Source organism: Takifugu flavidus, chromosome 6, assembly GCF_003711565.1.
Source record: "Takifugu flavidus isolate HTHZ2018 chromosome 6, ASM371156v2, whole genome shotgun sequence".
NCBI classification, from domain to species: domain Eukaryota; kingdom Metazoa; phylum Chordata; class Actinopteri; order Tetraodontiformes; family Tetraodontidae; genus Takifugu; species Takifugu flavidus.
In genome coordinates, this window is record NC_079525.1 from 15,093,403 (window position 1) to 15,158,669 (window position 65,267).

The following is a 65,267-nucleotide window of genomic DNA, read 5'->3' on the forward strand; positions in this document are numbered from 1 at the left end:
TGGACCAGGAGGAGCCCATTGACCTGAGGGTCCTGAAGCCCCGGCCTGCAGAACCAGCGGCTGGGAATGCTGCTGAAGCCCCCCCCGCTCCTCAGAGCCCAACAGACCGGCTGGAATCGCAGCTCCAGACGGAGGCGCCGGCGGCTGCTGAGGGAAGGAGCCACGAACAGAGGGAAGAGGAAGAGTTCCCCTCTTTTCAGCCGCTGCTGGGAAACATAGTGATCACGGACATCACCACGAACTGTCTCACGGTCACGTTCAAGGAATACGTGGCAGCGTAGCGGCCAGATGTTTGGAACATCTTTGAATGTACAGACGGACCAAGCGCGACTCTTTCTTCCTTTCTGGGGGGGCTATATTGCATCATATGCAGATCCTTTCTGGGGATTTTGTCACACGCAGTGTCTTTTCTTGACCTTGAAGCTGCACCGTTGAAGGAACCTCTGTTCATGGAAAATGCCCTTAAACCTTCTTAATGTCTCCATTTTTATGGATGTTTTCTTTATGCGCCCGACGATGTTTAGATATCGTGGGTTCATGGAGAGGAAGAATAAACTGAAACATGTGTGTGTGTGTGTGTGTGTGTGTGTGTGCGCGTGTGTGTGTGTGTGTGCGTGCGTGTGTGATGACTGTTCAGGAGGAAATGACACGTTTTTCCTAATGAAATGATGAAATGTTATTATTGGAGATCAATATCACTTTGGTTTTGCATCTTTTATCTCATTTAAAATTGTGAAGATTTTTGTCTCATCCATCACCTGATGCTCAGCACAAGTCACCTCTGTTAAGGTTTAATAAATTATGTCCATAAATGGTTTATTTCTGTTCTGGTATCGTTATGTTGGAGCACTGTTTGTGACCCCCCCCAGTTGCTCTGTGACCAGCGTGACCAGAGTCACTTTGCATAAGTGGCTGCAGCTCAGTGGGGGGGGGGGGGGGGGGGGGGGGGGGGGGGGGAGAGAGTTCTGGGGAAGCTTTTGCAATAATATAATTGTTTTCAGGCTGTAATAACTGTGGGTTATTACAGGCCTCAACACCACCAACACAATCCAGCAGTTTAGCTCAAGTCTCATAAATAGCGCATCTTTCCTCATGAGAAGCTCATGTGGAGGTTTTATATCGCACCTGCGGGTTGGATGAGGTTAAACTGTTGGATCCCACATTCGTGCTAGAAAGAAACATTGGCGTTTGTTTCCGCCCTTTATTCCCATTTTAGGATGCTTCCAAGTGGACCTGCCGCTGAATGACGCTGCAGTTTCCGCGTCATTAAGTCCGATCTGACGCGTGTGCGCGGCGCCGTGACCGTGCGACGCAGCGGAGGCAGAACCAGGCGCCTCGCGACCATTTGCGGGGCTGCAGCCCATCAGAGGAGCTGCCTCGCGCGGGCGGAGACGGGAGAAAATGGCTGTCCTCGTGCTCCTCGCGCCTTCTCCTCCTGGCGGAGGCGGGAATCCCCGGTGGGGCTCCACGTGTCACATGTCTCTTTCCATCCCATTTACTGTCGCCACACATAAATGCGGAGAACGAAATGATGACTCTGCGTTTCCTGCCGTCGTCTGTGACCAGGTGGGACCAAAACGGTCCAGGAAATCCGCCAGGATCCCTCAGGCCTCCGGGCTGGACCCGGATTAGGTTCATGGGGACCGGTTCATGGGGCCAGGTTCATGGTTCATGGGGACAGGTTCATGGGGACAGGTTCATGGTTCATGGGGACAGGTTCATGGGGACAGGTCTGCTCGTCACGCGACAGCATTTGGAGGACGCTGATATTTGATTTGATTCGCATTTAGTCGGTAAGAAACTCGAAAAACTGCTTAATGACCGGAACCTAAACGCACGAGGCAGCAGAGGCCGTCATCTTTAACGAGTTGGTAGAGAGAAAACGGGGGAAAACCCAAATGTCTCTCAGGAAACGGAGTCTTTGGACTTCACGCTGACGCTTAAAGTAAAGTGGTTTCTGATCGATGTTGGTCAGTTCCGAAGGCACGAGCCGCCTCGTTCATCGTTTATTCGATGCTCAGAGAATCTTCGGGCTTGAGAAAAGTCCCACTGATTCTCAAGAAAGTGCAGAATTCGCCTGATTTGTGGCGTGGCGGGGTTTTTCCTCGCTTCTTGCCCGGATACAAGCCAGCCAATGGTGTTCGGCGCATCAGCGCGCGGCTGCAGGCGCGTCGGCACCAGTCACGCGCGCCGTGCGCGTCTGTCTGCGGTGGGAAACACCGATATGCGTCTAATTACAGGCAGCAGCAGTCCGATAATTGGAATAAGTATTTTCAGCGTCTGATTAAAGCGCTGTCAAAGATTCGGCTCTTCCATCTCGGAGGGACAAATTAATCAGGAAATATTCCCAATTTCTCTGAATCTATTTGGGAAAAGTTCCTGCTTTCAAATGGAAAAAGTTTAAATCCCTCCAGATTTCATTTTATTGGTTCGTTATTGGTCCGTTTTCCTGCTCGTCCGTCAGGTTTTACACTTAAAAATGATCATTTTTGTTCAAAGAATAAATAGAAAATATTTCTGGGCTATTTTTTGTGTAATTTTATAATTCGGTTATTGGGCTTCGCGTATTTTCTTTCATTTGGAATTAATAACAAGATTGAAACACAGTTGAATATGAGTGAAAATGAAGGTTCGATCCCCAGTTTTGAATCGTTTCCACAACGAATCAAAACGTGTCGCGTTTGCACTCATCGAACCTTCATTTTGGGTTCTTTTTTTAATTAGTAAAGAAATATTCGCAATCATTTATCAGCACTAATAGTCTGTTCATTAGACAGTGATCAAAACAATTTCGCACCCGTTTTATAATAATTAAAAATAATAACAAAATAATTCTGGTTTTAATATGACGACTAATAAAGCAGCACGAGCTCTCCCTCGCTCTTTATATATATGTGCGTGTGCGTGTGCGTGTGCCATGCACCGAGAGGCAGCTGGGCCTGCAGGCCTGCAGCAGCCACATTACTGCTTTTATTGCTTCTATTCGCCTGTAATTGTTTACTGAAAATATTTCCATTAAATTGCCACTTTATTAGAACATTTTTATTTTAAAAGTCTCTTCATCTGATTAGTCTCGTGCTTTTGTTGTTGCGGATTTGGATTTTTTTTTTCAACCTTGAAAATGGATTTTTTTTTTTGTCTTAATTTGTCGGCAACCGGTGGATTAATACCAATATGAAGACGGAAAGCTGCAGGCGTTGGTTTTAATGTGAATCTGAAGGCTTTGAGCGGTTAAACCGGTGTTAAACCGGTGTTAACCCGGTGTTAACCCGGTGTTAAACCGGTGTTAAACCGGTGTTCCCAGAGCTGGTCACTGGTCACCACAGCCATCAAACCCGCTGCCCAGTCAAGCGGAAACAGTCAGCGAGCCCATCAAAACGCTGTTTGGTTTATCTGTTGGTTCGAGTCCCATCCTGCAGCCTGAACTCAGAATTCCCTGTTAACGTCTTTTATTCTGGCGAATGTTGAGCATTAACTCGCGAACTTGGTGAAAATCGTGGACAGTAAACACAGATTGTGCGTTGATTCTTTCCATATTCGCGCGTTTCGGGGGGTTTTAATATTTTTTTCTGATGTTTGTGACTTCAGAGCCCAAAAACGTGTCATTCATTATTATTCTCGGAACGTCGCGCGCTGCGCAGCCCGAACACGCGGAGAGAGCGACGCTTTCCCGCGGCTCGCGCGCGCTCATTTCCTGCTTCGCCTCTTCTGTTCGTCTCGCTCTCGAATTTTTGAATATCTCACATTAGCGCGCACGAACTGATTCACGCGCCGCCGCGCCGCGCGGGGTGAAGGCACGATTGAAAGAATTTACACGGACCCGGGCTCAAGCTCCGCCCCTCGCCTAGCAACCACGGCACGTAGCAACGGCTGCACCAATGGGCGCCATCCTACAGGTTCCACCGACCGAGGTCTCCTAGCAACGCCGTAAAAAATTGCTCTGACGTCCATTCTGTTCGGGAGTATTATGGTCTGTCGGGAATTCAGAGTGGCTGGGACTGGAGAAAATATCTTCTCCGCTAACGTTAGCATCCAGCAGGCTAACGGTAGGTAGCACTGGAGTAAACATGGAGCTGTCCGCAGTCGGGGAGAGGGTGTTCGCCGCCGAGTCTATCATCAAACGGAGGATTAGGAAGGTACGACCACATCACACCCGTTTCCTCCGCCACAATAGCGCTGTTGTCCGCGAGGCAATAAAGTAATCCCTCTGCTTGTGATGGCACGCAGGGTCGCATCGAGTACCTTGTGAAATGGAAGGGCTGGTCTCCCAAGTAAGTCCCGCGCCTGTCAGCGTGTCTGTGGCTGTCTGTGCGCCCTGTCTGTGGCTGTCTGTGCGCCCTGTCTGTGGCTGTCTGTGCACCCTGTCTGTGGCTGTCTGTGCACCCGCGGCACGATGGGGACTTTAGCTACGGGGCTAACCCGCACAGTGCGCGTCCGCGTCCGCCTCCTCGGTCTCACCTCACGCTTCCCTTCACAGATACAGCACTTGGGAACCGGAGGAGAATATTCTGGACTCGCGCCTGTTCGTCGCCTTCGAGCAGAGGTGAGATCAGATGTGTGAACGGGCCCGGGTGGAGGTGGAGGCGGAGGTGGAGCCGCAAATGTGTCCTGACTCTCTGCGCTTGGTATCTGTCACTGCAGGGAGCGAGAAAGGGAGCTGTACGGGCCCAAAAAGAGAGGCCCCAAGCCCAAGACTTTCCTGCTCAAGGTGAGTTTAGCTGCGGCTCGTTAATGTGCAGAGGTTAGTAGCCGGTAAAACCACGGTTGTATTTACATTTAGAGTCTAATCATCTTTATTTGAAAACCTCCTGTCTGGTCCGCTTAGTTGCTCTTAATGATGCAACCTGGAACAAACAGTTCTGGCTGTAGCTGTTATAACATTTAGCTTAAAAATGAATGATGAGCGCATCGTTGCACGCTTGCATGTTTTACACTGTAAAAAGTGGCGGCGATGCTTTAGTACAGAGCTGAAATACACACGTGAACATTCACCCTTTTTTACTGTACATCGATAGGCTCAAGCTAAGGAAAAGGTGAAGTCTTACGACTTTAGGAGCGACTCTGTTCGAGGGATGCACATTTCCTACCCCAGCCCAGAGCCCGTGGCCGCCCCCCGAGCCAGAGAGGGTCTCAGAGCTGTCGTCCCCACCATTTTCCCCCCCAGCACCGTAAACCGTGGCGAAAGCGTGCGCGTCCATCCGTCTGACGCGTGCACCCGGGATCTCCGTTTGTCCTCGCTCCAACCCGGAGCGGATGGACTCCACTTCCCCAAAAAAAGGGGCCCCAAGCCCAAGCTGCGCTTCAAGGACGGCGGCTGCGGCCCGACGGCGTCGGAGAGGGGGCGAGCGGAGGCGCCGGTGAGCCAACACGCTCATCAACACGCTCATCAACACGCTCATCAACACGCTCATCAACACGCTCATCAACAGCTCATCAACACGCTCAGCTCCAGGAGGGCGGGAAGCTGAGGTTGCTCAGAGTGTCCCACGGTCACCACGGTCACCACGGTCACCACCACCACCGCTACCACTCGGCCAACTACCCCGCCCCCAGCCAACGTCCCTACAGGCGCTTCTACTCGGACCGGGGCCTGCTCGCCCACAGACGCGACACAGACGCTCGCAGGACGCAGGACGGCGGCAGCTACACGGCGACGCCGCCGCCCAGGCAGCATCTCGCCACGAAGCCGAGCCGGCCCGCCCACCTGCCGCTGCTGGACAAGCCCTACGTGCTGGACAAGCCGTCCCCCAGCACGCTGGACACGGACTGGGACCAGGTGACCTGGAGGCCTTGTCTCAGCAGCGTGGAGAAAGTCCTGGTGACGGACGTGACCAGCAACTTCCTGACCGTCACCATTAAGGAGAGCAGCACCTGTCAGGGCTTCTTCAAAGCCAAGAGATGATCACATGACCGGTTTCACCTGTCCCCCCCCCCCGTCTGACGATTGCAGGGCAGTTTTTTGTATGTAATGTACAAAGTCCGTCATGTGCGTGTGTATTATACAGCTGTTCTAATGTATTGAACAAATCAAATGAAGTGAATCTCGGCCTTTTTCGTTCGCTGTGTCGCAACAGGAAATGGTTGTTGTGCTAATCCTCCAGCCTGAGCTCATTTAATGAATTAGGACTGAATGAGATGGTTTTGACTTTCAGTTTAGGCTCGATTTAAATCCATTCAAATTGTTAATTTAAAAAAGAAATGACTGAAGCACTTTGAAGGTGAAGTATTGAGAGGGTTTGTGTTGATCCGTGAACATTTCTAATCCCAGTTTGAGTAACGCCATTCAACACTGTGCGTGTAACTACTTTTTCATTAACATAGTATATTTTACATTTTTCATAGAGAATTTTAAAAGCTTTAATATAATACAACGGATGGTTAAATAAGGTGTTCATTTGGTTTGTTTTTTTTAAGCTTTTCAATAAACATTCAATTTTCACATTTACTGATGTTGCACGTTTCATCATCTTTTAATCCGATTTTAAAGTACGAAATAAGGACATTTGACAGGTTTTAATTCCAGGAGTGTGTCAGTGCCGTGAGGCCCCGGAACAAACCACTGTCGGGGCGGCTGACGTCATCAAGGCCTCTAATCCGGCCTTAATTTAGTTCATTAGTGGCCTCCGGATGCTCAGTGTCCACTCTTACCGCCACGTTTAAATATCGGCTTCGAATTCGGTTCTAACTGAAATTTTAGTTTTATTATTTCGTCACAATTAAAACAAGCAATTTATTTGGGGCACTTCTGCGGCTTTAGGTCGACATCAAAGCGGATCAGCACTAATTATGGTTTTAGAAGCTGCAGCTGTTTAAACGCTCATTAACCGTCACAGCAAAATTCAGCTGCGTGTAATTGATTTTAAAGGAGCGTTTGGACCCCGAGGTTCGGTCCAGGCCGACGGCGCAGCGGCGTTTCCGGTACCACCGGCATCCTTCCCTCCATCCTGGACAAATTCTTGGTCATCTAAAAGCTCTGTAGTCAAAAACCTGATTTATTCAGTCATATTTGAACAACGTGTGCGACAGTGACGCTGGAATAAAACGGAAGAAAATGAGATCGGAGAGGAAAAGAGCAGCCAGACAGGCGCGATCACACGCACGCACGCACGCACGCCGCCTGAAAAAGGAGCCAAACTTAAAAATTCACACAAAGTCGCCTTTGTTTTATTTAGTCATTCATTTACTTATTTTCTATAAACTATAAAATAGTTCATGTGTCCGGATAAAACCCTGAAAGACAGTGAAAATATTGTTTTTCGTCCTGATGCAAACCGGTGCTTTTTTTAACATTATATTTACATTTTTAATATTGTTGATGACAGTTTTAGTTGAGGTTTTATCTCATAATAATCTCACGTCGAAAGTTTCTGAGGTTTCCTCTGTTTTCATCTAGAAAACGGAAATAAATGCTGACAAACCAAAAAGCCGATTGGTATTTTTGGAGGGCAAATTAAATAATGTCGTTTAATATTTGCTTTCTATAGAAACACAGCAATGCTGTATTGACTGTTCAAATGTCCTGATGTGGAATTAACAAGAAAAATGAGTTCTCATAATCGTTTGACTTCTTTTTTTCTCTTATTTTAAATAAGTGCGCCATTGGTGACGAACTAACAAACACATGGTTTAAATCAGGGTGGTTATCCAATAAAAATGGAACAGAAATCACACTTTATTGCTTTATTCCGTGCTGAGAACATTCCCTGAACAAGATGGCGGCATCAATTCCGCTTTTCTCCTCCGGAGGGCGCTAAAATTCTGTTAAGGTTTCACCGAGAATTAAACTCGGTAATAACGTTCAACAAAAGGAAGCCTGGTACAAATGTTAAGCTTTGTTTACTCTTGTCAATCTCCATGTCCATAACTGCAGCTCTGGTGGCCGTCCTGGGTGTTGGGCTCGGTCCTGGGTGTTGGGCTCGGTCCTGGGTGTTGGACTCGGTCCTGGGTTTTGGGCTCAGTCCTGGGTGTTGGGCTCGGTCCTGGGTGTTGGGCTCGGTCCTGGGTGTTGGGCTCGGTCCTGGTGTTGGGCTCGGTCCTGGTGTTGGGCTCGGTCCTGGGTGTTGGGCTCGGTCCTGGGTGTTGGGCTCGGTCCTGCTGTTTGTCAGAGTGCTGTATAGCACAGTGCTGTGGAACAGTTGTCTGGGACCAGCCAGGGTCATGCCGGTGGAAACGGAGCCACGCTTCCTAACCCGACCCTGCAGGGCTCTTGTGACAGGAAAAGAACCGTTGTTGAGCCGCAGCAGACGTGTTTCTGCTCCGGATCTTTGGCAACGCAACAATCCTGTAAAGACACGTGAACAAAACCAGATTCTTTATTATACATCCAAAAGAGTAATGCAAATTGTTATCCACAGTGGTCCTCCATATATGTATATACACACCTAAAAATGATCTTTATTCAGTTAAAAACAAACCAACAAACTTTGTATCGTATCGTTAATTTTTTTATATATATATTTCTATTTCTGCATTTTTATCCTTATTGCTTTCACCAATAAGGATGCCTGATAAAAATTGTTTTTCACGCTAACAAAACCCTTTAAATTGAACTGAGACAGATTTATTCTGTAAACAATAATCGATATTTAGTAATAATAATTGCGTGCGTGTGCGTCACAACGGTGGTCAGCGCTGTCTCCTACTGCGCATGCGTGCGCCGAGCCGGATGAGGCCCAACTTCCGTTTCCTCTTGCGCACTTCTCCAACCCCAGATTTTCCTAAATAAAGCGGTACAGACGTTGTATTGTGAACATTTATGAGCTTTATAACGTTACGGTCGTGCTGACGGCGTTTCCGTTGGCAGAGACGTAGACGCGCGACTTCCGCCTTCATGCTCGTTGGCTGACGCATGCGCACTGCCCCCTCCCGAGGAACGGCGCCTCTCTGGTGTCGGAGCTCGCTGTGCGAACGTCACATCCATGTTCCTGTGTTTCTCCAGACATCCGGAGTCTGAATGCGTCCGTCCTCCTTGTAGTTAGCGGCGCGTTGGGTCCGGGACGATGGCTGTCGGGCCGAAGCCCTCTGCCCCCCTCTTCTAGCTCTCTTTGTGGATGCGTGTCGCTCCGTGACGTCAGACATCAGTGACAGCCGTCGGTGATGGACGCAGAGGAGGGCGATGTGCGGAGTGAGTGGCCCCTGCTGCTCTGGACCTCCGTGGCCGTCATGGTCCCGGTGCTGCTCACGCTGTGGTGCAGCGCGCAGCGATCCAAGTGGAAGAGCCACAGGAAGGAGTTCTTCCGCCAGAGCAAACACGGGTGGCACTACACGGACCTGTTCAGCAAGCCCACCTACTGCTGCGTGTGCTCGCAGCACATCCTCCACGGGGCTTTCTGCGACTGCTGCGGCGTGTGCGCGGACGAGCAGTGCCTGCGCCGGGCCGACCACAGCCTGGCCTGCAAGGAGATCATGGCCCCCTGCAGTCCGGATGGGTCCATGGAGCACCGCTGGGTCCGCGGAAACGTGCCGCTCGCCAGCTACTGCGCGGTCTGCAAACAGCAGTGCGGGACCCAGCCGAAGCTGTGCGACCTCAGGTGAGTCCAGGAGGTCACCTGACGCACCGAGCTGCTCCTCCGGACCGGAAGACTGAGCGTCAGGAGCTGCTCTTCCGGCCCAAATCTCAGAGTTTAGTTTAATGTGTGCATCAACTGTCACTCCTGATGCTTTTTGGTGCGTATTAGCAGCATGCTGCTGTGTGCTGCTGCACACGGCCGTGGCGGGGCTCCACCGTGCGTGTGCGTGTGCGTGTGTGGGACCCTGAGCTGGTTCTTCAGTTTGCTGGATAAATGTCACCGTGCAGAAAGCGTGCAGCCTCTCACGTAAACCTTCGGTGAGAGCTGTAATCCCCCCTCACCAGGCTGTGATGGCCGCCTGCCGCCCTAATGGGGCAGTTCGGCTGGTCTGGGGGCAGCTTGGCTGGTCTGGGGGCAGCTTGGCTGGTCTGATGGGGCAGCTGGGCTGGTCTGGGGGCAGCTTGGCTGGTCTGATGGGGCAGCTGGGCTGGTCTGGGGGCAGCTTGGCTGGTCTGATGGGGCAGCTGGGCTGGTCTGGGGGCAGCTGGCTGGTCTGATGGGTCAGCTGGGCTGGGCTGGTCTGGGGGCAGCTCGGCTGGTCTGATGGGGCAGCTGGGCTGGTCTGGGGGCAGCTTGGCTGGTCTGATGGGGCAGCTGGGCTGGTCTGGGGGCAGCTGGGCTGGTCTGATGGGGCAGCTGGGCTGGTCTGGGGGCAGCTGGGCTGGTCTGGGGGCAGCTGGGCTGGTCTGGGGGCAGCTTGGCTGGTCTGATGGGGCAGCTGGGCTGGTCTGGGGGCAGCTGGGCTGGTCTGGGGGCAGCTTGGCTGGTCTGATGGGTCAGCTGGGCTGGTCTGATGGGGCAGCTGGGCTGGTCTGGGGGCAGCTTGGCTGGTCTGATGGGGCAGCTGGCTGGTCTGGGGGCAGCTGGGCTGGTCTGGGGGCAGCTGGGCTGGTCTGGGGGCAGTGTCGGACCAGAGCTCCTCACAGCAGCATGAACAGCACGGTGTGTGTTCTTTAATGCCGGGACAATACTGTCATTTCTAATGACCCCTCCCCCCCCCCCCCCCCCCCCCCAGGTGTGTGTGGTGCCAGACCACAGTGCATGATGACTGCATGGACGACCTGGCCGATCACCTGTGTAACCTGGGCGAGTTTCACCACCTCATCATCCCGCCTCACTACCTCTACCACGTGAACAAGCTGCGGCGCAGACACCCTGAGGAGTACGCCAAGGTACCCCGGAGCCTCCGATGGCGCCCGTCTGAGCGGCGCCCGTCTGAGCGGCGCCCTTTAAAGCAGCGTTGCTGTGTCTGTGCAGTTGGCGCCGTCCCGCGGCAGCGGCTGGACGCCGGTTCTGGTCCTGGCCAACACTCGTAGTGGCAACAACATGGGGGAGGGGCTTCTGGGAGAGTTCCGCACCCTCCTGAATCCTGTTCAGGTCAGTCCAGAACTTTGTTCCTCTGATTGTTTGAGCGTCACCACAGAGGTCCGGGATGAGGACGAGGAGGCGACCCCTCCCCCCTCACCCATTACTCTCCCGCAGGTGTTTGACCTGTCTCGGTTGACCCCGTCCAAAGCGCTGCAGCTGTGCACCCTGCTGCCCCCCGGCAGCGTGCGGGTGTTGGTGTGCGGGGGCGACGGCACGGTGGGCTGGGTGCTGGACGCCATCGACTCCATGAAGCTGAAGGTTAATTAATTAATCAACTCGGCTTTTGCTCCTCAACGATCTTCGTGCAGTTTGTTTTACCTGGATCATCCTTCGGGTCTCTCCTCTCAGGGTCAGGACCCGTTTATTCCCCGGGTCACCATCCTGCCCCTGGGGACAGGAAACGACCTGTCCAACACTCTAGGCTGGGGGGCAGGGTATGCAGGAGAGATCCCAGTGGAGCAGGTTCTCCGTAACGTCCTTGAAGCGGAGGTGGTCAGAATGGACAGGTGAGGCGTTTGTTAATGGGTCACTCTTCTGGTTCTGGTTCTTCCGTCTAAATCGTTGAAGTAACGGAACCTCGTTTGCATTCTTTGTCCGCTCACGTGCAGGTGGAAAGTGCAAGTGGCCTCCAAAGGAGCCTACTTTCGTAAACCCAAGGTGAACAGGTGTTTTGTTGTTCCGCCTGTGTCTCGGGGCGCTCCGGCTGTTCACCTGAACACACCTGCTGCCTGTGCTCCTCAGGTTCTGTCCATGAACAACTACTTCTCTGTGGGCCCCGACGCTCTCATGGCGCTCAGCTTCCACACGCACCGCGAGAAAACGCCATCTTTCTTCTCCAGCCGCATCATCAACAAGGTGCGGCTCTCAGAACCTGCCTGGATATGAATGCAGGTTCTTCCGTGTCCTGGCGCCATGAAACGGGCAGAAATCCATCATTATTGCTAATAATCGCTCTATTTTCCAGGCTGTGTATTTCCTCTATGGCACCAAGGACTGCTTGGTACAGGAATGTAAGGATCTGGATAAGAGGATAGAGGTAAGGGACTTGGGTCCATGTGGGTCGAAGGTTATTCCAAACTACGTTTTTATGGTCTATTATTTTAAATATATTGAGTTTTGGTCAGACGGTCACTCGTTACTGGTCATAACAGGTGAGACACCTCAGACGTCCTCCAGGAGACGTATCAGAGCATCTTGGGTAATAAATGAAATAACAGTTTTATTTTGTTCCTTTGCGTAACAGCTGGAGCTGGATGGAGAGAGGGTGGACCTGCCCAGTTTGGAGGGCATCATCGTTTGTAACATCAGCTACTGGGGTGGGGGCTGCAGACTCTGGGAGGGCATGGGGGATGAACCGTGCCCACCCACCAGGTAAGAGCCCCTCAACACGTCGGGGCTGTGAGCAGGTCTGAGACACACTGGTCTCTGCAGGTTGGACGATGGCCTGCTGGAGGTGATGGGGGTCTTCGGGTCCTTCCACTGTGCCCAGATACAGGTGAAACTGGCCAATCCTGTACGACTGGGACAAGCTCACACCGTCAGGGTGAGACCGCCGGACCATCAACACGCCTCCCTCCGTTTGTGGCCGTCGATGGCATGAACATGTGGTGTGGTCACTGATCTCGTTGCAGCTGCTGCTCAAGAGCTCCAAGATGCCCATGCAGGTGGACGGGGAGCCGTGGGCCCAGGGTCCCTGCACCATCACCATCACCCATAAGACCCAGGCCCTCATGCTGTATCACAGCGCAGAGCAGACAGACGACGACGACGATGGATCCAGCGCCTCTGAGACGGAGAGCGCCACGCCCCAGGACTCTCCCAGGCCCCCGGCCTCCAGAACCACCCACATCTGAAGTGAATCTAAAGTTCTTCGTCTTGTTAATACTGAGCTGCAGAGCTGTCCGGGGCCGATGCAGCTGGGCCGGGATCAGCAGGGAAGCGTCCCTCAGAGGAGGACCGGCTGGTCCAATCAGCACAGTCGCCCATTATTGTGGTAGAATAACGCTGACCTGTTGTGTATCGCTCACTGCTGATGTCATCTGCTGCTCGTCGTCACTGTAAACCCTTCAGGTCGCTCCTGGAAATGCTTCTTGTTTACCCCTTTTCTGCACTGATGTGTGAGCAGACTGCTGAAACCTCCGAGTGCCCCCGTTGGGGCAGGGGCAGAATACAGGCGCCGTCCTGTCACCGCCCCCTTTACCCTGCTGTTGGTCTGTCAGGTGGATCCTGCGGGGGCGGAGCGAGGCCACCAGCACCAGTTTAGCTGTGAGTTTAAGATGTGTAACCTTTCATTCCTGTCGGGCTGTTCCACTGTTGGTTTGAGCCACGCTAGCAGCGCTTTATTCTGAATAATCACCACTGGATTAGTCTGTCCCAGCAATCAAGACTGAAGGTTCTGAACCTGCTAACTTCACCTCTCTATAACCTGTGCATACCCAATACAGAACTTCCATCCTACAGGGTCCAGAGGAGGTTCAAATGAGCTTCTGCAGGTGGGGGACACGTCTAAGGGAGGTTTCTGAGTCACATGTTGGATTGGGACGCCGATGATGATGATGATGATGATGATGATGTGGAGCTTTTTGACCTGCTGGCAGACCTGGATTGTTCTGATGTAGTGCTGCAGAATGCTTTAACATTTGTGTCCAATATCCAGCAGCAGCATTTTGTGTTTGGTGTTGAGCGTCGTGCTGCTTTTTCTGTTGCTTTCGTGTCTGGAGGAGCGACGTTACTGATGCTGAAGCCATTGTCAATCAGGAAGGAAGTAGAATCCCACTGAATGTAACAGGACTGAGGTTCTCATAAATATTTTCCTAAAGAATCCACATGTCTGAGTGTTAATAACATAAACGGTCATAAATCACAAGCTTGGTGCTTCTACGTGAACGCCTCAACGGAGCTGCTGGAAATCCAAATGCATGAAGCAGCCTTGTGTCCCAGTGTGACGTAAAGAGCAGGAAGCGGACGCTGTGTGGATTAGAAATAGATTTTATTGAGAGGGAATGATTCATCTGCCAGTGTAAACAGCTATTTAAGACACTCATTACAGCAAAGTAGATCGGACGTGCACACCCCGCCCCTGATAGATTTACTACGAGAGTTAAAAATACTTCACACAACTGAAGCAGACACACGTTTCCTAAGGTTGGTGGCATCAGCGAACCTCCACAATGACGTTTAGGACCAGTGGCAGAAGGTTCTGGAACTCTGCCTGCCCACAAAATCTTTGTCAGAGGCCAAAATGTGCCTGAAGAGCTTCACGTCAATGATTAATAGGCTGCGATGCTCTTTGTGTGTGAACATTGATCTCCACAGCTCAAACTGTGGAGGATCAGCTGGAATCTGCTGATGGCGGCGTCATCGCTTACGTGAGCAGCGGTTGGGTGGATACCTGGAGAACCTGTAGGCTGATCAGGTTGAATCCCAATGTGTCCCACATGTGTCCCGATTCTCCGCTAGGTTGAAGCGAAGGGGTAGAGAAGCCTTCCCCGATACGCCGCGCCCATTAACATTGCTCCTATGTATGCACGGAGCGAACCCAGGGCCGGACAGGCCTCACGATGAAGGACCCCCAGAAGGGCACCATACCGTCCAACTACCGGCCCATAACCTGCCTCAGCGCCACATGGACGCTCCCATCAGGCATCAGAGCGGCTAAGATCAGCAGGATCATGGATCCATACACGAGCAGAGGCAGAGGCAACAACACCAGGTCACCGGGTCAACAGGGCAGTCGCCCAGGACCGTAGGACGGGACACCAACCTGTGCACTGCCTGGATTGGTTACAGGATTACCTGTGATTACCTGTGATTACCTATGATTACCTATGATTACCTGTGATTACCTGTGATTACCTGTGATTACCTGTGACCCAGTGCTGCACACATGGATACTGGAGTGCCTGAAGCTGTATAACATCAACAGGACACTAAGAGTTCATCCAGGACTCCATGAAGCTGTGGAACACGACTCTGGAGGCCAACTCAAAGCCAATTGCACGGGTGAGCATCAGATGTGGCAAATACCAAGGAGATGCCCCCCCCCGCTGTTCTGCATAGGCCTAAACCCCCTCAGCCAGATCATCACCAGGAGCAGCTATGGGTACCAGTTCCTAAGTGGAACAACCATCAGCCACCTCCTCTACATGGACGACATCAAGCTGTATGCCAAGAACCAGCGTGACATCGAGTCCCTGATTCACCTCACTAGGATCTACAGCAGGGACATCGGGATGTCATTCGGACTAGATCGATCAATCAATCAATCAATCAAATCAATCTTTATTTATACAGCGTCTGTTACAACCAGAATGGTCTCTAGACCCTCTCCAGAATCCCAGGGCCTGACCCCAGACAAGCAACAGGGCAGGAAAAACTCCCCTTTAACAGGAAGAAACCTGGAGCAGGACCAGGCTCATGTAGGGAGGGGGGACCCTCCTGCTGATGGTATCTGGATGATAAGATCCAGCCCCTAAACACCTCCGCCCTGCTGGCATATTACCCTGGGAGAGATCCAAGCCAGTACATCAAGGCAAGGAAGCTCCTCAACACGCTCAGAGGGTTTCACCCTAAATCCAGCGTCCTGAGGCTGGACACGGAGAGGAAGGAAGGGGGCCGAGGACTCGTCGGGACCCATCCAGCGTCCTGAGGCTGCTGATGGATTCCAGCGGTGCCTCAGAACAACATGAGTTTCTCCCCAAAATGCAGATTTCCGTGGGCCTAATTTCCAACCGCCTCAGAACCGCAGCACCCTGATCAGTAGCAGAAGGAAATGATCAAACCTCCACCTTTACATTTTAGAGATCGGGTGATTCTTTGAGGCTGGATAATAGACAAAAATCGCTATTTAGATTTTTATGGATGCGGTAAGCTGAAGCCATCAAGGCAGAGAGAAGTGAATCAGAAGCATAAATGAGATTTATTTCATCTTCGATCACTGTAGACGCCAGTTTTAACGGGCTGGGAGGATCAAGATGGTAAACAGGTAAAGCCTCGAGACGTGTGTGCCCCCCATGACCCAAGAACATGCACCCCCTCAGACCAAAGCTGCCACAGGTGCCTCCAGCCCCGTTGAGCTCTCCCAAACAAGAGCAACAAGCTTTTGCCACGTGGTCACAAATCTAACGGCCGTAAAGCAGAAACATCATTAACGTGCTCATCTGCAGGATCTCAGAGCAGAACTGGGTCCCTCAACAAGGCAGAAGAAGCACTTCTGTAGCACACGAAGCCACAATGGCGCCGAGACGGCAGCAGAAAGAAGCCAGTTCCTGCCATGAATGTCAGGCATCAGTCAGCTGGGGGGAAACGGGCTTTTAAAGCCCCAGCAGCGATAGGTGGGCAGAGCTCAGCACTGAAGGTTCATGTGTACCTGGAAGCATGAGAGCCACTGCACATCACAGCAGGGTCTTTCATGCTCTTTCTAGAAGTTTCTGTGCATTAAGAGACTCTCCGCTGTCCTGATTCACTGTTAAAGAGATAAAAGGAAGCCCCCCCACCTTCTGCTCAGACCTCACTCCTCTAATAATGACACCACGTTCATGGAAGCAGAGCCGGATTTATCAGTGGGAGGGAGATAAATGCTGCACCCAACAGATCCTTGGTGGCTTTTCCTGAACCTTTGATTGGACGGGATTAGACTGGAGAAAAGAACGTCTTCATAGGAATGTTATGGGAATAAGCAGGAGTGTATGTGGGGGGGTTAATCCCGTATTCCCATTATCTAAATCCTTTCCTAAACTCATTAAAAGAGCCGAGGCGCGAATCTCGACGAACCTAAAGTTCGTTTAACGTTTGACACCAACTAGGGCTGCTGGTCAAAATGCTCGGGCTTGATCGGGTATTTTATCATATGTATTTTAGTTTCTTTGTACAGTGTGAGCAAAAACTAGCAGAAACGTTAGCCGGCAAAGGTTAGCATCTGCTAGCATGTGCGCGCCATGCCTACAGGCGGCGTAGAGACAGGGACGAGCCACCGGGGAAAACCCAGAAAGCTGGATACACGGCTTTAGCAAAGTGGAACACGAAGGAGTGGAAGGGGGTGGCTTTGTGGGCTACATTATAAAATGTGGCAGTGCCCCCTTCGCAGTCCAACAGAACCCCCACACATTTGGGGTGGGTGTTCTCCAACACGGTCTCGTTGGTGTCATGCCAAGCCGACAGCTTATTATTCAACCACTCGATGCACCAGGAGACGGAATTGCGGCCCAGTCGGCTGGACAGACCTCCGCGATCGATGTCTTGGTAAGTTAAGCCGATGCCAATGAAGTTGTTGCTACTGAGCAGAACCTCCCAGTAATGTCGGCCGGTGTTGAACCCGGTAGAGCCCAGGACCTGGGAGCAGACGGTGAAGCGCTGAGGGCAGTTGGGGTAGTTGAGTGGCTGATCTGCCACAGTGGCCCTGGTGAAGCCGTCGCTCATCACGATGCGTTTATTGGCTGTCGTCCGATCCAGAGTCAGAGTTCTGGCGTCTGGTGAGGATGGAACAGAAGAGTCACAGCAGAAACTTCTCCCAGAACGTCCTACACACAGTTAAAACTGTTCAAATCTACTCTGATCCTAAAGAGACTGGAACACTGTCCGGGAGACACAGCGGGTTCTATTGTTCTGCTGAACATGCATCACCGTCGTGGCATTTGGGCTCTTTTAGTGGGACACAGAGGAGCCGCTGTATTAGCCATAAACAGCATGGCTGCTGGGCTACGTGGCCCCGCCCCTTATTGAACTGGGCTGTGCTGGTGCCGAGTTAATGTTGCTAATGTTGGGCCATCAAGGTTGGTGTGAGTCCAGGCCTCCATACTTACATTTCAGGAGTTCATGGCGATCCTTGACAGAAGTTATATCTAGAGCCTCCTGAGGTCCTTCAACAAGAAACAAAACTAGCATCAGTTTAGAAAGAAAGATGCTCGGCTAATTCACATTTCTCATGACTATTTACATTTAAAGTGGAGGCGTGAGTCTTTACCTGCTCCCAGTTTGGAGGCTGAAGCAACATGAAGACCTGATAACATCTCCTTCATGTTCAAAAGGTTCTCCATTGACTTGCTCAGATCCTTCTTCACTGCATCCCAGCATGAGCGACAGGTTGGTTCAGACATGCAGACAACACAGACGGAAGACATGGAGGAACCAGTAGCTGCTGTGGCGTCAGCAGGGACGTGAACAACGTGAGAAGCTTCAGCTTTTGTACCGTCATCGTTTCCTTACTTTGTTTATTCTTCTTTGCTGCTGCCTTGGCTGGAGGAACTGAAGTGCTCTTTTCTTCTGCAACACCTGTGGATAAAAGAGCAAAATCTGGATGTTCTTACTCTGGTGTTTCACCTCTGCTCCCTCCTCTTCCCTCCGGCTCCTCAGAGCCGATTATGTGACCTGATTTCTGGCTTCAGGATTCAGACGTTACAGCCTGAACTGCCATCAGGAGCATACCAGCTGTTTTGAGTCTCCCCAGTCTGGCCTCCGGGGTCATTTTGAAGCTCTCGGTCAGAAACTGATTGAGCGAAGTAGCAAAATCCTTCGACAGTTTCACGTTTGGGGAGTCCAGGTTGATGCGAGGGGTGTGGGGGTCGAACTTTGCCGCTGAAGGGAGGTCAAAAGAAGCCTGTAAGGAAACGGATGCAGGTGGAGCAACAGTTATTCCCACGTGACTGGAGCAGTGACGCTGACTCAAGCTCAGCAGACGTGCACACCAACGTGTAGCAGCAGCACAAGCCTCCCTTCATTCCCTCAGTCGTGTCCAAATGCACAATCATCAACACTCATTTGCTGGTACCTGCAGAAAAGCCAAGGTTTGAGGCTCTTTCAGAACACTCTGGATGTGCTCTTTAGCTTTGCTGATGGTGCTGATGTTCGAAGTGAACTTCTTCATTAGAGTCTTGATCTTGACGTGGCCGTTCTGCACCTCATGGTCCACAGCAAGCAGAGCGTTCTGCTCCTCCTGGGTCAGCATGTCCCTGATCCGCTGGTACTCAGCGGCCAGGGCCTTCTTGGTGCTGGTGGCAGAGTTCTACAGGAGGAGCATCCATCAGTGCAGGAAGGAGCCAGTTGGGCAGCATCATCATCATCATCATCATCATCATCATCACTGTGCTTACCTGCAGGCTCTCTGGTAACGTGCTCATTTCACTGATGACCTTTTCGTTCTGCACACGCTTCTTGTCCAAGAAATCTAACTGGTCCTTAAAATATTCCTTTAAATACAGATGAACTCAAATGAATGCAGGCAAGGTTCAAATATGTGACTCAGCACGAGGCTGTATGACACGGCCAGCAGGTGGCGATCAAAGCTAAGTGGTAGTGCTAACTCCTGAAATAGGTGTTTGGATCAGAATAAAGGTCTAACAACGTTAGAATAAAGGTCTAACAACGTTAGAATAACTGTCTAACAACGTTAGAATAAAGGTCTAATAACATTAGAATAAAGGTCTAACAACGTTAGAATAAAGGTCTAATAACGTTGGAATAAAGGTCTAATAACGTTAGCATAAAGGTCTAATAACGTTAGAATAAAGGTCCACCAACGTTAGAATAAAGGTCTAATAACGTTAGAATAAAGGTCCACCAACGCTAGAATAAAGGTCCACCAGCGTTAGAATAAAAGTCTAATAACGTTAGAATAAAGGTCTAATAACGTTAGAATAAAGGTCTAATAACGTTAGAATAAAGGTCTAATAATGTTAGAATAAAGGTCTAATAACATTAGAATAAAGGTCTAATAATGTTAGAATAAAGGTCTAATAACGTTAGAATAAAGGTCCACCAACGTTAGAATAAAGGTCTAATAACAACGTTAGAATAAAGGTCCACCAACGTTAGAATAAAGGTCTGATAATAACGTTAGAATAAAGGTCTAATAACAACGTTAGAATAAAGGTCTAATAACAACATTAGAATAAAGGTCTCACAACATTAGAATAAAGGTCCACCAACGCTAGAATAAAGGTCTAATAACGTTAGAATAAAGGTCTAATAACGTTAGAATAAAGGTCTAATAACGTTAGAATAAAGGTCCACCAACGCTAGAATAAAGGTCTAATAACGTTAGAATAAAGGTCTAATAACGCTAGAATAAAGGTCTAATAACGTTAGAATAAAGGTCTAATAACAACGTTAGAATAAAGGTCTAACAACGTTAGAATAAAGGTCTAATAACGTTAGAATAAAGGTCTAATAACAACGTTAGAATAAAGGTCTAATAACAACATTAGAATAAAGGTCTCACAACATTAGAATAAAGGTCCACCAACGTTAGAATAAAAGTCTAATAACGTTAGAATAAGGTCTAATAACATTAGAATAAAGGTCTAATAACGTTAGAATAAAGGTCTAATAACAACGTTAGAATAAAGGTCTAATAACATTAGAATAAAGGTCTAATAACGTTAGAATAAAGGTCTAATAACAACGCTAGAATAAAGGTCTCACAACGTTAGAATAAAGGTCTAATAACGTTAGAATAAAGGTCTAATAACAACGTTAGAATAAAGGTCTAACAACGTTAGAATAAAGGTCTAATAACAACGTTAGAATAAAGGTCTAATAACGTTAGAATAAAGGTCTAATAACAACGTTAGAATAAAGGTCTAATAACGTTAGAATAAAGGTCTAATAACGTTAGAATAAAGGTCTAACAACGCTAGAATAAAGGTCTAATAACGTTAGAATAAAGGTCTAATAACGTTAGAATAAAGGTCCACCAACGCTGGAATGAAGGTCTAATAACAACGTTAGAATAAAGGTCTAATAACGACGTTAGAATAAAGGTCTAATAACGTTAGAATAAAGGTCTAATAACGTTAGAATAAAGGTCTAACAACGACGTTAGAATAAAGGTCTACCAACGTTAGAATAAAGGTCCACCAACGTTAGAATAAAGGTCTAATAACGTTAGAATGAAGGTCCACCAACGCTGGAATAACCAAACCTGCGCATCGTTTTGAGGACGATGAATCTAAGGTTCAGCCTTCATTGAAGGTCAAATTCAGGTGAAACGGTCATTTGGTGCCGATGTCCCGACTCACCTTCTTGAGGTTCCTCTGCTTCTCAGCAGAGATGAAGCTGCAGCCTTTGTGGTCCTGCTGGAGGCACAGGCTGCAGATCACTTGGCCATGCTGACTGCAGAAGAACTCCATCAGTTTATGGTGGTTCTGGCAGGTCCACTCAAACAGGTTCCTGACCGGTTCAACCAGCGGGTGGAGAGAAAACACGGGGTTCATCCGATGAGGCTTCAGGTGCTCCTCACAGAAAGAGGCCATGCAGGTCAGGCAGGTCTTGGACGCTTCCGTCTCCATACAGGTGTCACACAGGATGACGCCGTCCTTCTCTACTTTGGTGGGTTCTCCAGACAGTTTAGCCTCCGTCTTGTCGGCCATCTTGGAGCTGAAGCTCTCCACGATGGTGCTGAGGACGGTGTTCTTCTTCAGGTCTGGTCTGGTGGGGAAGACGGCCCGACACTGGGGGCAGCTGAAGCTGCTGCAGTCTGCCCAGGTCAGCAGGAGACAATTGTTGCAGAAGTTGTGTCCACAGGGGACGGTGACGGGACAGTCGAAGGTGCTCAGACAGATGCTGCAGGACAGATCCTCCTCCAGCTGCAACAGCCCGGCCATGACGTCACTTCCGGTGGGCAGCAGGAGAAACGAAACCTAACTGAACCGGGAAAACGAAAGTAAGACGTCACGTCGAGTTTAACCTGTCTGACATCGGAACAAAGATAATGTGGCGGCGAAACAGGGTCAGATGAACTGAGAACTGAGTCCGGAACTAGTCTGGAACTAGTCTGGAACCATCTCAGTAGCTGTGGGAAAGTCGCGGAAATCCCGTCAAGCAGCCAAAGTCACGAACACGAATAAGGAAGCGACAGAAGAGGCGACAGCAAATGTTGCACAGTACCGGTACCTTCAGCGCTGGCGACGAGGGACAAATGGGGGGTGATTCTGCCCGTTTGGGGTAACCAGAGACGGAACCAGACCCGGACCCAGAGACAGACTCAGCACGGCCGACACCGAGAGCGCGTCTAACCCGTTCTCTCTCGCTGCGTCACTCCTCTCTCTCTCTCTCCCTCCCTCTCTCTCTCCCTCCCTCCCTCTCTCTCTCACTCCCTCCCTCTCTCTCTCTCTCCCTCCCTCTCTCTCTCTCTCCCTCCCTCTCTCTCTCACTCCCTCCCTCTCCCTCCCTCTATCACGCGCTATCCGCGTGCTGGGAGTTTGCTGGGAGTTTGTGAGTGTTTTCCCCGACTACCTCCCCCTCTTGGCGGTGTGTCTGCCCCATCATCGGGGGGGTTGCTGCAGTCTGGCGGAGGGTTCGTCGTATTTTACGGCGGGGGTGGCGTCCTCGGGGACGGGTGCGGGTCCAACCCGACCCGTCTGTGCCGGTGGAGGAGGTTCTCCTGGAGACCAGGTGGGACACGCTCACCTGCCCTGCGCCTCCAGGATGAACAGGGGGTGGTGGTGGCTGAGTCGGTGGGGAGGGGGTGACGGTGAATGGCGCGTACCTGCAGGTGTCGCCCTCCACTCGGGTCACCGGCCCAGGTGTTCCCCCGTTTATCCCTAATGAGGCTCTGGAGCTGCAGCGGTTCGGGAAGGTGGCGGCCGCTGAGCCCGATGGAGGAGGGGGCTCTAGCGGACAGGAGCAGCGGAGGAGGAGCAGCCAGGAGCTCAGGGGGTCAGTGGTGACCAGGGTCAGGCTGCTGGGGTGCAGCTCCCTGATCAGCCAGTTGAGATGCTGGGTGTTGATGAGCTAAGTTGGCCATATGGAAGACCAGGAAGGACCTGGCGAGAGGTCAGGGGTCAGAGGAAGTGGTGGTCATGATGACTGGACTGCTGGCAGCTCGGCTCAGGGTGGAATTTAATTTCTATAAACTGACAGAACAAATTAGTCCGTTTGAAGACATCAGGGGAGCGAGAGAGGTCCTGTGTTTACTGAGGGAAAATCGTTTGATTTTGAAGGTCTCCAATGTCTCCCTCTGAAATGTGTAAATGTAAATAATACATGTAAATAAAGGTGTTGTTAAAAATCTAATCTCTGTCTCCATCTCTGCCCACCTTTGCATCTCTTGCGTTTAAAGGTTTCCGTTCAAAGGTTTTATGTTGTTGTTGAGTCAGTGTTTAACCTTTAACCAGCTCGTCCTCTCTAAACATCCCTGGAACTGGAACCGCCTCCTACTGCAGCCACTTTTGCACACACTTCAGGCGATAATTCACATTGATTTTATTATTTTATTCAGACTTGTAAAGTAAAATTCAGTATTAAGATGAAATGCAAGAAAAATACAGATGTGGCGTAGAGTCAGTGTGGAATATTTTCCTGAAATGAGCCCAGAGATTATCACAAGGAGAGTTGCTGCTGTCGCTCCAGTTTCTGCTCCAGTTTCTGCTGTTGTTGCTGCGGTTTGAGTCTCTGCAGCTGCTGCTGCTGCTGTTGCTGCTGTTGCTGTTGCTGCTCCGAGGCCTTTAAGAGGCCTGGGTGTTGTTGTGCCCGGCGTTGTAGGCCTCAGTGAGCTTCTCTAGGTCTCTCAGTAGTCGTGCAAACTGTTCCTCCTGTTGGAACAGAACGCAGGAGTCATCTAACATGATCTAGCATCACAGTTGCTACTGGTTTCACTCCTGAAGGTTAGCAGAGCTTTAATTCTGAATTATGAGGTGAATCGTTCGTTTGTCTCACCAGGACACTCATTCGCTCGGCTGCTGCAACGGCGACGCTCAGCTTCCGCTCATCTTCCTCCTTCTCCTCTTCAATCACACCCAGTCTGTGAGAAGAGAAAACAAACTCAGAAAAACTGGAACATTTTCACGTTCGTATTCTTGATTTCTAAAGTTGTACCTAAAGGTGGCGCTAGCAAGCTGCTCTTCTTTAGCAGCCAGGAGGTTCTGGAGGTCCCTAACCTCAGCCTGCAGCAAAGCATTCTGGTCCTGACTCTGGTTAATGAAGTCTTCCAGACGCTTTGCCATGTCCAGCTCACGTTCAGTCACCTGCTCTATTCCCAGACGCAGCTCCGAAAGCTCTTGTGCGTGCTAGTTCGTGGATTAAAGCTTTGATGAGGACTGACTCTATATTTAATTAATGATTTAGAACTTGTGTTATGAGATGAGACGTACCCTGTCCAGGACATTCAGCTGCTCGTTCTCGGTCTTCCTCTCGCTGGACTCCCTGTTCTGACTGACTTTAATCCAGGGAACTGGTTCATGCGCGCGTTTGACACTCCCAGACTGGATCAACAACAGAGGTATGAATGACAGTAATAAGAAGGAGGCACAGTAGTCGAACGAGAAGTGTTCATTCCCAGGCAAACTCACTGATTTGGGGGATGTGATACATGGCTGATGCGTTTCTGACTCTTGTTCCTGGTCAGCTGTTGGAAGAGCCTCAGAACTTGTCTGCCTCTTCAGGAGATGTCTGGGGTGACCTGGACGTCTGTGTGGAGCACTCTGGGTTCTTGTCACTGGTTTCCTCTGTCTCATACTCCTCCTCCTAACAAGCAGGTTCCACAAATGTCAGAACGATCGAGTGCAGCACCAGCTTATCTCCTGACTGTGCAGGGGTGAAAAATAATACCAAATCGAAAGCTACGTTCTAATATTCTAATCAAGTCTAAAGCGAGGAAGTGCCAGAACACCCCCAGAGCACATAGGGCCCAGGGGGTTTGAAATAATAACGTTTGAAATAATATTGACAGACCCAAAATGTTTATGTAGGAATTACTTTTACATAGATGTAAGGCCGGTATGAGCAGGAACTCATGCCAGGAACCTATGAGGACTCAATTAGAAAACTATTATTTGAAGAAGTGTCCTACCCATCGCGCGTCACCTTGGCCTCACAAGTAAGCTGTTGAAGTGAGGGATGATGAGGGCTGTAGTCCCTCAGGTCTTTAGGAGCAATGTACTCTGGTTTGGTTGTTTGACTGCAAAAGAACCCTCAGCTGAGTAAGGTGTGGCACCGTAGTGCAGGAGTACAGTAGAGCATATGCTTGAGACGTACCTCATAACTTTGATGTGATGAACCTCAGGGCCCAGGCAATCTGTAATCTGGTTCAAAATTAAAGGCAGAGGATGGAGCTTGTCCACTGTATCCTGAAAAAAAGACGATGCTTAACTACTCTTAATTTGAAAGAAGACGGTGCGTAGCTCTTTGTACTAATGTAACGCTCAATAACTACAACTAATTGTCAATTGTTCCATTCAGAATTTATTAACAAAACTCTATACAAGCGAATGTAACTGTATGAAAACCTTCTTCAGTACCATGAAAACCGCCTTGATCAGCGAACAAAGGCACAGACCAGATGTGCTAAAGAGCCAGCAAGTGACCACCCATGGAAGCATGTGACCACCGATGAGGTGGAACCTGCACAAGCTGCTGTCCTACCTGGTCTCGCTGGTAAATAATGTCTACTAGCAGGCCGTGCAACACGGCCAGGCGCAGAGGTAGGTCCACATAGCCATCAAAAGAAGTCGTCGGGATCTCGGAGTCCAAACTCGAGACCGTTTGTAGAAAGACCCGCATCCCATCCCAGTGCTGCTGCAGGAACTCGTTCATGAAGAGCATGTACTCCTCCTTCTCCCCAAACCTGAATCAGAACCAAAGAAGTTTACCAAATGACTTCTGTTGAGTTGATGAAACACCAGGACGTTGGTTTTTGAGCCCGTGGAAGAACTCACAGGGTGAAGTTGGCCAGGTTCTGAATGACTTTGGCCGTGAGGGTGAGCGTACGCAGGGTGTTCGGCTCTGGGTAAGGCTGCGTCAAACCAAAGAGAGAAGGGCTAAGGATCGCTGGACAAAGGAAGCGAAGGAAGAGGGAAGCGGAGATGAGACGCTGGCCAATCTCTGGTCTACCCTGGTCTTCACAAAGCTCCCCCCAGCTGGAGAAGATCTTGTTTAATTCTTCAGGAAATGGTCTGAAAGCACAAAATAACGCATCAACAACTCCGGGAATGTTCAACGCTTGACCGGGACAGTTTGGCTTGATGGCACCTTCTGGCTCACCCCTGTATGGAAAGAATCTTTTGCACCACCTCCTCACAGGCGTCCATCAGGTGCTTCTGGTTGTTTGAAAGTTCAGCCGCACTACACTTACGTGGGTCCACCTCGCAATTCTCCCCCGAGGCATAAAGGCGATTGATAAAATCTCCTGCATTCATGATAAAAGAGCAGATTTTAGAGGAAAGAAGCAGATTTTATCATCACGTCTAAAGTGTCCTACCAAGGGTATCGATGAGGTACTTCTGGCCAACCAGCTTCATGTAATCATCTATGGCTTTAGTGGCCAGTGTGTTCTCTCTGAAGATCAACGCCTCCTTCTGTCCGAGACGCTCCACCTCAGCACCGCCCAGGTCGATCAGGAACTCCTGAAGCAGGTCATTACGTTTAGCTGTGGAATCTGAATATGTAACAACCGTGGTATTATGAAGCATCACCTTGGCTTTTCCAATGCTCTGCAGCATGTGCACCAGTGCTCCAGCCATCTCCTCTTTCTCCTTCACATTCAGAAGAGGCTCCAGACATCTGCACATCTCCACATAATCCATTGTTAAATATTCGGCAAACTCTTTGTACTTCTCCATTGGCAGCACTTTCAGATTCTGGAAACGAGCCTTAATCCGGAGTGAAGCCTGTGGCCCCAAAAGGTCTTTGCTCCCCGTTGAAGCTGGGGCTTTGTATGGAATGATGGGGTACCACTTTTCCTGATATGCTCGTCCTCGGATCTCATCCAGAGGTATGGCCACGCTGCCTAGAGGGTGGAAGCTAGCCTCTTCTCGGGAGTGACGCTTTTTCTTGGGGTCTTCTTCGCGGAAGAGGTGCAGGGTGATTTGAGAGATGCAGGGCAGGTTGTCAAGCTCAAACAATTCACCCCAGAACAACTGACAGCCTCCAGCCGCCCCTCCGCCTGCCACCAGACCTCCCGAAGCCCCGGCAGTGGCCTCTCCCACCAGGCTGGAGCGGTGCGAGGGCTTGCCAACGGCCCGGCTGGTGGTGCGAGCAAACAGGGTCCCATCCAGGTGCAGCTCACAGTAGTAGCGGCGCTTGGCAGGAAGATCTTTGGCTTCATTCACCCACAGACTGAGAGAGTTTTCTGTGCGCTCAACATTATCCTGTGGACAGGCACACGTTTGACCCTGTTTGGTAGCTTTTCGAGCTCACACGAGCTTGTTGGAACCAATTCTGCCTCACCTTGTTGGGCTGAGCGGCCCGCCTCAGGTCTTCGATCCAACGGTCCCGCTCTGCAGCAGAGGAGCAGCCGAAGCAGTGGGTGTTTTCAGAGCTGATCACCTGGAGAGCAGCACAATGACTAATGACTGCAGGACGAGGAAGACTCCTGTTGGCTCTCCACACGTTCAACAACCCAGTTTCTACCTCAAAGCAGTACTTCTCCCCAAGAATGGAGCTGTGGACCGGTCTGATGACAGTGCTGGAGTCTGCACTCAGGTCCAGACTTCCAAAAGCACTGATGGGAATAGATACCGACTCTCTGGATCCATGGTGCCTGTACAACACAAGGAAGCAGGTCCAAGTGTTCCGTTTCTGGCCCAAATCGATTGGAATAACAAAAGTATACGAACCAGTAATATGTATTTACATGTTTAAGGTGTGAACAATCGATATTTTATGGGTGATCATAAATAAATGTTATTTTTTAGATAAAGTCAGAGCTTCATCCTGGGCCGGGTCGCAGAGGTGCCCAGACTCCCCCGGCACCAGAAGCTTCCTCGTTTTCCTGTGATCTACCTCTCAGTTCCTCATCCTACCCCTAAGAGAGCGAATCTGTGATCTGGTCCTTTCGATCACTGCCAAAGTTCGTGAGCATAGCCGGTAAATTGCTCTTTCTTCGCCACTACGCTCCGGCACATCGAGCGCAGAACTGACGAAACAAACCTGCTTCCTTTGTTGAGTCCCAGAGCGCCGGCCTGACTGCTGCCGCTCCTCTTGGCCCTGTTCTCCAGACGCCTCTTGATCAGCGCCTGCGGGGGGAGAGTCACTCGACCGTCAGAGAGAGGAGAGCTTACGGAGCGGCGTGTGTCGGACACACTCACCCTCACGCCGCCATCCTGATTCTTGGCTCGCGGACCTCCAGGTGCACCCATGTGGTCAGGACTACACTCTAATCACACACACACACACACACACACACACACACACACACACACACACACACACACACACACACACACACACACCGGCATTGATACTGAGACCCATTTAAATTAGTTTCATTTCCAAAGTACCAGTTTGAAACCAGTCCTCTCATTTCTGATGGATAACATAACAGCAGTATATTTATTGAGCTAAGCTAGTTATCGTTAAGTTATCATTAGGAAATGGCCTGGTTAGATCTGTCCAGCATCTTTTTAACTCTACGTTTAAACAGCATCAGACGTAAATCAGCATTTTTCTTCTGTCTTTCACTGCCTTCCTTCTTACCCAGCGCCCCACCACACACGATCCAGCGTCTAAAGCCCATGGTTGAGTCCACCGTGGAGCCTCTCTGCTCGTGTTAATGCCTTCAAGGTTGTCTGTCAGAACTGGCAGCAGTTTCTCACTTACCCTAACCCTCCTCCACACCCACAGAGCCATGATGTTATCTTCTCCAGAAATGTAGAGGAAGTCATTTGACAACCACTCTCATGCGTAAACATCCAGCTATTTCCTCTCTTGCTGTCTTTAGTGACGACCCGAATGTAGCCGATGTCGCTGCTGCAGCTCTGATGATGTTCGAGACATGTTTGTGTGTGTGTGTGTGTGTGTGTGTGTGTGTACTGACCTGCATCGTCCACTAGATTCTGCAGGCTGAGGTTCAGCACACAGCTGCTGACACGGGTTCTGGTCCACATCATTGGCTAGGAAACACACACACACACACACACACACACACACACACACACACACACACACACACGCACACGTACATAAATGAAAAATGACTGAAAAAGGGTGTGTGTGTGTGTGTGCGTGTGTGCGTGTGTGTGTGTGTGCGTGTGTGCGTGCGTGCGTTTTCAGGTATTTCAGTACCTCTTCCTCTGGTGAAATCAGGATTTGTCCGTCCTCGAGGACACAGTTGGTGATGTCCCACAGTGGGACATCCTGTGCGGGGGCCCATTGCAACCTCGGGAGTGTGCAGCTGGTTTGTGCGACTGACGATGCCTCGTTTTCATCTGTGACACACACACGGACCCACGCACTACAGTTATTACTACGTGTCATAAAAAACGGTGGAATTGAAGCTAATTACAGGCACCCTGCTGATAATTACATTATCTGGCCAGACTCCACCAACCTGGGGGAGTAACTGATGTTATCAGTGCCTTTAAATGGGACGAGCCACACGGGTGGTTGTTGATTATATTGACGGGACATAATTGTTACTTTAATAATAGATTTGACAGGTTGGCTCATTGTTGCCTCATTGGGGTCGGTTCCTATAAAGGAGACGTGATATCACTGGAACATCAATAACTGTGTAATGTTCATGCTGTAATTTTATCTATATATCTATATATTATATACATATATATATATATATGCTTATAATATATGCTGTATATATGCTTATAACATTCTAATCTTATCTGTATTTATTTTTTCTGTCTCTTTACTCTGCATACGCTGCTACTATAATTCAATTTCCCCACGGGGATGAATAAAGTCCATCTTAATCTTAATCAGCACATCTAACAAAGTAAAAGAGGTTAAATTCTCTCATCTCAGCCATAAAATGGAGGCATGAGGGCGACTGGTTAATGGGTGGCAACAAAAATAGCAGCAGGAAGTTTCCCCAGTGAGCTGAATGTTCAAGGCACTTGTAGTTTAACTCGTTACCAGTGACATCACTGTGTCCACCTTAATGAGGGAAACACCTTTAAATGAACGTTTTCATGTAGACTGTGGCTAAATCATCCATGCCTCCGTTAGCTACCGTCTGCTCATGCAGACACACGTGCACCCGCTGCACGTTTCAGCGGCAGGTGCAGGGAAATGGGGGCATCACGGTACCTGGAAGTAGGTTTGAGGTGCTCCAGCGACTCTGCAGCTTGAGCTTCTGGGACACCGTCCTCAGGTACTTCCTAAAGAGCATTCCGCCTCCCCCTCGCTGTGGGGGGTCGGCGGCAGCGGCGGCGGGAGAGGAGGCCCCCGAGGCCCCGGCCGGGTCTGCTGGAGGAGCGGAGCTGGGGGAAGGTGCCAGGGTGGCCAACCTGGCGCCCAGGGGCTCAGACAAGGCCCTCTTGAAGGGGTTCTTCATGGTTCCTTTTGTCCTGGCTCCCTCGCCACCCTTCCCGCTGGGGGGGCTTTTGTCGGGGTGCTCCTCGCTGAGGGCTTTGCGCCAGGTTTGCATTTTGCTCCATTTGTTGCTGGAGGCCTTCTGAAGCCTACCCAGCGTGGATGTGGGAGACGATTCCTCTCTGGCCTGGTCCAGGCCTCCCCGGGAGCCGGTGTGCCACCTGTAGGTGTTGAGCGGATCAGAGGTGTCACACGTGGGGGACTCGTCCTTCTCCTCTGGCTCCTTGGGCGTCTGCGGAGCTGCAGGCTCCAGCTGGTTCTCCTCTGTGCCCATCTTAGCACCTTCGTCTCTGGGTTCCCACACTCGTCCGGGCGGTTGAGAGTGCGAAGGATGAGCAGGGTTGGCTGGTGTCGCCTTGCTGCTCTTTCGTTTCCTGTCTTGCACTGCGTCATCTGGCAACAACAGGCGTGTGGCTGTGCGGTTGCCTTGGTAACTGTCATGTCTGTCGTGTCGCATGTTTCCTCAACAGATCCCAGAACCGTGCATGTTCAATCTGAAGTCTCACGGTCTGTGCTGCTTCTCTTCTGGACGTTCTGACCGCAGAAGACGCGTCAGAAGTCGCTTTTATTCATTCTGGTTCTTTTTTATTCATGAATGTTGAACTGAATGATGGGCCGCCACATTTCTGCCAGCGATCCGGTTCAGATATCGGCCCGACTGGGTGTTTGGACTGTTGAAATCAGTTGAAAGACAGTTTCCTGTCTTCTTACTTACTTAAAAACCACTTCCTGCCCTCATGCAGCTGCTCACCTGCAGGATCCTTCTGCTCCACTCAGGGCAAGTTTCACAAGTCAGATGACTTTTCCTGCAGAAACAACAATTTGTGATGATGACTCGGCAACAATGTGGCGTTTACTGCCGTCACGGGGACCTAGTTTAGCCATTTTAATGGGACACTCTCTCCATAAACATGCAGAAGTGCTCCAACAAAGAAGGAGATTAAACTGAAATGTAGAAGGAAATGGTTGCAGAAGCGGATGTGGCCACTGTCAGGCTGACGCGCACGTCTGTAGACTTTAGCCCTCGTGGACCCAGACCAGAATCAGGCACAACTCTTGCTTCAACACGGCCATAACTGACCCCTGAGTCAGTTAAATATATAAAATGGATCTCTTTTTTTTTTAAGTTTCCACAAGAAACTACAAAAACAATGATTTTGTAGTTTATTTTTTAGCAGATGAGCTGAACCTTTGAACTGCGGCCAGCACCATATATAACGATAAAGTCCTATAAAACAATGTTATTATAGTCCAGAGTCCAGGGGTCGGCACCCCGCGGCCCTAGAGCCGCGTGCGGCTCTCTGGCGCCGCCCTAGTGGCTCCCTGGGGCTTTTCAAAAACATGAAAATGAAAAAGACGTGTGAATATATTTTTTGTTTTAATATAATTTCTGTAGGAGTTAAAACATGAAAAACGCCCAATTTTCCCCATGCTGTATAAACATGTATAACAAATATTTAATTTCAACATCTCATTACACTGAAAGGTAAACTTAAAGGTCACGTGGTGCGTCATTCTCTCCAGGATGCTGCAGGGAAAATAAACATTTATTCATCAATGCTCTTTATGTATTTGTAGCCGACTCATCATTCAAGTTGCGGCTCCGGAGAGATTAGTTTTTTGTTTTTTTGGTCCAATATGGCTCTTTCAACATTTTGGGGTGCCGACCCTGGTGCAGACGGACAGAAGGACGGACAGGATGTGTTGCACCACCCACGTCCCCCACGGGGCGGCGCTGTGCACCTTGTGCCCGCAGGACGCGTCCGCAGCAACAATATCGTCTTTTCTGCTGCATCTTTCGCCAAATATGAGCCTGAATGGTTCAAATCTGAGCCTGGCGACACGCACAGGTGCTCCGCTGGGCGTTCTGTCGCGATCCGGTTCGATCAGTTCCAATCACGTGATCCAGGCGCTTTTGACGTAAAAGCCACACTTCTGTGTGGTCATATTTTTGTGTGATCTTACATTTTTGGTCTAATCATTCGTGCTTTGGGCATTTTTTTCAAAACGCGAGGACTGATCCGGTCTTGGATGTTTGGTGTGGTGACAGAAATGTGGTGGGTGGAAACTCGCACCGTGACGTCATCACCATGGGCTGCAAGACCTCAACCTGAAGATTGTGTGTGTGTGTGTGTGTGTGTGTGCGTGTGTGTGCGCGTGTGTGTGTCATTTGTTTACTTTTTGATACCCTCTTTCTGCACCAGCTTTCACGTTAAACTGCTTTTAAATCAACATTCTCAACTGGGGTTTTTGGTATATTAACAAGAAACACGTTGTAATGTTGTAATAATTAGTTTATTATTAGTTAATTATTGGTTTTAATAATATTGTCCCAATAAAACCGCCGCACATCCAGCACCCAGGAGTCACAGGCGCGTTCCTCTGTTTTTTCCGGACTGAAGTGGAAGCTTGGGTTATTACCGACGTTATTACCGACGTTATTACCGACGTTGTTACTGACGTTGTTGCCGACGTGCGCACCAGCCGCGGGGAGGAGCGACCGTTCCAGCCGCAGGAAGAGGCGGCGGAGGGGAGCAGCCACAACCGGACCCAGTTCTGACGAGCTTCGCGGCTTCGCGGCGCTTCTTACCCGCAGCTGCGACCTTCCGCGTCGGGCTGTCCGGGAAGATTTATCGGCGACATTGTTGGGGGTTCCGGGCAGTTCCATCACCAGCTAGCGGAGCTAACTCGTTAGCTTCCTGTTCACTCTTACCCTTCATACCCGGCGAGGTGATCAACCGAGCAGAGGAATGGCAAGAGTTTACCCGGGGAGACTTGTCAGGAGAAACGACGAGTAACCGGAATAAACCAATAAAGTTTGTGTAGTTTTCCACATCTCTGGTAAGTTTCTGCTCGTTGCCTTTCATGACCAGCGCGCTAGCATTCGCGCTAGCTAGCCTCCGAGCTAACGCTGTTGTGTAAGCAAACCGTCTCAGTTTTAATTAACAGTGTTGATCAGGCACTTTGGTCGTGACACTGTGGTCACAACTGTCGCGTTTCTTCCATTAATGATCGAAATGTAACATTTTAAGCACCTTCTAGCTGCGCCCTGTTTAAACCCGACGATTCCCGACGACCTTAGAAGTAAAACCCGAGTTATCAAAGGCACGAGGGTGGGATTAAATGACGGATATTTGATCCAATGGATCACCGTTTACAGAAAGATCAGCTGTTATTGTGCGTTAACGGGACTTCTTGTTCTCATGTTTAGTCCACTGTTCCTGAGACATGACGGTAATAAACCACTGTTGTAACCAGTAGATCCTGGCTGTAGCCCCCAGTAGATCCTGGCTGTAGCCCCCAGTAGATCCTGGCTGTAGCCACCAGTAGATCATGGCTGTAGCCACCAGTAGATCCTGGCTGTAGCCCCCAGTAGATCCTGGCTGTAGCCCCCAGTAGATCCTGGCTGTAGCCCCCAGTAGATCCTGGCTGTAGCCACCAGTAGATCCTGGCTTTAGCCACCAGTAGATCCTGGCTGTAGCCCCCAGTAGATCATGGCTGTAGCCCCCAGTAGATCCTGGCTGTAGCCACCAGTAGATCCTGGCTGTAGCCAGGTTATTATTAGTCTGATCCCTCTGGAAATAGAGCGCAGCCCCCTCCCATCGTTGCACTGCAGGAATGACACACATGTGTGTGCACGTTCTACCTGAGAACATCACGTTCTCAGGTAGAACGTGATGTTCTGCCTGAGTTGCTGCTCCAACTTGTCCTCAGACCAGTTTGGTTTTCATCAACCAGTTCAACCAGCAGGTTGACACTCGCATGCTCTCCTTTTCTAAGCTAAGCAGAACTCTGGATGATGGGATCTGCTGTGTGGGAGCTGAGATCCCTCCTGGCTTTCCTCCTCAGTAGATCTCTGGAATTCTGAGTTTCTGTGAGAGCACACGGAGGCGGAGTGACTGGAAAAGCCCCAGTCCCAGTTGGATAACTGGGCAGCAGCAACAGATCCCTGATCTAGAGCAGCAGCAGCAGATCCCTGATCTAGAGCAGCAGCAGCAGATCCCTGATCTAGAGCAGCAGCAGCAGATCCCTGACCTAGAGCAGCTTACAACAGATCCCTGATCTAGAGCAGCAGCAACAGATCCCTGATCTAGAGCAGCAGCCAACAGATCCCTGATCTAGAGCAGCAGATCCCTGACCTAGAGCAGCTTACAACAGATCCCTGACCTAGAACAGCAGCCAACAGATCCCTGATCTAGAGCAGCAGATCCCTGACCTAGAGCAGCTTACGACAGATCCCTGATCCCTGATCCCAGATCCCTGATCCCAGATCCCTGATCCCTGATCCTCGCTGATCTCCTGTGTGTTTGCCTGCAGGTCGGGGCAGATCCTGGACCCGGCACCATGGTGCAGAAGTACCAGTCGCCTGTGCGCGTGTACAAGCAGCCCTTCGAGCTGGTGATGGCGGTAAGTGTCGGAGCTCTGATGCTGCTGGTTGGGGTCAGAGGTCAGAGGTCACTGAGGTCACAGCCTCATCGTGTTCGTATTCCCAGGTGGTCTCACCTGTACGTGTGTGACAAACACACTCTGCTGTTATCTCGTCTGTCTGGAGTGTGTGTGTGTGTGTGTGTGTGTGTGTGTGTGTGTGTGTGTGTGTGTGGTGTGTGTGTGTGTGTGCTGCTAGCCTCCCCTCTCCTTCCTCTTTAATCAGGAACCTCCCGTCCTTTGACTCCTCACTTCCTCCCACTGGTTCCCAGTAACATTCTTACTCACTGAAATGCCTGATGACTGACAGCAGCGGCTGTTTGTCAGCAACGCTTACGTGGCGTTGGCGTGTAGCAGCAGCAGCAGCGTGTAGCAGCAGCGGCGTGCAGCAGCAGCGGCGTGCAGCAGCAGCGGCGTGCAGCAGCAGCGGCGTGCAGCAGCAGCGGCGGCGGCTGAGCAGCAGCAGCAGCAGCAGCAACAGCAGCGGCGGCAGCGGCAGCACTGACCTGGTTATGCAACTGCTGAGCACAGCCAAAAAGGGGAATCAGTTAAAGATGTTTAACGCTGTTTAGAATTCCAGTAATGTAGAGTCATCTGTGGTTGGGGGGATGGGGGGGGGTGACCTTAGTGGGGGTGACCCTAGTGGGCGTGACCCTAGTGGGGGTGACCTTAGTGGGGGTGACCCTAGTGGGCGTGACCCTAGTGGGGGTGACCCTAGTGGGGGTGACCCTAGTGGGGGTGACCTTAGTGGGGGTGACCCTAGTGGGCGTGACCCTAGTGGGGGTGACCTTAGTGGGGGTGACCCTAGTGGGCGTGACCCTAGTGGGGGTGACCTTAGTGGGCGTGACCCTAGTGGGGGTGACCCTAGTGGGCGTGACCCTAGTGGGGGTGACCTTAGTGGGCGTGACCCTAGTGGGGGTGACCCTAGTGGGCATGACCCTAGTGGGGGTGACCTTAGTGGGGGTGACCCTAGTGGGCGTGACCCTAGTGGGGGTGACCCTAGTGGGGGTGACCCTAGTGGGCGTGACCCTAGTGGGCGTGACCCCGCAGGTGCGTCTGCTGCAGGTGCGCCTGAGCAGCCGGCCCTGGTGCATTCTGGGTACCGAGGCAGCGTGAACCACCCTGAACTCATCTGAGGGGTAGCGAGCGTCACTCAGGCCAGGAAGTGCAGTCTTTGTTTATTGATTCCGTTGCCATGGTAACCCCCTGTTGCTGCATCTGACTAACAGGAAATGATGACAGCGGTGTTGTTGTTTTCCAAGCGGCCCGGAGCTCCTCCCAACATGATCCGTGCTCCTGATCCAGGATCAGGAAGCTGACTGTAGCTCCCCTACTGCTTCCCTCCAGCAGGCTCTGATCCAAGGGGACGTGGATCAGAACCAGATAATCCCTGAGGTCCTGGCTGTGGAGCAGGACCCCCCTCAGATGATGGACTCTTGGACACACCACGGCGCTGGTTTGGTGTCCTCTCTAGTCTGGTTCAGTTCTGTTAACCTGCTCAAACGGGTTTCAGAACCTGGTCTCCAGTTTGTGGGCTGCCAAGCTCGGCTCTCTAAACTTGGATTCCTGCCGCCCCCCCTCCCCCTGCTGTGCTTGGATGAGATCCTGTCCCACTGTCCTGACCCAGTTAGGGCCCTCGTCTGGTTCAGGATGTTACGGCACCACTCCCTGGCTCAGAGGCACTGTGGTAGTCCCACTGTAGCTGGAGTCTGAGTGGGAACCAGTTGCTCACTGGCTGTGCTGGCCAACAGGTCGGCTTCTCAAACACCCCTTCGTTAACCCTCGTCAGTGCACGTACGACAGTGCACGTACGTCAGTGCACGTACGACAGTGCACGTACGTCAGTGCACGTACGACAGTGCACGTACGTCAGTGCACGTACGCCGCTGAATGGCAGATATTCTCAACATTGTTGCCATGCCAGTGGGGTTCTTGTATTACCATCATCTACCAATGAACCAGTGACCAGGACGGTTCTGAGGAGGTGGTGGCCCCCCTCCAGGGGCCGGGCCCAGGGCTCAGCTGCTGGCCCCCCCTCAGGGGGCCGGGCCCAGGGCTCAGCTGCTGGCCCCCCCTCCAGGGGCCAGGCCCAGGGCTCAGCTGCTGGCCCCCCCTCCAGGGGCCGGGCCCAGGGCTCCACTGTGACGCAGCTCTTCCAGCCGCCTCCATATTTCTCCTTGTTTGTTCTCCATCACGAGGCCCAGAGGCTTCCTGCTTATTCCCACATTTATCCACTCATTAGTCAGCTCAGGTGTGTCCGGACACGTAACCATGGAGACCGGGCCACCGTGTTTAGATAGTCTAATGCACGCAGCCACACAATGAATGTTGCCTGTGGTGGAGTTCCGAACGTTTGCTCGGTCTGGTTTTCTCTTCAGCCCATTAACGTCGGGATTAAAGCGGAATGTCGGAATAGTCCGATTACAGGAATAGGACTGCTTTAATAGTCAGATTACAGGAATATGACTGCTTTAATAGTCAGATTACAGGAATGTTACTGCTTTAATAGTCCGATTACAGGAATGTTACTGCTTTCATAGTCCGATTACAGGAATGTTACTGCTTTCATAGTCCGATTACAGGAATAGGACTGCTTTAATAGTCCGATTACAGGAATGTTACTGCTTTAATAGTCCGATTACAGGAATGTTACTGCTTTCACAGTCCGATTACAGGAATAGGACTGCTTTAATAGTCCGATTACAGGAATGTTACTGCTTTAATAGTCCGATTACAGGAATGTTACTGCTTTAATAGTCCGATTACAGGAATGTTACTGCTTTAATAGTCCGATTACAGGAATGTTACTGCTTTAATAGTCAGATTACAGGAATGTTACTGCTTTCATAGTCCGATTACAGGAATGTTACTGCTTTAATAGTCCGATTACAGGAATAGGACTGCTTAATAGTCCGATTACAGGAATACGACTGCTTTAATAGTCCGATTACAGGAATATGACTGCTAATTGACTAGGCTTCGTTTAAAAGCGGGTCCTGCTGTTACCTTTAATGGGGGGGGAGTGTTGCACAACCCCGGCCTGAGCTTCCTGTTGTGGACTTTGAAACAATGGCGGGTGGATTCGGGGCTGGAACGTGTGCTGTGCTGCTCGATCCGCTTCCACCTGAACTGTGGTGCTGTGGTGTGTGGTGCTGTGGTGCTGTGGTGTGTGGTGCTGTGGTGCTGTGGTGCTGTGGTGCTGTGGTGCTGTGGTGCTGTGGAAGCGGGTCACGTATGTGTTTCTGAGCCGTGTTTACGTCCAGTGCTGGAGCCGAGCCCAGCAGAGCCTTTATCCGATGTTCCAGAGCATCGGGGCAAAAAGCCGAGGTCAGCGTTCACCCATTCATTCAGTCCCATTCAGAGACCCTCAAACTGGTGCCAGGAGCTTCTCAGCGCTGCTTCCTGGATATCACTGGTCAGCACATTATCAGTCGCTTGTGTTGTCCCATGTTGGAAGGGCAGCACCTTTATCAATCAGGACCCAGTAATCAGGACCCAGTAATCAGGACCCAGTAATCAGGACCCAGTAATCAGGACCCAGTAATCAGGACCAGGTAATCAGGACCCAGTAATCAGGACCAGGTAATCAGGACGCCTGTACGTGAGGGAGCTCGTGGGGGTCTCTCCCGACAGCTCGCAGCACCTGATAACCCTAACCCTGACCCTGACCCTCTAACCCTCTAACCCTCTAACCCTCTAACCCTCTAACCCTCTAACCCTGACCCTGACCCTAACCCTGACCCTGACCCTGACCCTGGGAGGAGGAGACTTGTCTCCTTAAATGTGAGGCTGCTTTGCTCCTAACATGACTCCCACTCATTAACTGATGGGATGGGGGCATTTCTAGGACCCTGACGAGTGTGTTCCCCCAGGGCACCTTCTCAGGAACAGGGTGGTCCTGCAGAGGCCTGGGGGTGTGTGTTAGTTACCGTAGCAACCTGTCCAGTGTGAAGGTGTGGCTGCAGAGGGGCTTGTACCATGCTGTCTCCTGGTAACCACAGAGGAATAAACCTGCTCCCTGACCCTCTGTCCTGTCTGTCCTGTCCTGTCCTGTCTGTCCTGTCCCGTCCAGGCCTATGAGCGCAGGTTCCCCACCTGTCACCTCATCCCCATGTTCGTGGCGAGCGACGTGACCAACGAGGAGACCAGCGAGGACGGCTCCTCCCACAGAATCGAGCGCCGTTGCACTCTGGATGTGGACGCCCCCCGCCTGCTGAAACGGGTTCGTTTGATCCGGCCGTTCTCAGCTTCCGCTCATTCTGAGCAGCAACATGAGCCGTGTGCTGGGTTTGCAGATCGCAGGGGTGGACTACGTCTACTTCATCCAGAAGAACACGCTGGACCGGAGGGAGAGGACGCTGCACATCGAGTCACACAATGAGACCTTCTCCAACAGGGTCATCATCCACGAGACCTGCTGCTACTCGGTCAGTAGCAGCTAAAATGGTTTTAAACACACGTGTGTATTTATTTTACCCCTCTGAGTTCACCCATATGAGGATGGTCCAGTGGTTGCTAACCTGAACGTAGCCGCTAACCTGAACGTAGCCGCTAACCCTCTTCCTGGTTCCCTGTTCCTGCTGTCCTAACGGTGTAACTCTACCTCCAGAGCTTCACTCGTTGAAGAATGTGCTCTGTTAACGAGGTCAAGCACATTAGCCTCTAACCAACGAGCGTGCTAAAATTAAGCTACGCGGAAGCAGCACAGGCAGATCCCATGAAAGTGCTGCTATTTTGGTAGCTTATGGTCGAGGAGCTAAAATAACGGCAGCGTATTGGATATCTGCACGTTAGCGTTCACTTGTTTGGCTTCATAGAATTCAAAACTGACGTTATTGTAAATAGTTCTATAATAATGAGGATGAAGGATGAGCAGTGTGTTGCATGTGCTCGTGTGCACACACACACACACACACACAGCCATCCCATTTCCCCATGCTGGTTGTGTGTTTTCATGCTTCTACATGTGTGTGATGGAGGACTTCTGAGATGAACTCGTGTGTTCCTGCAGGTTCACCCAGAGAACGAGGAGTGGACCTGCTTCGAACAGAGCGCCAGCCTCGACATCAAGTCCTTCTTTGGCTTTGAGAGCACGGTGGAAAAGATCGCGATGAAGCAGTACGCCAGCAGCATCAAGAAGGTGCGTGCGTCCTGTCGTCGACCATGTCTGTGGGCTGAAGCCTCCTCATTAACATTCACCACACAATCCACTTATGAAACAACACAACTGTTGCAGCTGCCTGTAAATATGTAAAACTGACCAACAGTTAATAAACCTGTCTGTCTGGTAATAAGCAGCTTATTCTCACAGGGACATATTTTTGCCTACTTGATTATTGAAGATTAATTCTGTATGATTAGGAGACTTGTGGTTCTTCGTTCTATTGCTTATTATCAGGTAGATTTGTAGTTTTCTCCTTCCACACAGTGAAAAATGGTTTCCAGGACTTGATGCATTGTGGGATATCTTGACTCTCCTTTTGTGTCAGTAATACTGATGCAGAGCATTTAATGAGGATGAGGGAGTTCTTGCATGTGTTTCCATAAATGTTACAGTTTCCACTCCAAATCCTTCGCTGAAGTCTTTATTCTCAACGTTTTTAACAGGGAAAAGAAATCATTGAGTTTTACTTGAAGGAGCTTGAAGACGAAGGGATCGGCTACATTCCCCGCTGGACTCCCTCCTCCTCTCCACAGGCCGTTACCAGGCCAACCAGCCTCTCCACCAGCCCACCAGCACCCCCCAAACCTGCCACGATTCCAAGTGTCTCCGTCTGTCAGCCCAGTGAGAGCAAGGACAGCACAGCTCAGGACAGCGTTGTGGTCCAGGCCGACAGCCTCGCAGAAGTCCTGGCTGCTACTCCTGAAGGTGCGTTTAAAATTCACAGCAGCAGCAGCAGCAGCATCAGTAGTAGCAGCATTAGCATCAGCAGCAGTAGTAGCATCAGTAGCAGTAGCAGCTACAGTAGCATCAGTAGCAGCAGCAGCAGCAGCAGTAGCAGCAGCAGCAGCAGCTACAGTAGCAACAGTAGCAGCAGCAGCAGTAGTAGTAGCAGCAGCATTAGCATCAGCAGCAGTAGCAGCATCAGTAGCAGTAGCAGCAGCATTAGCATTAGCATCAGTAGCAGTAGCAGCAGCATTAGCATCAGTAGCAGCAGCAGCAGCAGTAGTAGTAGCAGCAGTAGCATCAGTAGCAGCAGCAGCATCAGTAGTAGTAGCAGCAGCATCAGTAGCAGCAGCAGCAGCAGGAGTAGTAGCAGCAGTAGCATCAGTAGCATCAGTAGCAGCAGCAGCATCAGTAGCAGCAGCAGCAGCAGTAGTAGCAGCAGCAGTAGCAGCAGTAGCAGCATTAGCATCAGTAGCAGCAGCAGTAGCAGTAGCAGCAGTAGCAGCAGTAGCAGCAGCAGTAGTAGTAGCAGCATTAGCATTAGCATCAGTAGCAGTAGCCCATGAGCCAGTCTGAGCTTGGCTCTCTGAAAACCCTGAAGCTGCGTCAGAGCCGCGTCTCTTCAGTCATCGCAGCTTCGGCCCTGAATCAAAACGATTGTTCAGAAGAAGTTTAGTCAGTTTTCTTCTGTCCTCCAGATAAACTGGATGCAGATTATATCAAACGTTACCTGGGTGACCTGACCCCCCTGCAGGAGAGCTGTCTGATCAGGCTCCGGAAATGGCTTCAGGAGACACACAAAGGAAAGGTGAGGTGCACGCACACGCACGCACACACACACACACACCACACACACACACACACACACACACCACACACACACACACACACGCACACACACACACACACTCACACACACACACACGCACGCGCACGCACGCACGCACTAATAACTGTATACATACAGTATATATTTATATATGTCTGTGTGTGTTTCTAAAGTTGCTAAAGCCAAATGCTCCCCTACCGCTCCAGATTCCTAAGGATGAGCACATCCTGCGGTTCCTCCGGGCCAGAGACTTTAACATGGACAAGGCGCGGGAGATCCTGTGTCAGTCTTTGACCTGGAGGAAGCAGCACCAGGTGGACTATCTCCTGGAGACCTGGAGCTCCCCCCAGGTCCTTCAGGACTACTACACTGGGGGCTGGCACCATCATGACAAAGGTTGGTAGCACACTACGGAGATCTCTGCTTATCTTTACTCTGAGGATCGAGTTACACACCCGTACACGTGTGCGTGCACGTGCACTTACCCTAAACACACTCACTGTAGCCTCAGCACCCTGCAGGCACTCGTCCTGCCGGGCTCAGCCTGAAATAAACATGCGTTTCATCGTCAGACTTGTCATTTAAACTGTAGCTTGGCAGGCACAGACCATAATATCAGTCCTCACAGCCTCTGCAGCTCGTATGCTACGTATGCTACGTATGCTAGCTCCACCAAGCCTCCCAAGAATGTAAACGGTGTGAAAGCTGGTGTAAATGTTCCTCTTGTCGTCGCTGTAGATGGTCGTCCGTTGTACATCCTGCGGTTGGGCCACATGGACACCAAAGGGCTGGTCCGCGCTCTGGGGGAGGAGTCTCTGCTCAGACACGTAGGTGACACCTGTGCTACTCAGCGAGCTCAGGTCAGAACAGATGCTGAACACCTTAAAGCCGCTGAGCTCCTGTGTTTATGCCGTTAAAGGTTTTATCCATTAACGAGGAGGGTCTGCGGCGCTGTGAGGAGAACACCAAGGTGTTTGGACAACCCATCAGGTACAGCAGAACAGCGCCCCCTAGTGGGGATGTCCCGCTCCCACTTATTATTGCTGTTATTACTATAACACAGCAAAAACATCAATATAGTAACACTGATATCTTTCAGCTGAAGGTAGATGTAGGGAGGAGTAGCTCTCACTTTAGGTTTCAGGTGTAGTTAGTTAAATTAGGCTTTGTCTCATGCTGTGAGGGCTCAAGACTGGAAGACAAGGACACGGCTGTCTCTGAGCCGGGGGGGATCAGAGCCAGACAGGAAGACGTGTCACCTGTAGGTGTTGCATCACAACAGCAGCAGGATTAGCCGGCGTTGTTCATGGCCTAAGCTTCCCGGGAGGATCATCGGTGCTTAGTAGCTGTAGCGAGTCTTCTGGAGGTGTTTGCCACTCAGTAAATCCTCCTTCCCCCGTCTGTAGCTGCTGGACGTGTCTGGTGGATCTGGAGGGGCTCAACATGCGTCACCTGTGGCGACCGGGGGTCAAAGCACTGCTGAGGATTATTGAAGTGGTGGAGGCCAACTACCCCGAGACCCTGGGGCGGCTGCTGATCTTAAGAGCTCCCAGAGTGTTCCCTGTGCTCTGGACACTGGTGAGGGGCAGGAACTCCTGAAAGGCTTCTCCACTCATGTCAGCCATGTGTTCAAAGATGGGACTGATCACAAGGAACTCCCTCATATGAAGTCTCTGCTCATAAAGTCCAGGCCATAAAGTCTTTATTTCACTCTGAATGTCGTGTTTTGCTGTAATATACGTCATAATTCACAGGTCAGCCCATTTATCGATGAAAACACACGCAAGAAGTTCCTCATCTATGCAGGCAATGACTACCAGGGTCCTGGAGGCCTGGTGGACTATATAGACAAGGAGGTCATCCCTGATTTCCTGGGAGGAGAGTGTATGGTGAGGTTCTGCACATCTGGGCTGGTGGACGTCACCTTTAGGAGCCAGGAACATGCTGTGTGTGTGTGTGTGTGTGTGTGTCACAGTGTGAAGTGCCAGAAGGGGGTCTTGTTCCCAAGTCCATGTACCGCACCCCAGAGGAGCTGGAGAACGAAGACATCCGTCTGTGGACTGAGACCATCTACCAAAGCGCCAGTGTCTTCAAGGGAGCTCCGCACGAGGTGAGGTTAACCCTTAACCCTAACCCCCCCTAACCCTCTAACCCTCTAACCCTAACCCTAACCCTTAACCCTAACCCCCCCAACCCCCCCTAACCCTAACCCTTAACCCTAACCCTAACCCTTAACCCTAACCCCCCCTAACCCTCTAACCCTAACCCTCTAACCCCCTAACCCTTAACCCTAACCCCCCCTAACCCCCCCTAACCCTAACCCTCTAACCCTCTAACCCTCTAACCCTTAACCCTGACCCCCCCTAACCCTAACCCCCCCTAACCCTTTCAACCATAACCAGAAACAACGCCACTGTTAGAGAAACTCGATGACCATGCTGATCCAAGCTTGACCTTTATCAACCTTGACCTTATCAAACTGTTGTCCCCTTTTAAATAAACCAAAGATAAAAAGTGTTATTCTTGGATAACAGCGACACCTTGTGGCCGATCAGTAGCATGAAACATGTGTAACCAGATCAAATAGTTCTTTTAACATCTGGTTACTGAGTCTTCAACTCATCTGGCCCCAGTTTAGGGGTGATGGAGCTAGCAGCACTGCTGCGCTCACGCCATGATGCTAACAGGTCATTTTAAAGCCCCCCCCCCCCCCCCCCGGTAACGTCCCCTCCTGTTCTCCTTCACTCAGGTGCTGATCGAGATCATTGACGCCTCCTCCGTCATCACCTGGGACTTTGACATATGCAAAGGCGACGTTGTGTTCCACATCTATCACTCCAAGCGCGCCCCCCAGCTCCCCCGTAAGGATCCTCTGGGGGCGCACGGCATCACCTCCCCGGGGGTCAACAACGTCCAGCTCATCGACAAGTCCTGGACGCTGGGGCAGGACTACAGCATGGTGGAGTCGCCCCTCACCTGCAAGGAGGGCGAGAGTGTGCAGGTGAGCGCCGTAAAGTGCCGACCCACCATGGTGGCGCCCTCGTCCTCACCCCCCCCCCCACCCGCCTCTCCCCAGGGGTCCCACATCACACGCTGGCCGGGCTTCTACATCCTCCAGTGGAGGTTCCACAACATGCCGGCGTGCGCGGCCACCAACCTGCCGCGGATGGACGACGTGCTGGCCACCCTGCAGGTGTCCTCACACAAGTGTAAGGTCATGTTCTACACGGAGGTGCTGGGCTCCGAGGACTTCAGGTCAGTGCCTCTGTCCCCCCCATCAGCAGACCTCACACTGGAGGCTTATTGGGCCACTTTTGCAACATGTTTCAGCCTCCACTGCTCCTCTCAGCTCCTCTCTGCTCCTCTTGCTCCTCTCTGCTCCTCTCTGCTCCTCTCTCAGCTCCTCTCTCAGCTCCTCTCTCTGCTCCTCTCAGCTCCTCTCTGCTCCTCTCAGCTCCTCTCTGCTCCTCTCTGCTCCTCTCAGCTCCTCTCTCACCCTCCACAGTGGAATAAACTCTTTTATTTTGAAGTGTGAGATTTCAAATGAGGACGTTTCCCTCCCCTGGAGACGACTTTAATCAAGCTGTTTCTTTTTCGATCCTCTTGAATTGCTCCCAACCCGCTGGCCCTCCTCCTCCTGCTCCTCCTCCTCCTCCTCCTCCTCCTCCTGCTCCTCCTCCTCCTCCTCCTGCTTTGTCTTCCTCCTGTGAAGAACGGCTTGCTGTGATGTGCAGAGTCTGTAAGTGGCTCCTCGTCTCTCTGGTAGCAGTAGCTCATCGCCGTGCTGCTGGTCTGACCCCCCCGCCCCCCCCGCTGCTGCTGGTCCGACCCCCCCGCTGCTGCTGGTCCGACCCCCCCGCCCCCCCCGCTGCTGCTGGTCCGCCCCCTGCTGCTGCTGGTCCGACCCCCCCCCCCCCCCGCTGCTGCTGGTCCGCCCCCCCGCTGCTGCTGGTCCGACCCCCCCGCCCCCCCACTGCTGCACTCACACCTCCCACGCAGCAGCGGCTCCTTCGCTTGGTTCAGGGCCTAAAAAGGTCGTTGGTGACTGAGACTGAGACTAACTGAGCTGCTCTGCTGCCTGCATGACTAATGCACACACACACACACACACACACACCACACACACACACACACACACACTCATAAGTGGTGTCTTTGGGTCCACACACCTGTAGCTCTGATCCAAACAGCAGTGGTCACCTGATCAGAGGCACCTTGGCATGATCCTTCTGCTTCCTGACCGGCTGCTTGTGTGATGTGGTGTCCGTTCTGCTGCGTGACCTTTGACCTCACAGGGCTCTGATGTCGTGTCTCCCACCTCAGGGGTTCCATGACCAGCCTGGAGTCCAGCCACAGCGGCTTCTCCCAGCTCAGCGCCGCCACCATTTCTTCCAACCAGTCCCAGTCCAGCTCCATGATCTCCAGGTAGGAGGGGGCAGCTGTGGGCTGGAGACGCTCCCCCCTCCCTCCGCCCTCCTCTTCACCCCCCCAGACCTTTGCACAGCCAGTCTGGTGGAGCTGGAGCACGCTTGCACAAACCGGATCCAAGAATTAAAAAAGATGAAACGACGTGAGTGCACACATCAAAGGGCTGACTTTTGCACAAAGTTGATATCTTTCCTGCCCCCAGCGCCCGTGCCGGGGGCAGTTGGAGCGGAATGTTGGGGCGGGGGCTCGTGCAGGGGGGCGCGGTCCTCTGGAAGCAATACTCTCCCCCTGGAAGCGGCGCTCCGGATCAAGCCACTGGAGAAGCTGTTACAAATATGCACCACCTCTGCACCTCCATGCGTACTGAGACCAGCCCTCGTTGCTCCACGTGCTCTCACACCCGCACGTGCACAGACACAAGGCGCTCGCTACGTTACTTAGCACTTTGTTACTCCTGAACTCTCTATAGGTCAATTCTCTGTCACTGTAGACGTATTTTATTCCGAGCGGAGAGCCGAGAGCGTCCGATCTTTCCCGAGGGCTTTCTGAAAAAAGCAATAACATATGACTTTGAATTTGTATTGTGAATCTCTTATTTATCACGTGCGCGGCCACGGTGCTGACTGCAGGGGAACTGAGCCAATCAGCAGCTAACTCTGTGGCGACCACAGCGGCGCTGGTGGGTTCTGACTCTGGGACGGGCCGGTACCGGCGGCGCCGCCATGGTTGTTGGCTCCGGCACGTTTGTAGCTCAGCCATGTATTCAGGACGAATGTTAGCGTAGCCACTTATCATTGGACACTAGCGTGAGCGTTACCTGAGCGGTGAGTGGGTTTATTCAAGAAACATGTTAAGATTTAGCCTTTTAAGAGTCACGTGTCAATAAATACCATTTTAGCCTTTTGTAAGCATCATTTAACAACATGAACGATTGTCAGATGAACCGGGGAACATTTCATACTGCAGCTTTCATGCGACGGTTAATACGATCGGAATCGTTCATGTTTTCACAGTAAAAATGAAACTCGGACTTTACTAACCCTGGATTTTGTGTCACGAATGGTTTTTTTAACAAGTTTAGTTGAGCGTGCTTGCTTTGTGTGATTAGCTGCAATGATCGTGGAGGTTTTCCTGTGAAGGTGTGAACCCGCCGGCCCTCCTGGCAGCTGATTCTGCATTTAAGGACTTTTCCCCAGGTCTTGATGATGGAACATCACGTCAGCTCCTCCATCATGTCTCATTCTGTCCAGTTTAGGAAGCAGACACACATCACTCTGACATCTACTTCCGCTTAAATCCAGCAACTGTAACTGTGAGAAAACGTCCCTGTTTTGCTATGCGATGGCATTTCCTGGGGTTTGTACAGTTTTCACCGGGATCCCAAGACAAACGAGGGCTACAACTGTTTGTATTCACCTGCTTCATTGTTACATATCTTTAACTCCAACTAAGAAAATATGTAAAACTACATGTTTGAATTAAAGAGGCTCTGGCGCCTTTTCGTTCTCAGAAAACATTAAACTTGAACTATGACAAAACACATTTGCATTGTTATTTAACCGTCTTTGTGCTTGTTTGTAGCAGCGGTAACGGAAGAACACAATGTTCTGGATCAGAACTCAGTTCCATTTATACTCTAAATCCACCATCTGCAAAAGTAAATGCGTGAATTTGACATTAAAATAAATTTGAATAACTCTTGATGGCGGCCAGCCTTGGTTGCATGTGAACTAATAACGGAAAGAATAAAGATCCAATCACCTTTGGGTCAGAAATTCCGCGCTGTGTAATTACCGCCAGTGGCCGCCTGGTGGCAGCAGACACGTAGTTCTGTTCCATGACGTAGGAACGTTGACTCCGCCCAAGGCGGAAGTAGAACTGCTGGCTGACGGTGACGTCAGCGGTCAATTTCGGATCGCGAGTTGGTTTTGGAGTTATTAAAGATGTTCTCTGCGCCTCCGGAAGCGTTGCTGAAGCAGTGGGAAAGGTCAGAAAGGTGTTTTCTGTGGGACGGTCCGGCTAAAACAATGATCATTTAATTAGAATTAAACCCAGCGGCGCCCGCGTGTTTAATCCTCATCTGAATTCAAAACATGAGCCAAGTCAGGAAGCGTTTGATGGTTTATGTGGCTCTGCTGATGCCCCCCCCCCACCCCATCGACCCCCCCCCCCGACCCCACCACCTGTCAAGGGTTAAAAAAAAGAAAATAACGACTTTAACAGCATGTTGCGTGTCGGGAGCCCGTTAATTACACGTTAATTACAGCGCTGAGTTGTGTCTCCCTGTGCTGGTCCGACCCCTGCTGCAGCGAGCAGGACCGGCTCCGGCTGCAGCTGATCCAGGAGGACTCTGAGGACTGGCAGAGCAGGACCCACTTCTCTGGCCTGGAGAGGGTCGCGGGGGTGGACCTGTCCTACATCAAAGGAGACCACGTCCACGCCTGCGCCCAGCTGGCCGTGCTCAGCTACCCGGAGCTGCAGGTGAGGGAGCGCGAGATCCGTGTCTTTGAATGTGGTTTTCTGGGTCCAGCAGGACCAGGAGGATCCTGATCAGCTCAGCACTGCTCAACATCTCAGATCTCCTCATGTTAACCCTGACTGACAGGCTAGGCTAGGCTAGGCTAGGCTAACGGAGGGCTGTTAAATAAGGTCATCTGACCCTGACCCTGGTCCTGACCCTAACCCTGACCCTGGTCCTGACCCCGACCCCGACTGTGGTCCTGACCCTGACCCTGGTCCTGACCCCGACTCTGGTCCTGACCCCGACCCGGGTTAGCAGCACCTGCTGACCCAGTTTGTGGTGTTGTGGATGCTCTTCAGGTTCTGTATGAGGACAGCCAGATGGTGGCCCTGACAGCCCCCTACATCGCCGGCTTCCTGGCCTTCAGAGAGACCCCCTTCCTCCTGGACGCTCTGAAGCGGCTGGAGAAGAACCGACCGGACCTCGTCCCTCAGGTGCCTCCCGTCGTGTAAATGTGTGACGCCTCCATGATCCTCTTCAGGACCTCTGCATCCTGGATTCTGATCTTTGGACCTGTTCTCTTCCCCACAGGTGGTCTTTGTTGATGGGAACGGGCTTTTCCACTACAGAGGTAACCGGAACCACCTGGATGTCACTTGTTCCACAGGCAGCACGTCACCATGGTAACGCTCTGGTCCTGACCACGTCACCATGGTAACGTGCAGTCATGTGATGAGACTGTAGAAACTGGTTTGGTCCAAATAAACAGGCCCTGACCAGTACGTGAGTCCCAGTAGAACTGGGCCGGCCCTCGTCTCAGGGGACTCGAGGTCACGCTGATCACATGACCACCGAGTGGAGATGAACAGGACGTTAAAGTGGTTGATTCCAGGGTTGTTGGCCTAGCTTTGACCTTTGACCTCTGGCAGAGTTTGGCCTGGCCTGTCATCTGGGAGTGCTGTCAGGACTACCGTGTGTGGGCGTGGCCAAAAACCTTCTGCAGGTACAAGGTGTGCGCAAGAGCGAGGAGCACCAGGCCCAGGTGAGTGGCCCATTTACCTGAACACGGTTCTGACACGCTGAGGAGAGCTCAGCGTGCACGTGCTCTCACGTGCACATTTAATGATCACGCTGCTCACAGGTCTGGAACCCTTTCAGATTCAGGTGGTTTTGGGTTTATTAAAGTCCATTTGAGAAATGCACGAGCCGTGCACGGGTCTGTGCTCTGTGGGTGTGCACGAGCCGTGCACGGGTCTGTGCTCTGTGGGTGGCGTGAGCCGTGCACGGTTCTTGTGCGTGCACTGTTTTGACAGCATGATTTTGGTTTCCTCCTTGCATCGCTAATGCTAATGTGACTTTGAAATAGAAAAGTTGGAACCAATAAAGACCCAGTGGGTCTGATGGATCTGAGAAGGTGGACGGATTCAGTGCTGCTCCGCTGCTGCTGACTGATGCCCTGGTGCACCTGGCTACTACTGTTGCTACTCTGTGCTATGTGCTCTGCTACTGTTGCTACTGCTACTCTGCTGCTGCTGCTGCTACTGTTGCTACTCTGCTACTGCGCTCTGATACTGTTGCTACTGCTACTCTGCTGCTGCTTACTCTGCTACTGCTGCTGCTGCTGTTGCTGCTACTCCTACTGCTACTACTAATGACTGCTGCTGTACTGCACCTGCTGCTGCTGCTGCTGCTACTGCTGCTACTGTAGCTCTGCCTACTGCTGCTGCTGCTGCTGCTACTGCTGCTACTGTTGCTGCTGCTGCTGCTGCCTGCTGCTGCTGCTGCTGCTGCTGCTGTTGCTGCTGCTTGATGCGCTGCTGCGCTATTGCTATGCTGACTACTGCTGCGCTGCTGCTGTTGCTGCTGCTGCTGCTGCTGCTGCTGCTACTGCTGCTGCTACTGCTGCTGCTGCTGCTGCTACTGTTGGTCTACTGCTGCTGCTGCTGCTGCTGTGGCTGCTGCTGCTGCTGCTGCTGCTCTGCTACTGCTGCTACTGCTGCTGCTGCTGCTGCTGCTGCTACTGTGCTGCTACTGCTGCTGCTACTGCTGTTGCTACTGTTGCTGCTGCTGCTGCTACTGTGTTGCTGCTACTGTTGCTGCTACTGCTGCTGCTACTACTGCTACTACTCTGCTGCTGCTGCTCTGCTGCTGCTCTGCTGCTGCTGCTACTGCTACTGCTGCTGCTGCTACTGCTGCTGCTGCTACTGCTGCTGCTGCTACTCTCTCCGCTGCTGCTGCTGCTGCTGCTGCTGCTACTGCTACTCTGCTGCTGCTGCTGCTACTGTTGCTACTCTGCTGCTGCTGCTACTGTTGCTACTGGCTACTCTGCTGCTGCTACTCTGCTGCTGCTGCTGCTACTGTTGCTACTATGCTACTGCTGCTACTGTTGCTACTGCTACTCTGCTGTTGCTACTCTGCTACTGGCTGCTACTGTTGCTACTGCTACTCTGCTGCTGCTGCTGCTACTGTTGCTACTCTGGCTACTGCTGCTACTGTTGCTGCTGCTACTCTGCTGCTGCTACTCTGCTACTGCTGCTGCTGCTACTGTTGCTGCTACTCCTACTGCTACTACTGCTGCTACTGCTGCTACTGCTGCTGCTGCTGCTGCTGTTGCTGCTACTCCTACTGCTACTACTGCTGCTGCTGCTGCGGCTACTGCTGCTGCTGCTGCTGCTACTGCTGCTACTGTAGCTCTGCTGCTGCTGCTGCTGCTGCTGCTGCTGCTACTGCTGCTGCTGCTGCTGCTACTGCTGCTACTGTAGCTCTGCTGCTGCTGCTGCTGCTGCTGCTGCTACTGTTGCTCTGCTGCTGCTACTGTTGCTGCTGCTGCTGCTACTGTTGCTGCTGCTGCTGCTACTGCTGCTGCTGCTGCTGCTGCTGCTGCTTCTACTGTTGCTCTGCTGCTGCTACTGCTACTGTTGCTGCTGCTGCTGCTGCTTCTACTGCTACTGTAGCTCTGCTGCTGCTGCTACTGTAGCTGCTGCTGCTGTAGCTCTGATGCTGCTACTACTGCTACTACTACTACTGCTGCTCTTAGTTTGTTAGCAACTATAATTTAAAGAAAACCTTATTATTAGTTATTTGCAGTTGAGATTGTCTGAGTGTGGCACAGATGTGGTTAGCCTAGCATAGCAGGCTAAGACGTGAGCTCAAGGTTCTGACCTTCATACAAACTTCTCTGATGGCTGCAGATCACATCATGTAAAATCCTCGTTGTAAAAAAAGACAGTTTCAGGGCTTTAATTGTGTTGGCAGTGAATCACCTCTGCAGTGGCGATGCGTTGGTGTCCAGTAACACCTGCGCTCATCTACTGAAATCTGCTCTAGAGCCTGAGCCGACTCGTGTTTCACCCATTATTTCCCTGCTAATTTTACCAGCAAGTGCTCAGGCATCAACCGTGGTGTGTGTGTGTGTGTGTTGTGTGTGTGTGTGTGTGTGTGTGTGAGTGTGTGTGTGTGAGTGTGTGTGTGTGTGTGTGCCTGCAGACAGATCTGACAGAGCCTCTGAGAGTCACCATCATTCTAAAATTTCATACACAGAAACTGATGAAGCCTGAACAGCTTGAGCTAAATGAGCTGCACGTGATGGCGAGAGACCCGACGCCGCTGTGCAGCAGATGATCAACTGTGTAAACCTGAGATCCAGTTGATCCCAACAGCAAACAAAAGGCAGCAGTGTGTAAACCCAAAGCAGCAGCAGCAGCAGTAGCAGAGCTACAGTAGCAGCAGCAGCAGCAGAGCTACAGTAGCAGCAGCAGCAGCAGCAGCAGTAGCAGTAGTAGCAGAGCTACAGTAGCAGCAGCAGCAGCAGCAGCAGTAGCAGTAGTAGCAGAGCTACAGTAGCAGCAGTAGCAGAGCTACAGTAGCAGCAGTAGCAGCAGTAGCACAGCAGCAGCTACAGCAGCAGCAGCAGCAGTAGTAGCAGCAGCAGCAGCAGTAGCAGAGCTACAGTAGCAGAAGCAGCAGCAGTAGCAGCAGCAGAGCTACAGTAGCAGCAGCAGTAGCAGCAGCAGCAGCAGAGCTACAGTAGCAGCAGCAGCAGTAGCAGCAGTAGCAGCAGCAGCAGAGCTACAGTAGCAGCAGCAGCGGTAGCAGCAGTAGCAGCAGCAGAGCTACAGTAGCAGCAGCAGTAGCAGCAGCAGTAGTAGCAGCAGCAGCAGAGCTACAGTAGCAGCAGCAGCAGTAGCAGTAGCAGCAGTAGCAGCAGCAGAGCTACAGTAGCAGCAGTAGCAGCAGTAGCAGCAGCAGCAGAGCTACAGTAGCAGCAGTAGCAGCAGCAGCCAGCAGCAAGCAGAGCTACAGCAGCAGCAATAGCAGCTACAGCAGCAGTAGCAGAGCTACAGTAGCAGCAGTAGTAGTAGCAGCAGCAGAGCTACAGTAGCAGCAATAGCAGCTACAGCAGCAGTAGCAGAGCTACAGTAGCAGCAGCAGTAGCAGCAGTAGCAGAGCTACGTAGCAGCAGTAGTAGCAGCAGCAGCAGCAGTAGCAGAGCTACAGTAGCAGCAGTAGTAGTAGCAGCAGCATCAGACACCTGATCTCCTCCTGAGCCTGAACACCTGTGTCTCCTCCTCAGGTCGCTGCTCTGAAGAAGGGAGGAGACAGTTTTCCGCTCACCGCGGCCTCTGGGAAGGTGCTTGGGAAGGTGACGGACGTTCTCCTGCTCATGGAAGCTGCTGCTTACTTCAGAACAGCAACTTTTAAAAGTGTCTCCAGAGCAGCGATGAAGACGTTTGTGTCTCTTCAGGCTCTGAGAAGCTCTGACAGCAGTTCCAAACCTGTTTACGTGTCTGTTGGACACAAGATCAGCGTGGACACGGCCGTGCGCCTCACACACTCCTGCTGCCGCTACCGGATCCCTGAGCCCATCCGACAGGTACACACACACACACACACACACACACACCGTCCAAATGTCATATTCTGACTGTGGCCCAGTGCATGCTGGGATATATGTCGGAGGAGCACTGTTGGGTCTTGGGAGCAGGAGAACCTGTTCCACTGGTCCACCTGTCCTCCTGCCTGAGCTTCAGGCTTCTGCCGCTAGGTGGTGCTGTGCATCTGCTGCCTGCAGACGTTCTCCCGAACATGTCGGATGTGTGTGATGCTTCCATCAAAGGGTGATGGCGAGCCAGAGGGGACAGGAAGGGGAGGAGCTGAAAGTAAACATCAGAGAGAATGGGGGACACCTTCCTTTGTCCAACCACCGTTCTGTCTTTCAACCTCCCTCTTCAGAGGGACGCGCTCCCACGCTTCCTTCAGTCCCGCATCTCAACCCTCTCAACCATACTTCCGATTCTCTCTGTTGGTGACATCACAGGAAGTCTCCCTCCGTCCCAGAACCAGCTGGGTTCGGAGCTTACGTCACTCTTTGGTGGACGATTCACATCCTTGACGTCCCTCAGGCCTCTGAAGCTTCAGTCACACCTGCTGGACGAGCACGAAGCGTCTCTCTTAATGACGGAGCTGACGGCTCAGTTCAGAACCCAAACCGTCGAGCCTGTGGGCGCGCACACACACACATGCGCGCACACACACACACACACACAGGCTTTGGTCCGCGTCTCCTTGTGCTTTGGGTGAGCTCTTCTCTCCCAGATGATGTAATCCTGTCAGAAAAGCACATTTCTCATGCTGGATTTCAAACTGCAGGCGTGAGGCAGCCGGAGAGAAGCATCAAAAATTCTCTTTATGTTCTGACTTTATGAATTTATTGGTTTCCATGAGCCGTGCGTCATCGGTTCGTGTCCCATTCACCTCTTTCTCTCTCCCAAACTGCTCCTGTTTCTCTTCAGCCAGCGAAAGTGTCTCTTATTTATGTCCCGTCCTCAGCGGGAGCTTCTTCATGCTGTTGTCTCCTGGAATTCCTCTGTCACCTCACAGAAATGTCACCGTTCTACATTTTCGGAATGATTTCCAGGGGGTTTGTGAGGACCTGGCCCCACTGTTCTCTGGTACCGAGCCTCTGGGGGCCAGAAAATGAGCTTTTCCTCCCGCTGGTTGAGTTCAGCCGTTCCTGTTGAGTTCATTCAGCCGCTCCAGCACCGCAGATGAAGGAAGCCCCTCCAGATGAAGCCAGATGAAAGGAGGATGACATCATGGCTGCAGCAGAGCAGCAGCAGCAGCAGCAACAACAGCAGCAGCTGCAGTAGCAACAACAGCAGCAGAGCAGCAGCAGCAGTAGCAACAACAGCAGCAGAGCAGCAGCAGCAGTAGCAACAACAGCAGCAGCAGCAGCAACAGTAGCAGCAGCAGCAGTAGCAACAACAGCAGCAACAACAGCTGCAGTAGCAACAGCTGCAGTAGCAACAGTAGCAGCAGCAGTAGAGCAGCAGCAGTAGCAACAGTAGCAGCAGCAGCAGCAGTAGCAGCAGCAGAGCAGCAGCAGCAGCAACAGCAGCAGAGCAGCAGCAGCAGTAGCAGCAGCAGCAGTAGTAGCAGCAGCAGAGCAGCAGCAGCAGCAGCAGCAACAGCAGCAGAGCAGCAGCATCAGTAGCAGCAGCAGCAGAGCAGCAGCAGCAGCAGCAGCAACAGTAGCAGCAGCAGCAGTAGAGCAGCAGCAGTAGTAGCAGCAGCAGCAGTAGCAGCAGAGCAGCAGCAGCAGAGCCTCTCAGAGCTCCTCGTGCCTCCTCACAGCGGCACCATTAAAGCCTCACGCTCTCTTTGTTCTCCAGACTTCGTGAGAATCATTATGAACATGGTCCCCTGTGCTGCTCAGAGCTGCAGCTCAGAGCTGCAGCAGAGCTGCTCCTTCTCCATCAGGCCTGGGCGGCTCAGTGTGACGGGTTCTCGACCCGGTTAGTGGAACCCTCATTAGAAGGAATCCAGGTCATGTGACTGTGCTTCATATTTCAGTGTGTTTCCTGCGTCACCACAAAAGCAACAGCATTTTTCCAAGATTCCCCCACTATTAACACTGTATCGCCTCCATAAAGTGTGTGCACACACATACACACGTGCACACGTGCACATACACATGTGCACGTGTGCATGTGTTGTTTGTGTACTTGCTACACACTTTACTACAGTAAAGATGGACGTAGTGTTCCGCCATCTTGCTGTGCAATACCACCAATCTCCGCTGGGGGGCCGGGGCTCTAATTCATTTTCAATCATGAAATACCGGTTACATTTCTACAGCCCATAATGGCATCAACAGTTCCGTTTCAGCATGCTAGAATATGACATTAGCATCCATAATTAGTTAGCTGTACCCGGGTCACAGGTGCTCAGTAGCCTGTGTGAAGCTGCTTCAGTCTTTGCTTGGTACCGGTACCGGTGCCGGTGGTGCTGCAGCCGGGGGCGGTTTTCTCTGGACTCCAGTCTGGGGTCAGGTGGCCGTTCCTGAACCAACGGGGGGTAGGAACGGTTCCACTTCCATAACGAAGCCCAGGCTACTCAGCAACGTGTGGCCGTTGAGTTTCACCTTTCCCCAGGATGAGAAGGTCCTGGTGACGGTAGCGTGGACACGACCAGAACCACTGAAGCACAGTGTCAGAACCCAACCAAGAACCTTTTCACCAGCAGGTAAAAAACTGCTGATCGACAAATGAAAAGCGGCAAAAAAACAAGTTACAAAGGTGAGGTAGCAAAGCCGGGAGTTTGGACCTCCACTAGTGCTCATCGGTGTTATTACGGAACCCACGTCAGAGGGCTCGGCCTCCGCCTGCTCATTAATGTAACCAAGGTTCTGCTGAGCGACTGTTGCCCCGCCGGTTCTGATCCATTCAGGATGTGCGCTGGTGTTGCTGCTGCACCATCCTGGAGCTGAACCCGGTTCTGCTGTGGCTGAGCCTCCATGCTGAGTTCCCATCATCCCCAGCTTCTGGGGGCATGATGGGAAATGTAGTGCCTGTGTCTGCGGGCGTGCACGTAGCTCAGAGGCTGTTGGAGGTGACTCTGGAGACCTTCAAACCTTCTCACAGTCCACATTTGTTCCTGGAGGGTGATGAAGTCCAGTCAGGACTGAAGGGCTAGCTCCTGCTCCATGGCTGACCTTTGACCCTCCATTCACTTTTACATTTACAAAAACCAATCAGGTTTTGCACTAGAAGCCGGTCAAACCTTCGGATTGTCCACGTGGAGCTTTGCCTTTGTGGAGGGAGGGAGGCCACAGAGCTGCAGGCGGAGGCTGAGGTGTCACCTGAAGGAGGAGAGAACGCGGTTTAACCCCGAGGCCGTGGAAATGTTAATATATGGCTGCCTGACATTCTGCTGCTGGACTCACAGTGGCTCCCACAGACGCTTCCCTCTTTATGAGCTTTCAGGAGGAATATCGGTGGAGTTAGACTCTAACGTTGGTGTGGCTGAGGTGAGGAGGGACGTGCTCTGGTTTCACCTCCACCAACATCAAAGCCCCCTCACCTCTAACCCTAACCCTAACCCTCACCTCTAACCCTAACCCTAACCCTCACCTCTAACCCTAACCCTAACCCTAACCCTAACCCTAACCCTAACCTCACCTCTAACCCTAACCCTAACCCTAACCCTAACCCTCACCTCTAACCCTAACCCTAACCCTCACCTCTAACCCTAACCCTAACCCTCACCCCTAACCCTAACCCTAACCCTCACCTCTAACCCTAACCCTAACCCTCACCTCTAACCCCAACCCTAACCCTAACCCTCACCTCTAACCCCAACCCTAACCCTAACCCTAACCCTCACCCTCACCTCTAACCCTAACCCTAACCCTAACCCTCACCTCTAACCCCCACCCTAACCCTCACCTCTAACCCTAACCCTAACCCTAACCCTAACCCTCACCCTCACCTCTAACCTAACCCTAACCCTAACCCTCACCTCTAACCTAACCCTCACCTAACCCTAACCCTCACCCTCACCCCTAACCCACCCTAACCCTCACCTCTAACCCTAACCCTAACCCTCACCTCTAACCCTAACCCTCACCTCTAACCCTAACCCTCACCCTACCCTAACCCTCACCTCTAACCCTACCCCAACCCTAACCCTCACCTCTAACCCTAACCCTAACCCTAACCCTAACCCTCACCTCTAACCCTAACCCTAACCCTAACCCTAACCTCACCTCTAACCCTAACCCTAACCCTCACCTCTAACCCTAACCCTAACCCTAACCCTCACCTCTAACCCTAACCCTAACCCCAACCCTAACCCTCACCTCTAACCCTAACCTCTAACCCTAACCCTAACCCTAACCCTAACCCTGACCCTAACCCCAACCCTAACCCTAACCCTCACCCCTAACCCTAACCCTAACCCTAACCCTAACCCTAACCCTAACCCTAACCCTAACCCTCACCTCTAACCCTAACCCCAACCCTAACCCTAACTCTCTAACCCTCTAACCCTAACCCTAACTCTCGCCCTAACCCTAACCCTCACCCCTAACCCCACCTCTAACCCTAACTCTAACCCTCACCTCTAACCCTAACCCTAACCCCAACCCTAACCCTCCCTCTAACCCTAACCCTAACCCTAACCCTAACTCTCGCCTCTTCTTGCCTCTCACAGGCCGACCGGCGCTCCAGGGAATACCTCCGCTCACACCTTCCTGGAGCACGAACCTGAAGCCGAGCGAGGTGAGTGAACTGGATCAATCCATTCCTCCTTCCACACGTCCGTCTCGCTCCCTCTCTCACGGAGGAGAGTGATTTAGGAATGGGCTGAAACGCCACAGCTAATGACTCCTCCAGGATTTCCCCAAATCCTTGTCTGAAGCCTCACAGATTATTTTACTCTAATGAGCCTCAGCTCTGATTTAAAGCAGGCACTTTTTATAGAGGAACCCTAAATTTCCTCAGGTGGAATCTTCTCCCTAAAGTTCCAGACTAGGGGAGCTTCCACCAGCCTGACTGTGAGGTCAGAGGTCATAATGATGTCAGCAGATTGGCGACGCGCCTCGTTTGAGTCACGTTTAAACGAACTGGTTGTGCGTCACCTGCGTCACCTGCGGCGGGAAGCTTCAGCAGGTGTGATGTTTTCTGCCTTTTCAGCCGCTGCGTCGGGAGGCGGTGACGGATGCTTTGATGGTGTGGTCACCACGGCAACAGGCGGCGCCCTGCGCTCCGCCCCACCTGTGTCACTGCCGAGCACCTCTGGACGCTTCCAGGACTTCCAGCTCGGATCAAACGTGCTCCGAATGGAGCCGCCGCCATTGAGGAAACGTGCAGGTGTGCGCTCACGTGCAGGCACACGTGGCGCTGCCCCCCCCCCCCCCCACGCCGCCCCCCCCCCCACAGAGACGTCCACGCTGATCTGCAGCTGCCTGATGGGAGTCGTCTGAGCGTCTCCGCCTTTGATCAGACGCTCCACAGAGTCGGCTGGAGCTGCAGGACTCCAGCTGCTCCCTGTGATTGAAGCCCAGACCAGAGCTGCACTTTCCTCCCCTCCGGATTTGGGATTTTAAAACCTGTAAACACTTTTGCTGGTATCAGCGGCTGGTTCTGGCTGCTGACGGTTCTGGGAGGACACCACACCGGGTCGGTGCCGGGGTTTATGGGATGGCCGCCCCCCCCGGACGCTGTACCGGTCCCACCTCGAGGGTCGCTGCTTAACTTTGGTTCAGTAATTATTCTTTTCTGTATAATTGGGGCTAAATTCCCACTTTTCCCTTCTGTTTGTCTGAACCCTGATGGCGCTCCTGCGTCTCGCCTGCGTCTCACCTGCATCTCACCTGCTTCTCACCTGCGTCTCACCTGCTTCTCACCTGCGTCTCACCACCTGCGTCTCACCTGCGTCTCACCTGCATCTCACCTGCTTCTCACCTGTGTCTCACCTGCTTCTCACCTGTGTCTCACCTGCGTCTCACCTGCTTCTCACCTGCTTCTCACCTGCGTCTCACCTGCGTCTCACCTGCGTCTCACCTGCGTCTCACCTGCTTCTCACCTGCGTCTCACCTGCGTCTCACCTGCGTCTCACCTGCTTCTCACCTGCGTCTCACCTGCGTCTCACCTGCGTCTCACCTGCTTCTCACCTGCTTCTCACCTGTGTATCACCTGCTTCTCACCTGTGTATCACCTGCGTCTCACCTGCGTCTCACCTGCTTCTCACCTGCGTCTCACCTGTGTCTCACCTGCGTCTCACCTGCTTCTCACCTGCGTCTCACCTGCGTCTCACCTGCGTCTCACCTGCTTCTCACCTGCTTCTCACCTGCTTCTCACCTGCTTCTCACCTGTGTATCACCTGCTTCTCACCTGCGTCTCACCTGCGTCTCACCTGCGTCTCTCCTGCGTCTCACCTGTGTCTCACCTGTGTTTCCACCAACATGTGGTCCAAACTTCCACTAAAGCTTCATCAGAACCTCTGCATCACGTAGAAAACGCTCCCGTTTGCTCTTTTAATCCACCTCCAAGGGCGGCGCCGGTTTTCCTGCCCTTTAAGCAGCATTTGGAGAATGTCATGGAAGATCCTGCAGAGGAATTCGGGCCCAGTTGCGCTGACACGCTCGTTAACGGCTGGAGACGGATGTGCTGCGGCACCGGACCAGGACCGGCCGTTCACCGAGCTCGCCGGGACACGGAGCACAAACCTGGTGCCAAATCCTGACGGCGTTCCCGACAGGAAGCAGCTTGTTTTCCTTCACTGTGAAATATAATGAAATAAAATAAAGGTTTCGAGAGTCACGACTTTATTTCAGGCTTTGAAAGTTTACGTCACAGCTCTTATATTTAATCCCGTTGCCCTCAGGTCACATGACTACGCTCGGCCTGGTCTTTAGCTAAACAGGTGCTAACTAAGCTAGCAGCGCCGCTTCTAAACGTTATTGATGGAGCGATCGGTCGTTTAGCCTTGGATGGAAGCGCCGCCTGCTGCTCCAGTCTGCAGATTTAAATGTCAGAGTCGCTGCTGTTTGCTCTGCCTCATTACCCACAATCCTTTTCTCCGAACAAACACCGCCGGGACGCCAGGCGAGTAAAGATGATGAAGCCGCGTTTGGCCCCCCGCCGCTGCTCTGTGGTTGGGGTCTTCCCCATCCCCCACTTCCTGTTTGTTCTGGGCTCATCTGTTCGGCGCTTGTTGCTTCGTTTCTTCATCTCTTCTTTATTTTGGCAGCGACAGTCGCAGATTTGGACCAGATGGTCTCATTAGCTGCTTTCCACCAATAACGGACGACTTTCAGCCAAGTTTGAGTTCATTTGCTCTTTATCGCCTTTTTTATCTGGTGACCCACCGTCATGTGAGTGGCAGGAGCTGCACAGTTAGCCTGAGCTAGCTGCTGCGGCGCACCTGCCCCCAGCACAGGTGTGTGTGTGTGTGAGTGAGTGTGTGTGTGTGTGTGTGAGTGTGTGTGAGAGAGAGAGAGTTAATGCTGATCACGTTAACACAGATCACGTTCTGCTTATATTTGGTCCATCCCGACTAAAATAGAATTATTGTAATTATACAGTATAACTGGGAGCGCTTGTAGAGCAGCAGGAGGGTGAGGAAGAGGAGGGAGAGGAAGAGGAGGGTGAGGAGGGGGTGAGGAAGAGGAGGGAGAGGATGAGGGGGGAGAGGAGGGGGGGAGGAAGAGGAGGGAGAGGAGAGGAGGGAGAGGATGAGGGGGGAGGGGAAGAGGAGGGAGAGGAAGAGGAGGGTGAGGAAGAGGAGGGAGAGGAGAGGAGGGAGAGGAGAGGAGGGAGAGGATGAGGGGGGAGAGGAAGAGGAGGGAGAGGATGAGGAGGGGGGGAGGAAGAGGAGGGAGAGGAGAGGAGGGAGAGGATGAGGGGGGAGAGGAGAGGAGGGAGAGGATGAGGAGGGGGGGAGGAATCCTGCAGAAAGAGGAAAAACCCTCTTCTCTTTCTTCATCCACCCGTCCGCTGTGTTAGAAGTTTAAAGCAGCGGAGGGGAAACTGCCATCTATTTCATCTTCACACAGAAAATCCTCTGAGCACCCAACACACACACACACTCACACACTCACACACACACCCAACACACACACACACACCCAACACACTCACACACTCACACACACACCCAACACACTCACACACACACACACACCACACACACACACACACCCACTCACTCACACAGACTCACACACACACACCCACTCACACACACACACTCACACACACACCCACACACCCACTCACTCACACAGACTCACACACACACACACACACACACACACACACACTGCTCCAGGGTTGATAAATGGCTGCTGCCTGCCTCGTTTCTCTCCGGCGCCGGCTGGTCGTCACAAACATGCACGGTGACACAGAACCCTCGTGCGCTGCTCAGCCGTAACAAGAACAATCGTCAGCCTTTACAGAGTGATGGATGGGGGGGCGGGGGGGGGGTCGGCTGGGGGGGGGGGGGGGCTCTGATGGAAAAACATTCCTGCCTCTGTTTGACTGACGGGTCCAGGCGGCTCCGTCAAGACGCTGAACCCCAGTAGCGGCCCGGCTGGAGCAGAACCACATGGAGGACGTGGAAGCCTGGAGCAGATGTTGGAGCGTCTGCAGCTGGTCGGGAGTCAGGCGGCGCCGGGAACGATGCAGCAGAGACCATGTGACCCTCTGCAGATGCTCGCAGCTTCTCACCGGGATTTGACCTTCTCCCGTGACCTCTGCGCCTGCAGATGCCCTGGAGGTGGCCGATAGGTGGAGAGAGGTTTTGGTCCCTGATTGGACAGATTTTCTTCGACGGCTCGTTGTGACAACAATATGAAACAATATGAAACAATATGAAACAATATGGAACAATATTCAGCAACGTTGTGACTTTCTGGGAGTTTCAAAACTCTGGTTTGGTGTAAATCCATCAAATCAAAACCAGCTGATTCTGCCTGACAGCTCAGCTCTGATCTGGTCCGACGTGTGTGATTGATCAGGTGATCATCAGAGTGACACCGCCCACCCACACACACACACCCACTCACACACACACACACACACCCACTCACACACACACACCCACTCACACACACTCACACACTCAATAAGGACGCGTCAGCCTCGGACGAGGTGGCTGCAAATGCTGTTATTAGATTTTCCTGGAGGACAGACGGAGGAGGCTCCGCCCCCGTTCCCATTGACCGGCTGTTGTGGGAAGTCCAGTCTGTTATCGTGTTATAGTCCGAGGGTTGACCCCCCCCCGCCCACACACACACACACCCCCACCCCCACCCCCCACCCCCCCCATCCACCTGCAGCCAGCATTGATTCCTGGATCATCAGGAGGGGATTGATTCTCCTTTCTGGCGACTCCCACCTGATCCCTGTGATGTAATTATGAATTCAATATCAGAGTTTTTCTGTTGTGTGAGTGTGTGTGTGAGTGTGAGTGTGTGTGTGTGTGTGTGTGTGTGTTGTGTGTGTGTGTGTGTGTGTGAGGAGGGTGGTTTGGGGGGCTCCAGTTGAACATTGATGACATCACCAGAGTTAATTAAGTTGAGTTAAACGATCAACAACGAGTTTAAATTCAGATTTTTGCAGATAAAATTGTTTTTGACTGTATTTACTTTTACGTCTGTCTGTCCACCTGTCTGTCCACCTGTCTGTCCACCTGTCTGTCTGTCTGTCCCCCGTCCTGTCTGTCCCCCGTCCTGTCTGTCCACCTGTCTGTCTGCAGGGTGGGTCAACACACCGAACCAGAACTGCTGTTTTCCCATCATCCAGCGTGTTGAAGCACAGGAACTCTTCATCTCTTCCTCATCTCTTCCTCATCTCTTCCTCATCTCTTCCTCATCTCTTCTTCATCTCTTCCTCATCTCTTCCTCATCTCTTCTCATCTCTTCTTCATCTCTTCCTCATCTCTTCCTCATCTCTTCCTCATCTCTTCTTCATCTCTTCCTCATCTCTTCTTCATCTCTTCCTCATCTCTCTTCATCTCTTCTTCATCTCTTCCTCATCTCTTCTTCATCTCTTCTTCATCTCTTCTTCATCTCTTCCTCATCTCTCTCTTCTCATCTCTTCCTCATCTCCTCTTCATCTCTTCCTCATCTCTCCCTCATCTCTTCTTCATCTCTTCTTCATCTCCTCCTCCTCCATCTCTCTATTCTTTCTACTCTCAGTGTTGCATGAAGCTGCCTAAATGTCAATCGTGCACCAACCATCTCTTCCTTCTGTCACCTCCTCCTTTCTCCCTCCTTCTCTCCTCCCTAAATCTTGTTCCCTCCCCAGCTGTCTCCGGGCACCTCTGCCTGCTCTCCATCACCTTCTCAGCCCGGTGCTCAGCTGTCAGACTCAGCGGTGAAGCGTGTCTGCCCGACCGAGGCAGAATCCCGTATCGGGACCGTCTCCTTCTTCCCAGACTGCTGACGTTGGTGAGCGGCTCCTTTGGAGCAGAAATTGATGGATTGGAGAGGCCACAGAGCTTCTGTTGGCTCTTACGCTGCGTTTAGAACGCCGTGTCAAACCCGGGCCCACGGGCCAGTTGCGGCCTGCGGGACGTCATTGTGGCTCATTACTCCACATCAAAGTTTGGGCTACCATAGCACTGGCTCGTGACAACTTCCGGTGTTGCGTTTGTCGTCGAGTTATGGTGCGTTCCGATAGGTGGGAAGTCGTAAATTAGTACGACTCGGATTTCAGCATTCAGACCTCGGAGCTCTGAATTCCGAGTTTAACGTGAACGCAGCACAATCAGCGCGGATCCGCGACGGTTGAAACTTGGTTGAAACGTGATTCCGGAGTGACGCCAAGTCGAAGGAAGATGGATCCTGTCAGCGGGCCCCAGTCCTGCCTGCAGCTCAGGCCCCAGTCCTGCCTGCAGCTCAGGCCCCAGTCCTGCCTGCAGCTCAGGCAGAGGCAGCCCCACGTGGCTCTGACGCTCCGGGGAAGTTTCGCTGCGCACGAATGAGCGGAGGATGGACGTGTTGCGGCCCAAGGTTCCTGTGCATGGGAACAGAAAGGGGCTAGGAGCTAGCATCAGGGGTTCCATGAGATCCGCGGTGTTCATACAGTCCAGACCACCTCTCAGGAGCCGCCTGATGCCATCATGGATGCAGCTGTAGAAGATGCCTCCATGGACAGGTCTGGAGAGACCCCCCCCCCCCAACCTGAGCTTTCCAGGATGTTCAAGTGGACCACGATGCATCTTCAGGCCACACTGAGGGTCTCAACTGCTTCGGTCCTGAAGCTGTGTGAGAAGCAGCGTCGCCAGTTCTGGCCTCAAGGAGTAGACAAGAAGTTCTGAAGAACCTTTCATGTTAATGATGGAGACTGGGTGGGTTGGACCTTTTTGTGGCCCAGACTTGACCTCCAGCGGCCCCCAGGTAAGTTGAGTTACATTAGTAGTTGTGTTTGTTGTCGTGTCATGTTTGTTGTGTCCCTAACGTGTGTGTCCTGTTTGTTGTGTCCCACGTTTGTGTCCTGTTTGTTGTGTCCCTAACGTGTGTGTCCTGTTTGTTGTGTCCCTAACGTGTGTGTCCTGTTTGGTTGTGTCCCTAACGTTTGTGTCCTGTTTGTTGTGTCCTTAACGTGTGTGTCCTGTTTGTTGTGTCCCTAACTTGTGTGTCCTGTTTGTTGTGTCCCTAACGTTTGTGGTCCTGTTTGTTGTGTCCCTAACGTTTGTGTCCTGTTTGTTGTGTCCCTAACGTTTGTGTCCTGTTTGTTGTGTCCTTAACGTGTGTGTCCTGTTTGTTGTGTCCCTAACGTGTGTGTCCTGTTTGTTGTGTCCCTAACGTGTGTGTCCTGTTTGTTGTGTCCCTAACGTTTGTGTCCTGTTTGTTGTGTCCCTAACGTGTGTGTCCTGTTTGTTGTGTCCCTAACGTTTGTGTCGTTTGTTGTGTCCCTAACGTGTGTGTCCTGTTTGTTGTGTCCCTAACGTGTGTGTCTGCTGCTGCACCCTGTCGGCAAAGAGCTGCTTTGTTTTTGGGTTCTGATGTGATGGTCTTCATCGTCATGGCAACAGCGTCTCTCTGTTGCTGCTGCTATCAGCGAAAGAAAACGCTACTTTCATTTTCATACCCGTCATCGCCGAGGATTCTATTTATTATTTATTATTATTATTATGTGTGTGTGTGCGCGTGTGTGTGTGTGCATGCGTGTGCATGTGTGTGTGTGTGTGTGTGTGTGTGATCATCATGCTGAATAACGAGTGTGTCCTTTTGGCGTCTGTATAATATTA

General features: G+C 51.8%; 7 protein-coding genes and 2 long non-coding RNA genes across 23 annotated transcripts in view; 6 read left to right on the top strand and 3 right to left on the bottom strand.

Annotated features, from left to right (window-relative positions):
* Window positions 1–817, top strand: part of LOC130527320 (E3 SUMO-protein ligase CBX4-like) — a 7,638-nt gene extending 6,821 nt beyond the window's left edge. For all 3 annotated transcript variants that reach the window (XM_057035697.1, XM_057035698.1, XM_057035699.1), the window contains one exon: window positions 1–817. This exon is cut by the window's left edge and continues 1,075 nt beyond it. In XM_057035697.1, coding sequence (XP_056891677.1) covers window positions 1–281 — 281 coding nt within the window. In that variant the 3' untranslated portion in view covers window positions 282–817.
* Window positions 818–3,936: 3,119 nt separating this feature from the next.
* On the top strand, window positions 3,937–6,445 carry cbx8b (chromobox homolog 8b). Its single transcript, XM_057035764.1, has 6 exons — window positions 3,937–4,136; window positions 4,228–4,271; window positions 4,478–4,543; window positions 4,642–4,708; window positions 5,016–5,373; window positions 5,430–6,445. Exons 1-6 carry the CDS (start codon window positions 4,068–4,070, stop codon window positions 5,900–5,902), a joined length of 1,077 nt encoding a protein of 358 aa, XP_056891744.1. The 5' UTR covers window positions 3,937–4,067; the 3' UTR covers window positions 5,903–6,445.
* Window positions 6,446–7,665: 1,220 nt separating this feature from the next.
* LOC130527348 (uncharacterized) lies at window positions 7,666–9,001 on the bottom strand. The gene is made up of 2 exons (XR_008950984.1): window positions 8,775–9,001; window positions 7,666–8,281 (listed from the first exon to the last, which is right to left on the bottom strand). It is a non-coding gene; the product is annotated as an uncharacterized LOC130527348 (long non-coding RNA).
* Window positions 8,861–13,758, top strand: dgke (diacylglycerol kinase, epsilon). Its single transcript, XM_057035681.1, has 11 exons — window positions 8,861–9,530; window positions 10,585–10,741; window positions 10,827–10,946; window positions 11,052–11,195; window positions 11,286–11,443; window positions 11,546–11,594; window positions 11,679–11,792; window positions 11,902–11,973; window positions 12,181–12,308; window positions 12,369–12,480; window positions 12,569–13,758. The coding sequence occupies exons 1-11, from the start codon at window positions 9,097–9,099 to the stop codon at window positions 12,788–12,790; spliced, it is 1,710 nt and encodes a 569-aa protein (XP_056891661.1). The 5' UTR covers window positions 8,861–9,096; the 3' UTR covers window positions 12,791–13,758.
* Window positions 13,759–13,909: 151 nt separating this feature from the next.
* Window positions 13,910–22,003, bottom strand: trim25 (tripartite motif containing 25). 2 transcript variants are annotated; one of them, XM_057035677.1, is made up of 9 exons: window positions 21,825–22,003; window positions 20,951–21,575; window positions 19,025–19,120; window positions 18,703–18,936; window positions 18,360–18,531; window positions 18,141–18,206; window positions 17,899–17,994; window positions 17,738–17,794; window positions 13,910–17,404 (listed from the first exon to the last, which is right to left on the bottom strand). In XM_057035677.1, the coding sequence occupies exons 2-9, from the start codon at window positions 21,533–21,535 to the stop codon at window positions 16,878–16,880; spliced, it is 1,833 nt and encodes a 610-aa protein (XP_056891657.1). In that variant the 5' UTR covers window positions 21,536–21,575; window positions 21,825–22,003; the 3' UTR covers window positions 13,910–16,877. The 2 variants fall into 2 exon arrangements, with proteins under 2 accessions (XP_056891657.1, XP_056891655.1); XM_057035675.1 differs by having other exon boundaries at window positions 17,738–17,812.
* LOC130527357 (uncharacterized) lies at window positions 18,936–20,939 on the top strand. 3 transcript variants are annotated; one of them, XR_008951000.1, is made up of 4 exons: window positions 18,936–19,287; window positions 20,026–20,188; window positions 20,511–20,642; window positions 20,806–20,939. It is a non-coding gene; the product is annotated as an uncharacterized LOC130527357 (long non-coding RNA). The 3 variants fall into 3 exon arrangements; XR_008950999.1 differs by lacking the exon at window positions 20,806–20,939 and adding an exon at window positions 20,762–20,796; XR_008950998.1 differs by lacking the exons at window positions 20,511–20,642; window positions 20,806–20,939 and adding exons at window positions 19,706–19,752; window positions 20,232–20,410 and having other exon boundaries at window positions 20,051–20,072.
* A 1,115-nt stretch (window positions 22,004–23,118) lies between the features above and the next one.
* On the bottom strand, window positions 23,119–30,669 carry rasal3 (RAS protein activator like 3). 2 transcript variants are annotated; one of them, XM_057035603.1, is made up of 19 exons: window positions 29,913–30,669; window positions 28,932–29,074; window positions 28,684–28,759; window positions 27,956–28,023; window positions 27,798–27,883; window positions 27,279–27,408; window positions 27,096–27,194; window positions 26,342–27,016; window positions 26,128–26,272; window positions 25,911–26,055; window positions 25,586–25,822; window positions 25,293–25,494; window positions 24,906–24,997; window positions 24,721–24,828; window positions 24,221–24,395; window positions 24,023–24,133; window positions 23,748–23,938; window positions 23,589–23,673; window positions 23,119–23,464 (listed from the first exon to the last, which is right to left on the bottom strand). In XM_057035603.1, the coding sequence occupies exons 1-19, from the start codon at window positions 30,652–30,654 to the stop codon at window positions 23,378–23,380; spliced, it is 3,597 nt and encodes a 1,198-aa protein (XP_056891583.1). In that variant the 5' UTR covers window positions 30,655–30,669; the 3' UTR covers window positions 23,119–23,377. The 2 variants fall into 2 exon arrangements, with proteins under 2 accessions (XP_056891583.1, XP_056891584.1); XM_057035604.1 differs by lacking the exons at window positions 28,684–28,759; window positions 28,932–29,074; window positions 29,913–30,669 and adding an exon at window positions 28,344–28,628.
* A 1,711-nt stretch (window positions 30,670–32,380) lies between these two features.
* Window positions 32,381–47,306, top strand: si:dkey-237i9.1 (SEC14-like protein 1). 2 transcript variants are annotated; one of them, XM_057035637.1, is made up of 17 exons: window positions 32,381–33,038; window positions 34,515–34,604; window positions 38,695–38,844; window positions 38,918–39,049; window positions 39,634–39,762; window positions 40,230–40,491; window positions 41,208–41,317; window positions 41,545–41,734; window positions 42,077–42,165; window positions 42,258–42,328; window positions 42,745–42,916; window positions 43,093–43,227; window positions 43,314–43,448; window positions 44,088–44,339; window positions 44,415–44,593; window positions 45,051–45,077; window positions 45,662–47,306. In XM_057035637.1, the coding sequence occupies exons 2-17, from the start codon at window positions 34,542–34,544 to the stop codon at window positions 45,765–45,767; spliced, it is 2,202 nt and encodes a 733-aa protein (XP_056891617.1). In that variant the 5' UTR covers window positions 32,381–33,038; window positions 34,515–34,541; the 3' UTR covers window positions 45,768–47,306. The 2 variants fall into 2 exon arrangements, with proteins under 2 accessions (XP_056891617.1, XP_056891618.1); XM_057035638.1 differs by lacking the exon at window positions 45,051–45,077 and having other exon boundaries at window positions 32,385–33,038.
* A 326-nt stretch (window positions 47,307–47,632) lies between these two features.
* Window positions 47,633–58,920, top strand: LOC130527328 (endonuclease V-like). Of its 8 annotated transcripts, XM_057035726.1 has the most exons (10): window positions 47,633–47,753; window positions 48,076–48,247; window positions 48,587–48,721; window positions 48,819–48,858; window positions 49,157–49,269; window positions 52,801–52,869; window positions 52,972–53,100; window positions 56,485–56,535; window positions 57,720–57,787; window positions 58,202–58,920. In XM_057035726.1, the coding sequence occupies exons 1-9, from the start codon at window positions 47,710–47,712 to the stop codon at window positions 57,774–57,776; spliced, it is 810 nt and encodes a 269-aa protein (XP_056891706.1). In that variant the 5' UTR covers window positions 47,633–47,709; the 3' UTR covers window positions 57,777–57,787; window positions 58,202–58,920. The 8 variants fall into 8 exon arrangements, with proteins under 8 accessions (XP_056891706.1, XP_056891704.1, XP_056891707.1 ...); XM_057035724.1 differs by having other exon boundaries at window positions 52,801–53,100; XM_057035727.1 differs by lacking the exon at window positions 56,485–56,535.
* The last annotated feature ends 6,347 nt before the right edge of the window (window positions 58,921–65,267 follow it).

What these genes read in the sequence shown, in the direction of transcription:
- si:dkey-237i9.1 (XM_057035637.1), top strand. Translation starts at nt 34,542, where the DNA reads ATGGTGCAGAAGTACCAGTCGCCTGTGCGCGTGTACAAGCAGCCCTTC. An exon ending in CCTTCGAGCTGGTGATGGCG is followed by an intron (nt 34,605 to 38,694) that starts GTAAGTGTCGGA and finishes TGTCCCGTCCAG; the next exon opens with GCCTATGAGCGCAGGTTCCC. An exon ending in CCTGGCTGCTACTCCTGAAG is followed by an intron (nt 40,492 to 41,207) that starts GTGCGTTTAAAA and finishes TCTGTCCTCCAG; the next exon opens with ATAAACTGGATGCAGATTAT.
- trim25 (XM_057035675.1), bottom strand. Translation starts at nt 21,535, where the DNA reads ATGGCCGGGCTGTTGCAGCTGGAGGAGGATCTGTCCTGCAGCATCTGT. An exon ending in CGTTACCAGAGAGCCTGCAG is followed by an intron (nt 18,937 to 19,024) that starts GTAAGCACAGTG and finishes CTCCTCCTGTAG; the next exon opens with AACTCTGCCACCAGCACCAA. An exon ending in TCGCCATGAACTCCTGAAAT is followed by an intron (nt 17,405 to 17,737) that starts GTAAGTATGGAG and finishes CATCCTCACCAG; the next exon opens with ACGCCAGAACTCTGACTCTG.
- LOC130527328 (XM_057035721.1), top strand. Translation starts at nt 47,710, where the DNA reads ATGTTCTCTGCGCCTCCGGAAGCGTTGCTGAAGCAGTGGGAAAG. An exon ending in TCAGCTACCCGGAGCTGCAG is followed by an intron (nt 48,248 to 48,586) that starts GTGAGGGAGCGC and finishes GATGCTCTTCAG; the next exon opens with GTTCTGTATGAGGACAGCCA. An exon ending in GACCGGACCTCGTCCCTCAG is followed by an intron (nt 48,722 to 48,818) that starts GTGCCTCCCGTC and finishes TCTTCCCCACAG; the next exon opens with GTGGTCTTTGTTGATGGGAA.
- cbx8b (XM_057035764.1), top strand. Translation starts at nt 4,068, where the DNA reads ATGGAGCTGTCCGCAGTCGGGGAGAGGGTGTTCGCCGCCGAGTCTATC. An exon ending in TTCGTCGCCTTCGAGCAGAG is followed by an intron (nt 4,544 to 4,641) that starts GTGAGATCAGAT and finishes CTGTCACTGCAG; the next exon opens with GGAGCGAGAAAGGGAGCTGT. An exon ending in GCCGGTGAGCCAACACGCTC is followed by an intron (nt 5,374 to 5,429) that starts ATCAACACGCTC and finishes GCTCATCAACAG; the next exon opens with CTCATCAACACGCTCAGCTC.
- dgke (XM_057035681.1), top strand. Translation starts at nt 9,097, where the DNA reads ATGGACGCAGAGGAGGGCGATGTGCGGAGTGAGTGGCCCCTGCTGCTC. An exon ending in TCGACTCCATGAAGCTGAAG is followed by an intron (nt 11,196 to 11,285) that starts GTTAATTAATTA and finishes CTCTCCTCTCAG; the next exon opens with GGTCAGGACCCGTTTATTCC. An exon ending in GAACCGTGCCCACCCACCAG is followed by an intron (nt 12,309 to 12,368) that starts GTAAGAGCCCCT and finishes TGGTCTCTGCAG; the next exon opens with GTTGGACGATGGCCTGCTGG.
- rasal3 (XM_057035603.1), bottom strand. Translation starts at nt 30,654, where the DNA reads ATGCGACACGACAGACATGACAGTTACCAAGGCAACCGCACAGCCACA. An exon ending in GGACTCAACAAAGGAAGCAG is followed by an intron (nt 27,409 to 27,797) that starts GTTTGTTTCGTC and finishes TGTGTTGTACAG; the next exon opens with GCACCATGGATCCAGAGAGT. An exon ending in GTACCTCATCGATACCCTTG is followed by an intron (nt 26,056 to 26,127) that starts GTAGGACACTTT and finishes TCATGAATGCAG; the next exon opens with GAGATTTTATCAATCGCCTT.